The sequence below is a fragment of the Lotus japonicus genome, chromosome 3 (genome assembly GCF_012489685.1).
Source record: "Lotus japonicus ecotype B-129 chromosome 3, LjGifu_v1.2".
In the NCBI taxonomy this organism is placed as follows: domain Eukaryota; kingdom Viridiplantae; phylum Streptophyta; class Magnoliopsida; order Fabales; family Fabaceae; genus Lotus; species Lotus japonicus.
This window is the reverse complement of record NC_080043.1, coordinates 5,627,934-5,697,793: the sequence shown is the minus strand read 5'-3', so window position 1 is coordinate 5,697,793 and position 69,860 is coordinate 5,627,934. Positions and strand designations below refer to the sequence as shown.

The window sequence follows — 69,860 nt, the reverse complement described above, 5'->3', positions numbered from 1 at the left end:
GTGTCTTTTCAGTTCAAACTGATGTCTCAGGTTCATTCCATGTGAGTGTGACAAACATCTCTAGCACCAGGTGGTTCATGTTTGTAGATGATGGCATGAGAGCTGCTTAGGCATAACTTACGAAAGAAAAATCAGAAGTTGGATCTATATTTCCTAGATTTCTCTCAATGATCCAAAATCAATTCCAAATTGGAGAGAATATCGGTGATAGGAATTAGACTTAATGTGATTAGCTATGAATATTCTAAATTGATTTACTCTCCTAGTCATGATTGTTAGCTACTGTAGGTTCAGAGTTTCCTTAGTTATTTTGTATTCCTTTCCTGTCTTCCAATCATTAGGATTGATATAATGTACATATTTCTGGATGCCCAAAGATTGATCCAAGGTGAAAAGTAAGTAAACCTACTATGTAGCCGAATTAAGATGTGCACTCTATATGCTTATGCAAATCTAAGTCCTTGTCACTGAAAGCATATAAGCAACTTGGATTTCAATACATTGAATCTGGAGAATTAATTAATGTTGGACAGGGTGGACCTTTCAATTGATTCCCATGCTCAATGTGATTTTGAGGGGACATGAAGGAACTTGCCACAAAATCAACAAATTTCTGAAAATCAAAACATAAAAAAATATTTGTGAAAGGGTAAACAAAATCTTGGAAAATACAATTAATCCAACATTAACACACCAAACAGAACTAGCAATATGCATTTAACATTTCTCTGATAGCCTGTTTTATCTCAATAAGTTGCCCACTTAAAATATTAATGGTTCAAAAGTCAAACAAAAACGTAAAATCATCTAAGAATCAAACCTTGGCATCGTCATATGTTGACATGTAGCCAAAGGATATTCTTACAGCTCCAACAGGTTTTCCATTGATTATATCATGATCATCCCAACAAACGTGGCCAGCCTAAATACATAAATATTGCAATCATTTTATACACTCAATAGATAAACTATCATACTCGGTTTTTAGCAAGCTAAAGTAGACAGTAGACACACCTCAGTATTCGTAATAAGATCCACATGAGACAAGCCCAGGTATTTTGCACATGCACCTGGATTGCAAAAGCATCCTGTCTAAACAATAGGTGACGATAAATAATCAGCAATCGATTAATAATTTTAACATAAAAGCGGCGAAGTACAAATAAACAATTGTTGTACTAGGGTGACTATATGAGTTCACTAAAAGAAAACATCAACATGAAGAAATTCATAATTTTACCCTTAGCTGAATTCCCGAAAGAGATGCTAGCTTTTCAACTTCCCGATATCCATACCAAGAGCCATCTGGTCTTTTGAGGTTGAACGAAACTATTGGACCCATTTCATAACGATGTCCCTGAATAGAAATAGAAATAGTATTAACACTTTGCTTAAGTTCCTCAAGAGGATGACAGACAATCAAAGCTACATTTTGCACAAACTAACCATTGAATTATGGCGTCCATATAGGATGCAGAGGTTAGATCCATTCTCATGCCTCAGGGCCAAAAGCATTTTCCTTGCATACAATGCAAGAGATGTGGTATGTCTACAAGGCAACATATTTTGCAGGCTTTAAAAATAATAATCAAAGAAAATAATGTTCAAACAACTTAAAGGGAAAAATAAATAAATAAATAAATAAATAAATAAAGAAATACCAGTAAAAAACCAAAACTAAGTTAAATCCTTTATTGCCACAATATCAAACAACAACAAAAGCCTTTGCCAAAACATAAAAAGTTTCATTAAATTGGCTTTAAATTCAACCCTCATGGATCTACTCTAATAATTTATCCAGTTTCAGGTAGCAGTGAGCATGTCAGTACATGTGATGTAGAAAACAGTACCAAAATCCAAGATTAAATTTAAAATTTCCTATTATCAATAATCAAACAATAGGCCCTCAAGTCGTGGGAAGAAGGTACTATAGCTTTCTACATCTACATAAACAACAAAAGCGCTTTCCCACTAGGTGGAATTGTCTATATGTATTAAACAAAACCATTGTAAATTTGTAATCAATCAAAAACGAAGTCTTTAGAAGGGTCATATAGATCTGAGTCTTCTACAATAGTTTCTCTTAGATCTTTCCTTCGTCTTCCTTTATCTCTACTTATAGGACTAAATGGAGGATAGCCAATAGTGAGAGATAGAGAAAGACAAAGGAAAACTATAGGCCAAATCATTAAAACATATTTGGAGTTAAATAATGTATTGTTGAATTAATTCATAGTAGGGCATCATGATATCATTTGATCCATGCAGTTGACCTCACTTAGTGTGAAAAGACTTGGTTGTTTTTATTATTATGGATGTGAAAAAACATAAGCAATAAGATGAATCAGCCATATGATCAGCAATGATAAAATAGACGACCATTAGGAGCTTTAAATGAGCGATGATATTATGATAGCAAAATTCATATATTTACCATATTCTGCATACCGTGATATTGCTGATACAGTTAGAGAATCCAGGATTTTAAAGCCCTGGCGGATAGATGCTATGCTAAGGAATGAAACAGTGCCATCCTCAAACAGCTCTTCAATACCTTCCCTTCTTTTAACAAAATCAATATCAGCAATTGATGCAGCAACTGTTCCTGTATGGGGACGGCCCAATCAAATAACCAAGTGTTAATCACAAAGACGCATGTAACTGCTAAACCACAAACCTCCACTAAAATAAGTCTTCTTCAGTAACTTGGCAGCATCTGTAATATAAAAGAATCAAAACAATAATCAGTAAGAGACCAGCTTTTACAGAATCAAATTTACATCATATATATATATATATATATATATATATACACACGAGTGTTCAACTTACACTCTTATTAATCTTGTTACACTAAATATGACCCGTACATCTTTTTTAAATCTAACGCTCCTAATTTGTTAAAATAAGTAAGTCACGTGACTATAATAATCAACGAAACCTAGCACAATGTAAAATGCAGAGAATTGTTGAATCATGAGGCTAGCATAAAATTAGAGTATATACGTTGCCCAAACCAGTAGCGTACCATTTTGAACAATGAGAGCTCCAAGCCCAGTTGGATAGCCAAACAGCTAACAAAAATGCACAATACAAAGCATCAATTTTCAAATTATCCTTTATCAAAACAAAATCAGAACATAAAATCGTATACCTTGTAAAATGAGATTGCAACAAAATCTGCAGGATACTTGGACAGATCAGGTGGCATGGTAGCACATCCCTTCGCAGCATCAATCAAGACCAACCACTGTTTATTTCTTATGAAAGTATAAAAAAAATACAATATTAATAATTAATGCTTAAAAGAAGTTCCACAGATAAATGAAGTTCTCTCCCTATCTCTTTTTCTACTCTCTCTCTCTCTATCTATTTATCTATCTATCAATTTAACAAACAGCTCAATTATTGCATGGCAAATAATTCTGTATATTACTTGCAAATTGAAGAAAATCCAAAAAACCTGCTCGAGTCTTCCTTGATAATATTCACCAAGTCAAGGTCAAATCTCAACCCTGAGAAATTGCACTCTGAGGGAAAGGCAAACAAATTATACACATCACCTGCATGGAACAAAGAGATATAAGATACTCATCTAAAGAGAAGAAACATATCCATGACCACAAGAGTTACCTGTTGGCTCTCCCTCCGGCAATCCAACCACTTTTCTCCTTTGTTCTTGGTGCAGTGATATCTTTGTAGAAACAGTTTCTCTTGTTATTCTAGGATGCACATCTTCTTCAATATCTACAGAAACAGCTGTAGCTCCTTGACCAAGAGCATATCTAATACTTATTAAGGAGTTACACAGACTAGAGCTATGAATCATCTAATACAGCAAAGTAATCATGATGGAAAAAGTTAAGAAGACACGTATATTTATCAGAAGTGACAGGAATCTTTTACTTGAGTAATGTTATTGGAAGGAAAATATTGTATTCAATCAAAGGAGATAAGGCATTCTCTGAATCCAAACACAAGAATGTACACAAAATCAGCATAAACAAACAAATATATATAAAACTAGTTTAGTTTTAAGTGCTGCTGAACAGAAAAATGGTTAAATATATATATATATATATATATATATATATATATATATGAAGTGAAAGAAAGAAAATTGAATTAGACTTACATCAGGGCCAAAAGAATATGTTATTGAAATCTATGCACCTAATGCCAGGACTTAGCCCATTTCACTAAATTTAATGGCATTGTATAACTTATCATTCTTATCAGGTAGGATACTCTCTTATTCCAAGAACACTGTTATGATTCTCCATTGTATACATAAAATTACTGTTACAACTCCATGGAAAAGCCTCTCCAACCAGTTTCAACGCTGCCGTTGCCCCAGATGTGAATATACAGGTATAGTCTTTGGGAGATGCATTGCAGTATTTAAGGACCTGTATGACTAATAGTTCAATAATCTGTGCAAAATGCAGAATTTTCTGAAACATAAATCAAAAGGTACAAAAGAGGAATCCAATAGCAATTCCCTAGTAGGCAACTGGACTCATTTAAATGGGAGAGACAACATGGCCCACCAAGTTAATCAAAGCAAGACAAGGTAAACCCCAGGCAAAGTATGGTGTCCAGACAGGCATTCACCAATTGAACTTTAGCACTCCTTACACATACAAAATAACAAAATACAAACATTTGTCTAGATAAAGATCACTCACCACAGAACATAATCCCAAATTATCATAATTTAATAACAAAAAGGCAGTTGACATGTTTAAGTAATTGCATATTTGTCTGTACCTGTTGGCGGGCAGCGCTCACAATCTCAGAAGTCGCAGAACTGGAGTCACTTTGGCTATCTAGTATCATGATTAAGGAATTTCACTTCATAAAGAGTGTAAACTACCAATTACATAAATTCACTCTACACTCAATTTTAAGAATATCTCCACCCTGTTGGGCCGCGAGGGGCAAAAAAACACAGGGGATCATCACAGGCTAAAGATAAACCACAAGTGAATTAGACACCACATCTTTTACCCCAAAACCTTAAAACATTAGGTGTAAGCGTCATCACACTTATAAAGTGTTTAACACTATCCTTTTCTTCAAACGAGGGACTTACTCATATTTGATATCACAACACGCGTAAATAATTGAACTGCAATGATTCTCAATCACAATAGGATACGAGGATTTCCATATACATTACTAGTGAGATCCTTAAAAACCGACTCCATTTGCATCTCGGAGTATAAAGTAGCACCAGCATGATCCAAGTATACAGTATCTGTAATTTCAAATTGTGATTGCGATGAGATGAAACTCAGTATTAATCGGAAGCAGAAACAAACAGCATCAAATTTTCAATTCCAAAATTTTGCAAAGTTGATGATATTGCTAAGATATATGAAAAGATTGAAGGACCTTGTAATCTCTTGAATTCAGTAGCACGAATTTGATCAATGGTTTTGGGGCCGTTTGGATAGCCGTAGTGTTCGCCGAACTCTCTGAGAAATTCTTCTTTTTCCGCCGCCATAGCCAGGTCAAGTACAGTAGTTACGTAATGATGAAAATGAAAAGGCGAATCTAGAGTTTAATGGAAGCAATAGTGGAGACGTATCTTCAACGAGTCTTCGACACATGTATAAGAAGATTACTGTGAGTTCATGAACTGAGATTCGGACACGACCAATCCAAGATAATTAAGAATTCATGTTCATGTATTATATAATTAAGACATGTGTTTTTCGGAGACGATCGTGTTCGAGTTAAGAACATCTATATTACGGTGCCGTTAACTCTCTCCATAATGATTTTTTCCATCCACAACTCGAACCCGAGAGTTTGTTTAAGGAGAATCAAACATGTACCACTTGAATCAACCACTCGTTGGTTACTTTAAGGATGAGAAGAAACACACAAATTAATGATAATTTTAAGAAAAATAAAAGATGCTCTCCCATATTCTCTCCAATAGTGTCCTCGAATGATAACTTAAATAATAAGAGTTATAGGACATATGAGTTGGGGTTTGGATGTCCAAGGATCAATTCTGGATGGTGCAATTTATTCTTTTAATGTATTAAACAAAAAAAATCTCTCATATAGTTGATATTTAATTTTGGGTAGTTATTATTCTCACCACCCCACATCTAGTTATACCATCCATAAAAGAGAGAAATGTCTAAAATATCCTTAATGAAAAATAACTTCTCCAAACCACCGACCACCATTTATCCTCATATTTACTCTCATCTTTCTTCTTCCTTCTCCAACACCACTCATACTCATACCCATCTCCATAACCATCTTCAAACTCATCCTCCATCTCCTCCTCTTTCTTCTGTTGCCGCCAGGTTGTTAGGATTGGGATCCTTCTTAAGATCGGTCAAGAGGGTAAAAGATCGTATATCCTAAAATTAGGATTGGATCATAAATCATTTAAGATCATGTTGGGAACGCAAATATATACTTCATAAAAACATATACATAAAAATTCACATACATAGGAAATATAACTCATGATTCACACACAACGACATAATAAGCTCATGCCATAAGAATCATAATCCAAGTGTCATAATATATGTCAGAATGTCATACCTTATGACATATCCATAAAAAAATGTAAGTTATAATCATTTAAGGATTATCACTTTTATTTAGTTATCAAAAAACCTTTAATATTAATGAGTTTTGGCTGAAATTATACTTTTTTTTTAATTCTTAAATGGGACGTTGAATTGGGTCAAAAATAGAAAAGCTCAAGTATGAAACTCTCTCTTTCTCTTGATGATCGCAAGATTGAGATCTGAGCGATCCTTGCTTCTCGAATCGGGATCCATGTGCGATCCAATCCATTCTATCCTGCAATATATCCAAATCATTGGGTCTTTCTCAATTTCTAAAATACTAAGATCCTGAGATTCAAATTGGGATCTTAATCGTTGTCAGTGTTTGTCGTTGTCGCCATAGTGTACGTCATTGGTCGTCGCCCTCTCCGTTGAAGGTACCGCTGCCGTATTATGAATAGTTATTTTTTTGCCACTAATTGCACTTTAAAGTGCGTAGCTTACGCACTTTAAAGTGCCTTACCTTCGCAGTTTAAAGTGCACTAACTACACAGATTGGTGTGTAAGCTACACACTTTAAAAGTGCGTGGTTAACGCACTTTAAAGTGATTGACTATCTTATGGGACCTTTGGAGGTGGCAGAATGAGATAGTTTTTGGGGGATAAACAATGGACGGTGGTGTATGTGTGTGATTGGATTCGTCAGGAGCTCCACGACTACGCGCGCTGTCTTGGATCTCCAGAACCTCACCAGTTTGCCTTGAGGGATCAGGCTCGCTAGTCGTTGCCTCAGGATGTGTCTCGTTGATGACTGATGGTGTCTATAGTAGTACGCGCAATCGCATGGGAATGACCTATAGTAGTACGCGCAATCGTATGGGAATGAAAGGTGTTTTTCGTGATTCTTCAAGTTCCTAGCTTAGGGGTTTAGGGGTTTCTATGCGGGTATTTGATAACTCCTAGGCAAGTGTACCTATTCGTTAAGTAGTAATAAATTATCGAACTCAAGGATTGCGGTTGTCCAAATCAATTTCACATATTAAATAACTAAAAAGACTAGTAAAAAGGTTTTGGGGGTAAGTAATTGTTGTTGAAAACGAACTTAATTGAAAGTTGAAGAATTCAGTGAAAAGCAAGTACGCAATATTGAAAGCAATCAAAAGGGGAAGTACCTGGGGTAGGATTTCATCAATTTCACTTATGTTCTTAATAGACTAATTCACTCATGAATTATCTAACTTATTTATGGTGCTTGCCTAAGTTTCTACGTGATAATCTCTTAACTACGTAGAACTTCCAATTAAACTGCTAACACTAATCTCTTAGTTCCTAGACGAATTCAATTGGAGAATTAAAGTACTTAGTTACTAGCCAACACAATTAGAAGTTACCCCCTTATCTCTAAGGCGTAGGCGTTCCTAATCAATTCCTCACCGGATCCCTATTTTCTACCGATTTATTAATCGCATACAAAATAGCAAACTTAATCTTCATGCATAAAGATTCAAATATAAAAGATGAGAAATTCATAAATAAAACTAGGATTCATGAGTCAAAAACTAAATCAAAACATAAGGTCAAGAGAATCAAACCAGACACCCCAAGTACCTACGGAGGTTTAGCCAAGCATGACTTCCATGATCAAATAAATTATTAAAATAAAAAGAGTTCTTCAAAAAGCTCAAAGTGGTGCTAGGGTTCACTCCAAGAAAAGGCTCAAAAGCTGCTCTCAATATCTCAATCACCTTCTCCTCTCTACGTTTTTTCCAATATATATATTGCTTCTGTTGCTCTATTTCCGTCTGTTGTTTCCGTACCAATCACGTGATACCTTTCAAAAATACAAAAACCTGCTACTGCCACGTGTCATGTTACAATTGGACCAAACTTATAAGAGGGTAATCCAGTGCTCCGCAAGTCATTGTCTTATGGTGCACCTCTAATATGGTCGCGCCACATGGCATGGAACAAAGCTGCATCCGTCCAATCTCCTGCGGGTGCATGGTAACTCCGTGGACCAGCTGTACCGAATCAACTTCCTTTTTCCTGATTTTCCCTTTTCTTTTTATTCCGAAAAATCCTAAAAAGATAAAATAAATTAGAATAAAATATTAAAAAGATAATAACTCAAAATAAAACATATCAATTAAAAATAAAATAACTTAAATCCTAATAAATCTAAATAAAAATCATAAAAATATATAAAAATACTAAAAACCACATAAAAATTGTAAAATGCATGAAATAATCATGGAGTGACCTAAAATAACTAAAATATCCTAAATAATATATCAAAATGCATGGAAATAAACTAGAAAAATAGCTTAAACACTCGGGTCATCAGTATTCTTGGGGTGATGTGCTTAAAGCTGAAATCCATGCTTTGAAGATGAGCTTTTGATGGCTTGAAGGAGGAATTTTAGGCAGGTTGTTTGTAGGTCAGATGGTTCGAAGTTGGTGGATGTGCTAAAGTGGAATCGATACGACTTCCATGTTTATGAAAGTGCTATGTTGGATTTGCATATTTTCATATCGCGAGACTATGATGTTTATATTGATCATGTGTTTTGGCAAGCCAACGTGCCGCCAGATAGTCTTACCGGGCTTGGTGTGAAGTTGCATTGCACTATGACGAAGTTGGATTCCTCATCACTTTTAGTCTTGCCTCTTTCAGCTAGGATTTTTTTTATGGAAGAAATTTGTTACTTTTGTCTATAATATTAAAAATGCCATTTATGCTTGTTATTATTTAATGGGAGAACTTGATGAAAATTTAGTAAAAAGAAAAAGAAAGAAAATGATGTAAGTTTTTTCCCATTAGAATACCGTAAAAATGAAACAGGCGAAGCAAGCTGACGGGTAGAAAAAGATGACGACTTCAAACTTCAACACGGAGAAGAAACAGAGAAAAGGAGACACAGAACTATAACTGGTCGTCATCGGAGGCTTACTCTGAATCTCAAATCCACCTTCAAACTCTCACCTCCACCGCCGCATCAGAAAATAACCGCATAACACCACCACCGACGACCAGAACAACAACAACCAAAAAATGTCGTTGAACATGAAAACCCTAACCCAAGCATTGGCCAAGGCATCCGCGGTCATCGAGAAAAAGGTGCAGACGACGGTGCAAGAGGTCACGGGCCCAAAGCCCCTTCAGGACTACGAGATCCTCGACCAGATCGGCTCAGCAGGACCCGGCCTGGCATGGAGGTTGTACTCCGGCCGGGCTCGTGATCCGTCGCGGCAGCACCAGTACCCTGTCGTGTGCGTGTGGGTGTTGGATAAGCGGGTTCTCTCCGAGGCGCGAATGCGCGCCGGGCTCACCAAGGCGGCCGAGGATTCGTTTTTGGATTTGATTCGGGCGGATGCGGCGAAGCTCGTGCGGCTCAGGCATCCTGGTGTGGTTCATGTGGTGCAGGCGCTCGACGAGAACAAGAATGCGATGGCTATGGTGACGGAACCTTTGTTTGCTTCTGTTGCTAATACTCTTGGCAATGTTGAGAATATTGCAAATGTTCCTAAGGATCTTAGGGGAATGGTATTGCATTTCAATTTCAATTTCATGTTTAATGCCATTGACTATTTAGGACCAGTTTGGATTAGCTAGCTTTTCCATTTAGATAATTGATTGGTTTATAATTAGGAATGATATTATGTTGAGGTTATTTAATAGTCTCATAGTCATTGATAGATCATATAAACTTTTCGCTCTGATACGGCGCTTGTTGTGAAGTTTACCCAAACTGATTTCATTTGATTTTAGTTTAGTATAATGTTCTACTAATTGGACATAACTCGCTGGGTTGCTACTAATTCTGCATTTTTTATGGAATGCTGTATTAGTTTGATTTGCTAGTTTCCTATAAGAAAGCTTTTACTTTGCAGGAAATGGGACTGTTGGAGGTGAAGCATGGTTTACTTCAGATTGCAGAATCCCTTGATTTTCTACACAACCATGCTCGTCTTATTCATCGAGCTATATCACCGGAGGTGTCAACTAATCCTTTTAAGCACTTTGAGTTATATATTTTTCTATTCGTCTTTTGTTTTGCGGCAAGTAGTTTTTCTTTTGATAAAAGAAGAAATTCTGGTAAATAAATAATACCAGTGTGTGCATTCTAATTGGTAATGGTATATAGCCTGTAATTAGTTTGGAGATTTCTTTGTAACAGAGCAACGAATTTATATAATATTAATTTTCTTTCTACTTTGGAAAATTTTCTGTAGTATCATTATGCACCTCTCAAGAAATTGACTTGCTTTTTGGTTTATTGAATACAAATTTTAATCTTTGCAGAATATTTTTATTACCTTGAGCGGAGCCTGGAAACTTGGTGGATTTGGTTTTGCAATTTCTACTTCTGAGAACTCGGGTGACTCATCTCATCTGCAAGCCTTCCATTATGCTGTGAGTTGAACATTTGATAAGATTAGGATTTACTATATTGGTATTGCTCACTTGACATGTTCAATGGGTTAAATATCATTATTTTGACATTAACCTACTGTTGCATATGTTTCCTTTTTCTTTTCTTAAGCTCATCTCTATGCATCTTTGTTATATGTTTGGTTAATTCAGTGTTATTATAGTACCAATCATATTACTAAGTGTCGTGCACTTTTTTTTGCATATAATGGTTGTTTTCATCTTTATCAGGATCTCATCTTTTTTTTTTCCTTGGATCCACTTCTCGACCACAAATTTCTGCTTTAGCGATAAGTTGTAACCTTTAGTAACCTTGTATGCTTTTACTTAGAGTGTCTCTGCATTTCATACCTATGTGATTATTCTTGGCACATGATAGTGTATCTGCATCGTAACTTATGCTTTTCTCGATAATGTTTGCAATGTCTGCATATCAAGTTCTAAACTAGGATTTTTTTTTTTTTGACGTTACTAAACTAGGATTTTTGACAAGGCTGAAAAATGATATTATATCCAAATAAGAAATTATACTATTTTACATTTGTATCTTATTTGCGTCCTTAGAAGCAAAGTAAAATTTGCTTAAATGACTCATGTCTTATTTCACTATGACTGCTGTACAGGAGTATGATGTTGAAGATTCTATTTTGCCCCTTCAGCCATCACTTAATTACACAGCTCCTGAGCTGGTGAGAAGCACTGGGTCTTCACCTGGGTCCTCTTCCGATATTTTCAGTTTTGGATGCCTTGCCTACCATTTAATTGCTCGCAAGTCTTTGTTTGACTGCCACAACAATGTGAAAATGGTATATATAAATCCTTTGTCTTCCTTTTTCATAGACTGGTAGTGGTGTTTGAAACAATGAGCTTGATATTTGGAAAAGAAACTTTAGTCAGAATAACTTGTTGAAAGAGGTTTTATGTGACCGTTGAATCTTGTTTATATATACAGGAATCAAATGTCTGCTTTTTTCAAGCTTTTGTTATTTGCAATTAGGTTGTTATGTAGCTAACTAGTTAGTAAGCAAGGTGATTGCTATTATAGTGTACTCTAGGTGTATCACTTTCAATATGTAAAAGTACTAAAATACCACTATAATGCTGTGATTGAAGTCAATACTGAAAATAATTTACATGACTTTGAGGTTTTCGATGTTCTTTCAGAATTTTCATAGTAGGTGTTCATGCATGTAGTCTTGAAAAGAGATTGTTTTTTAATATTGCATACATCCAATTGGATATAACCGTAAAAACAAAAATTGTTCACTCTTCATGTTTTGAATATATTATTATTCTTAATTATATATTTAGATAGAAACAACGAAAATTGACTACAGTTTCATTACTTAATAGTAATAACGTAGGCTATATTATTCATTCATCAGAAGGTGATAAAAAAATTTGCTTTTGTACTTATGCAGTACATGAATACCCTGACTTACTTATCCAGTGATGCTTTCTCATCTATCCCGTCGGAACTAGTTCCTGACTTACAAAGGATGCTCTCTCAAAATGAGTCTTTCAGGCCAAATGCGATGGATTTTACAGGTGAATTTAGCTTTGCAAATCAATTCAATTTTTCATTGCTTCAATGGAAAACAAAAAAAAAGGCCTGACACAAAATATTTAAAGAGTTTTCTCAGAGAGTTTCTTGTAAATGAAATTCTGATGTGTTCATTAATGAATTTTTGGATTCTGGTCTGGGGAGGAAGGTCTTGATTATGTCAGATGTGAAAGTATTAAAGTAATTGATCTAAGACTTCAAAGTTAGCGACTGGTGAATTGGCTACCTTGGCAGGGAATTGTTAGGACGTAGAAGCTGTCAGAGCCTAGAATATTAGTATTGTTATCATGCTAGAAGTCTTGTTAGGTTAGTAGTTTTATTGGTCTAGACTGGTGCTATTAATAGTACACTAGTAAACTTGTATAAATAGTTGTAACTTTGCATCTAATATCAATCTGACATGACATCATCCATTCAGAATATTGTTGAGAGCCTCCCCTCTCTTTTCCCCTTTTTCCACTAGTTTCATTTCTCCTAGACTCATCTGCATTCTGCTGCAGCCTTCCAGTTTCTCTATTTTCTGGTCACTTTTTTTGCGAAACAGATGTTGCCATTGTGTTTGGAGGCTTCCATTTGATGGTCTTGTTAGAATTGCCATGGAGCTCTGGATGGCTACTGTTTAAGAAGCTTCCTTTGGCTTAGAGTGTGTGGTGAAACTCATCACTGTACTTTCCCATGTAATAGTTAGTCATCTTGAACTTCAATCGGTTAGAAGGAAACTTAAGAGCCGTCCTCTGTTAGGAAGGGTGTTCTTTGTTATAATAACAGTCACCTTTTGTTGTCTTAAATTACTTGCCTCTTATTTTTACAAAGGGAAGGGAAATGCACTTTAGAAATTAGATGTGTCATCAATGCCATATGAAAGAGTGAAAGTGAGGCTGTTGCTATCAACATCCAAAGTCAGCCTTTTCTCCTTTTAATTTGGCATCCTGCTCACCTTTTTCCTTGAAGAAAACCAAAGGTACATTCCTTAGTAAAATAAGGAACTAGCAATTGAGGAATCTAGGAACCGCGGAGGTTTGATTCACACCCCATATTTTACTGTGGTGAATGAAGTGGACTTGTCATAAAAAGTTATGGCCTGTTTGTTTAAGCTTAAAAAAGGTGATTCTATTATTTTAGAGCCTTCAGATAATCCACTGAACATAATATTTCTATGTAGCTCAAATGCTATATGTCAAATAACCACTTTATCCCAAAAGCTTAAGCTATTGGGTAAGGGCACTTTAATGGTTTTATATTATATTCTAACACGCCCCCTCACGCAAGAGCCCTTTGGGCTTGAAGCGTGGATAAATGCACAGGCCCACCTACCATGTGCTTAATTAAATTCCACTTTTTTAATTAGAAAGTGAGGGGAGCAAGGATCGAACTCTAGACCTCTCGGTCATAGAGGCTCTGATACCATGTCAAATAACCACTTTATCCCAAAAGCTTAAGCTATTGTGTAAGGGCACTTTAATGGTTTTATATTATATTCTAACACTATATTTCTTTGCTCCTTTATTATTATTATGATAATCTTTACCGGATATATGCCCTTCATTTTTGCAGGCTCGCCATTTTTCCGAAATGATACTAGATTGCGTGCTCTGCGCTTCCTTGACCACATGCTTGTAAGAATTAAAGTTTAGCCTGTTTGCATCACAAAATTGATGACACGCAGAATTTAGAATTCTTATTGACTTGTCTTCTTATCCTTCAGGAAAGAGATAACATGCAGAAGTCAGAGTTCTTGAAAGCACTGTCAGATATGTGGAAGGATTTTGATGCCCGTGTATTGCGATACAAGGTATGCTGTTCGGCAATGTATCTTATGTGTGTTTCATTTACTTCTGCTGCTTAATTTATGTCACTTTTCTTGTCCAGTACATAATTAAGTACAGTTTTGATCTGTTAATTACTTAGTCTTATGGCCAGTTAGTTTGAAGATTTCGGTTTTGACCTGAGTATGCCATTGTTATCTCCCTATTGCATTTTGGAGTTGTACCACATTGTTAAACTTAACTCCCTTTTATTTTGAAATTGCTTATTTTCTCTGAAGTCTATTGAATCAAGAGTTCTATTCTTTTAGTTTTGTCATGAATGTAATTTAGACAAATTAACTTCTATACAGGTCCTTCCACCACTTTGTGCAGAACTTAGGAATTTGGTGATACAGCCGATGATTCTACCAATGGTCCTAACCATTGCAGAGTCTCAGGTACTAATATCTCTTGTTTTCATCACTTCCGTAAAATGCCTGAATTATGAGTCATAGTTTGACAACATTTTAATTTATTTTTCAGGACAAGAATGATTTTGAGCAATCAACACTTCCAGCTCTAGTCCCTGTCTTGAGCACTGCAGCTGGTGACACATTGTTACTACTTGTGAAGCATGCTGAACTTATTATAAACAAGGTACTTTTGAGCTTATATGCAGTTCCTTTATTTTGAAGATTAAAAAATCCTTGCATCTCTGTGACTATATTTTATTTTTAACTTATTATTCCATTCTTTATGCATTTAGACTAGTCAAGAGCATTTAATTTCACATGTTCTTCCAATGATTGTTCGGGCCTATGATGATAATGATGCACGATTACAAGAAGAGGTCCTGAAAAAATCTGTATCCCTAGCCAAGCAACTTGATCCTCAGGTAAATGCTATACTCCTATGCAACTTCTAGTTATTGGTTACACACAAGTTCTAAAATATCACATATTTTCTGTTGAGTACTTCGTAACTTGGTTTACACGTTTTTTAAGTTATATTGTTACAATGTTTCTAAAATAATTTTTGAAGGAGTCATTTGGAAAAAGAAAAAAAAAATGAGCAGCCAACCAAATGAGAAAATTGTGATATTTGAGGGACCATGAACATATTTAACCCCTTTGAGTTGCTGATTATTCTGTTCAGCCGAATATCAGATAACTGTTAGCCCCCCTCTGTTTTTTCACTCAAACATCTAGTATTAAAGAAGCAACTTCTATGATGTTTCTGATGTCATTCTGTTCTTCCTTTCAGCTGGTTACGCAAGTGATTTTGCCCCGAGTTCATGGACTAGCACTTAAAACGACAATTGCTGCGGTACAATTAAATTTTTGTTTGAACTTTTGCCTTCAGTCATGATTCCTCAGGTTGACATTACATATTTGGTGTCTTCCATAGTTTAGTATAATTAAATCTTATTTTACTATGGTTGTTTATTTAAATGGATAGTAGTATTTTCTGTTTCCAATTTTCAGAGTTTCTTCTCTATTCTTTCTTATTCTACAAATTTCCTTTATATCTCTAAAAAGCTTAACGTGTGGCTTTCCATCATCAATTGATGGAGTATAGGGAGTATTGTGCAACAGCTGTACTGTAAAAGAGCTTTAGTAGTTAACTAAAAGTTAGTTTAGCTAGCTAAGTTAGAAACAACATGTTAGCTATGTGATGACAGTTGCAAGTGCAAGTGTGCAACTGTTCAGCAGCAATATATGCAGTTTCACTATTGTGTATATATATAAACACGCCATGTACACCGAAGCTATTCAGTAATGAAAACTGATAAATTTTTCACTCATTGTCTGTTTAGGTTAGAACCCCTTTTTGTTACATAGGTTTGTACATAATTTTACAAAGTCACATCTATTATGCATTCTAAATTAGAAGATACCTAAATGCTACTTATGATTTTAATTTTATTGTTATTATGCCTTAGTTGTGTCATTTATGTGTGTGTGTATTTTTTGGATTTTACTTTTCATGTTATGATATCATGTTTGTATTTCTACCACCTTTTTCTTATCCCAGATAGGGTCTACAAGTTTCACAACCTTGTGCCTGTGTACTGTTTATTTCACCTTATATGTAAACCTTCAGTCTGTAATTGTCTGTGGTTTGACAGGTTAGAGTCAATGCTTTGCTGTGTCTAGGCGACATGGTTAACCGACTTGATAAACATGCTGTCCTGGATATCTTGCACACTATTCAGCGCTGTACTGCTGTTGACCGTTCTCCTCCAACCCTTATGTGTACTCTTGGGGTTGCAAATTCTATTTTTAAGCGGGTAATATTCACAATGATGGGCCTGATATATGAATTGCAGTTTTTTTAATATTGACTACTACAATTAATGATATATGGGATTGTAGCTGAGTTTGTTTGATTTTTCTCGTTCAGCATGGAGTAGAATTTGTTGCTGAGCATGTTCTTCCACTGCTTATGCCCCTTCTGACTGCTCAACAGCTGAATGTTCAGCAGTTTGCCAAATATATGCTCTTTGTCAAGGATATGCTCCAGTAATCTCTTTTTTCTTTTTAAAAGATTTTAAACCCTCTTTTTTGTTCTCATTTTCATTGTCTGCCTTTCTCTCCATATTCTCCAACAAGATTCTCTTTGAAGTTCTCTCTGAACTGTTTTGTTTCATACAGAAAGATTGAAGAGAAACGAGGAGTGGCTGTGACTGATTCTGGAATCCCAGCTGTGAAACTATCTCCTGCGGTTAATGGCCTTCAAACTGAAGCCCTGAGGACAAGCAGCAGCACTGTTGCTTCAACAACAAAAAGCAACCCCTCTTGGGATGAAGATTGGGGTCCCAAAACAAAAGGAACTGCCTCTTCTGTCCAGAATTCTAATGACAGACCCAGTCAGTCTGTACCACGCAATTCTTTGGGTCAAGAAACATCTTTACAAAAGCATTTACCCTTATCGGGTATATCTGATCAGCAGACAACCAAGTCATGTCCCTCAGTAGATGTAGAATGGCCGCCTCGATCAGTTGGTGTTACCTCACAATTTGGTAATGCTGAAAAGCAAACAACGTCAGCAGGAACTCCACCCACATCTACTCACAAAGTCGATGATCCTTTCGCAGATTGGCCTCCACGTCCTAGTGGCTCATTATCTGGTGGATCTGGAATTTCTAACAATGGTACTTTAGGAATGCCACCACTAAACAAACAAGGGTTTAATTCAATGACAAGCAATTCAAGCAATTTGGGTTTCCAAACTAGCAACCTCTGGTCTGTTAATCCCCAAAGTTCTGCAGAGTCTGCTAGTTTGAACCTAAGGAATGCCAGTTCAGCCACTGGCAACTTGAACAGCAGCCTTGAACCTCAGAATTCTCTTGGGTTCCTAAAACAAAGTCATGCTCTTCCAGCATCGAATGTTTCCAATAATAACTTCAAGTCAACAGATATTGGATCAATATTTTCTTCCAACAAGAATGATCAGATTGCACCTAAACTTGCGCCACCCCCTTCATCCACAGTGGGCAGAGGACGAGGAAGAGGGAGGGGAGCTACGTCAACCACTCAACGCTCTAATACCTCGTCACGTGCTGAGCAGCCACCCCTTTTGGATCTGTTGGGGTAGCTTGCTTCCTTCTATACTGTTCTTTTATCAGGGTGATGAGTTACTGTCGAGATTGCATATTTATGCAGAGCATGCTCTGTCGAATGCTCAGAGACATCTATTGTGGAGGAAACAGTTGCCGAATATCATGCTGGAAACATCTGCTGTAAGAGACATCTACACTGTGTAAAGTTTTTGTTGTATGTGGCTTAGTCTATAGTGAGTTATCTTACGAAAAAAATTGGATTGATTTTTTTTTGATTTTTTTTTTTGCTATATATCACACTTCACTCGTAGGGCATCAGGCAAATTGTATTCAGAGAAAGTTCTGATTAATGTGACTGGGTTGAAAATAATAAAAGCAGTCATTAAGTTCCCCCTGAAACGGGAATGATTTGGATTCGTTATCTATGGTAGACTGCTGTTTGAAACTGTTTGCTGTGAGGCTTTCAGATATCGGAACTGAAAGCTGAATATGAAGCGGTTGACTTTATTTGACTTCAGCAGCTTGTGATTGATATTATTGTGTGAATGCAAACATGGTATAAGAGTGAAGATGTCTTTTTTATTTTCCAAGTACAAATAGTTGAGTGGGTAATGTGATACTTATTAAGCCCCATTATGGTTACATTTGTCCTTGAAAAGGGGGGGTGGGGGAAGCCACATTATGCTTTTTTTTAGGGGAAGCCCCATTATGCTTTTATATGTTGTATTATTTACCTTCTTATTCTATAGGGAAGAGAAGTAATACAAATTAAGAAATGCAATTGATTTTGTTGATTTAAAAAGAAAATTTTACTCTTTTGAACTTTATTCATTACTGTCTCTCATAATTTATTCTGCCACATCCTTTCATCTATTTGGCATTTAAATAATTGTCCATTTAAAGAAAAATATATATTTCATAATAGTTGTCCATCTAAAATTTCAAGAGAGAATTAGCTAGTATTTTTTTATATATAATGTCAGAGAGGAATAAATGAGGAGAAATAAAAATATACTATGAGGGGAGAAATAGAAAAATAAATAATGTTTTAAAAAACTAACAATATTAATTGCATTTCTTAATATGTGTGTTTCTTCTCTTACTTAAAACACATGCAAAGCTTAGAGCATCTCTTAAATTTGAGTTCTTACACTATTCTTGTGGGGCCAAAGTGATCTATTCTTACTTCTTAGCACTATTCATCTAGTCACAAAACTAGTTTTTGATGTTAAGAACCCATAAAGCAAAACATCTTCCACTTGTTGGATCTTACTAAAATCTCCAACTTAACTTTCTCCAATGCTTAATAAGGAAAAACTAGTTCTTAACCAAATAACTCACATATAAGAATCAATGATAAAATTCGTCTTAGTTAAAAAAATAAAAATACAAGAGACTTGGATTTAGATGCATGCTGCCAGGCTGGTAATTCATTTTTGAATAGAACATAGAACATACATAACCAAAAGGAATCAATCAATCAAATCTAAGAACGAAACGAAGAAGAAGTGTGCCGTTTTTAACTTCCAAGTTCGTACTCGTTTAGTAGTTAAGACTTAACCACCATCTCTCTCTCTCTCATTCAACTGTTGACTCGTTTAGCAAAGTCACATTCATCACTGTAATGTAATGTAATGTAATCAATGGTTAACATTTCATCATCATCATCATTCAGTTCCACCATCACTACTCAACCATGAAGAAACTCCCCGTCCGTTACCTCATCGTCCTCCTAACCTTCATCTGCACCTCCGTCTGCTACATCGAACGCGTCGGTTTCTCAATCGCCTACACCGTCGCCGCCGACGCCGCCGCCGTCAACCAATCCACTAAGGGCACCATCCTCTCCACCTTCTACTACGGCTACGCCTGCTCCCAAGTCCCCGGCGGATGGGCCGCTCAAAAAATCGGTGGCCGCCGTGTCCTCCTCCTCTCCTTCGTCCTCTGGTCCCTCACCTGCGCCCTCGTTCCTCTAGATCCCAACCGCGTCTTCCTCCTCGTCGTCGCTAGGTTACTCGTCGGCGTCGCTCAGGGTTTCATCTTCCCTTCTATCCACACCGTGCTCGCGCAGTGGGTCCCCCCGCACGAGAGATCCAGATCTGTGTCGCTCACTACCTCCGGAATGTACCTTGGTGCTGCCATGGGAATGCTGCTTCTCCCGAGCTTAGTCAAATTCCGTGGTCCTCAATCAGTGTTTGTTGCTGAAGCTGCATTGGGTGGGTTTTGGTCTTTGCTTTGGTTCAGGTATGCTTCTGATCCCAAAGCTACTGCTTCTGGTGCTGGTGAAACGTTGTTACCTGTGAATAAGAAAGTTGATGCTGATCGGAAAAAAGGGTCATCACTGGATTCTCATTCTCATTCTCATTCTCATTCAGCTGGGAGAATGAGAATCCCTTGGTTGAAAATCATGACTAGTTTGCCTGTTTGGGCGATTGTGGTGAACAATTTCACTTTTCACTATGCTTTGTATGTGCTCATGAACTGGCTTCCTACCTACTTTGAATTGGGTCTTAAGCTTAGTCTTCATGATATGGGTTCTTCTAAGATGATGCCTTATTTGAACATGTTTTTGTTTTCCAACATTGGTGGTGTGGTTGCTGATTACTTGATTACTGGGAGGATAATGTCGGTGACTAGGACGAGAAAGTTTTTGAATACCGTCGGGTTTTTGGTTGCTTCTCTTGCGTTGATGGTGATTCCGAGTTTTAGGACTTCGGGTGGTGCTGTGTTTTGTTCTTCGGTGGCACTTGGTTTCTTGGCGCTCGGGAGGGCTGGGTTTGCGGTGAACCATATGGATATTGCTCCGAGGTATGCTGGGATTGTGATGGGGGTTTCCAACACGGCCGGGACTTTGGCTGGCATTGTTGGAGTTGACCTTACTGGGAAGCTTCTTGAAGCTGCTAAGGTTGCTAATTCTGATCTTTCGAGCCCGGAGAGCTGGAGGGCGGTGTTCTTCATTCCTGGGTTTTTGTGCATTTTTAGTTCTTTTGTATTCTTGCTGTTTTCTACCGGGGAGAGAATTTTTGATTGAGGTAGCCTTACTAGCCTAGTTACTTTCATGGCTCGGGAACTCTTATTGATGAGGGGGTTTAATTTTTATTATATCTCCTCCATGTTGTGTCATTCTTGATAGGAGAGGTCATGTACAGAGCTCCAGAGGCATAACTCTTAAGCACAGTGTTGATGGTGGTCTATCACAGCTCTTATGATTTTTTTTGTTATTATCAATTCTCCAACTTGTACTATTCCTAGTTAGTAAAGGTTGCAACCTTGATTATATCTTGATTGGTTGTTACCTCTCTTTGTATGCCTTGGATTAAACTCATATTTTAGTATGATTAAAAAATGTGAATTTCACATTTTGAGACATTTAATTTGTTATTGCTAGAACCTCATTTATCAGAAGGCTTTTTTAATCCCTGTCTTTGGTTGGATGGCATTTCCTCCCTTCCCATTGCTGGATTTTCTCAACCAATTATCCAATTATCAGATTAAGATTTCTGGCAGTTATTAGCAAAATATGCAATTGAGCATTAAGGCCTTTAAGGGTTTGGCTCTAGAAACAATTGTCTTCACAATAGTTATTTAAGCAGGGAAGCTTGATCTACATAGAGAGATAAGTAATTGGTGATGTTGGGGGCATATGTTCATGAAAAGGGGGAAAATAATAGACAGTTTAAGAGGTGTCAACTGAGGTGAATTCGGGGGCCAGAAAGTTACTAGTGAATGTGGTTACAAACCCTGCAGGTGCAAGGAAGCAAGCAATCAGCAGGACTGGGACGTGTAAGCACAATGTAGAAGGAAGTTCTAGGCTGCCTGCCTTGTGCGTCAAATGTGAATGATGCTGCGACTGTTTGGTAATGGTCATGGGCTATTGATTAGGAAAAGAATAATGGTATTCCTTCCAGCAGAAAGGCGGCCTGTGACTGTGATGGTCTGCAAAATGAGGTATGGCTATTTGTTGTATGCCTATGTTGCTTGGTAATTTTTTTAGTATGTAATAAATAAATCCCATGTGAAATGTACAATTTCTATTTAAGTCAGCTGAATTGCTTCTCCTGTTGAGCTATTTTTCGGATCATACTAGACTACATTAAAATGATCACCGATAAATTAACATCACAGTTAGCGGTTTTGATGCAGCCCAGAATTTGCTATCATCATGTTTCTATATGTAATAATAGTTTGTCCTGCGACTCTTTTGACTTTTAAACAAGATGACCACATGACCACCACAACAACTTCACATTGGTCTTCATTTTATTTGTGCTATGTTTTTATTCTTGTGACTTTTAACTACTATTTATAAATTATATAACTATTACTGTCAGCACTGTCATGCTCTTGTTGAAAAGTGTCAAGTTTGCTTTGTCATTTCATTGTTTAGGAGTTTTTAGAGTATATTTCAGATGCTCTGTATCATATCTGCGGAGCATGGGAATTCAGCCCTATTTCATTTTTTTGCATCCTATACTGAGACATTGTAATCGGAGATCATAGAAGAAGGGAGCCAAGCATCAGTAGCCAAGTGAATCTAAGAGAAAACGTACTATACCAATAATAAGAGACTATCTGAAAGCAATGAGTATGAGTAAGCCTGACAAAGGGATAGGTCAAAGCAATCCAGGTACATTTTAAGTTTGTTTCGTAGATTGAAAACCCTAAATAGGATTTGTCTGACTTACCCTATAAAGATAAATAACCTCGTCCTAGATGGATTAATAGAATTTAAGATAAGTGGGGATTGAGAATTACACAAACTATTTTTACTTGAATTTTTATAAATCACACAATTAATGCACCAAGGATGGAGTTATAACTCCATGGGGTAAGACATCCCCTTGAAAATTTGGATGCATCTTCTTAATCCGTGAGTCTTCAGATACAAGCATGTATTTCATCCTTATTCTCCATCTCCTGTTGAGAGTCTGGCAGCAAATGAGCACGGCGAGCATTGACCATCCTGCAATTCCTCCTAACCTCTCCTGGCCGACCAGACTGCAAGTCACCCATTTTTAACATCCCTTCTGCAAATGCTTCGAAAAACTGACTTTGATGTGTACTATAAAACCTCACTAACCCCCTTGTCTTGGGGAAAGTGAAAAGTGTTTCATCAGAGTTGAGAAATCCCCTCCCAGCAACCAAGTCCTTGAAATACTGGTTGTCAAACACCAGAGGAGTGGAATCAAGGTTAACTGTCACATTTTGATCAACATCTAGTGGACAAAGCTTGTTAAGTTGTTCTCTATAACTAGGGTCAAGTGCAGGGTCAGGCTTTCCACTTCCAGATTGATTGTAAAGCCTGAACATGACGGAAAAACAACGACCTTGTCCAATAGAGTGAGATCCTGAGAGTGCCACAAGGTCTTTCACTGTGAGGTTGTATTTCTGGAAGAGGTCAATAAGAGCGGTTGCATTGGCTCTTGGGCTGGGCATGATGTTGTCTGAGTCTTCTTGACTGGCAGTCAAGCTGTCCAATCTTCCCAACCTCACTTCCCAGTTGGGTCCTCCTGTCTGCAATAGACACAGGAAAATAGCTCAGCTCACCATGGTAAGGTATTAACAATTAATTTCCCTGGTGAAACACAACATTTTAATTTACATGGAATAAATTACAGACTTTCTTCCTTCACCAAGAAATGCTGTCACTGGAGAAACTCAGAATAGTTGATAGTTCTGAACATTTAAAATGGGTAAATTTCTGGCCAACCACATATTAATTTACCATGTAATGGAGACAAAACTATTGAGTGTTAGTTCATTTTTGTCTTGAGCTGCATGCTTATGTCAGTTTGCACCGGGGCCAATGAATATCCGAACATGCCCTTTCTAATGTGAGGACATAGAGCATGCTTGCATTTGCATATGAAGGTCTTAGTCCTTTTATCACAGTTACAATGAACGTGAAAGTACTTTATAACAACAGATGAAATGTGGAGCTTTAAGTACTTCAATAGAAATTTAAAATAAAGATTTTTTTTGTTACAAAATAAAAGAACTATGGTAATTTACCTTGGAATTTTCTAGAGTGCTCCTTTCTATCATTCTATGTTTCATAGAAAAATGAATTTTCATTGGACCAAAAAAAAAGTAATTTCTATAGGTCATCTTGGAAAAAGTTGGAAAATATATTAATGAATTTTTAATAAAAAATATGAGAAGAGGAGAAATACAAATTTATCTATATGAGAAATCCAATTATATAAGCCATAAATAAAAGAAGAAAAATTAAAAGGCAGAGGTGAGAATACCAACCAGTGCTACAGCATCTCTAGAAGCCATGATTATGATATCAGCACAGGACACAACTCCAGGGCACTTCTTCTCAAGTGCTTCCTTGATTTCATCAACAACTTCAAATGATCTCAGTGAATTTATATTTGAGAGGGCCAGTTTTTCCCCAAGCATGTCTGGTGTATCATCAAGCAACATGGAAGCATCACACCCCTTCACAAACCCAATTACCCATTAACAGAAAAATCAAGTCTTGCCGCTGTTAACATAAAAAGATTGAATTTTGATGCTAAGAGTAGTGAAAAAAGCTTACATTGACAAAGCAATCATGGAACTGGAAGCGCATAACAGAGGCAACACTTCTGGGTTCCCTGAAGAGGGCCTTCTTCATGACATCTTGGACTATGTACTCAGCTTCTGGACAAGTGTTTGAGTAAAACCCAGGTCGGAGATCCGATGATGATGTCACCAAGGATGTTGTGTGTAGAAGGAAGATCAGAAAGAGAAGAAGCATGGTTGTTTGGTTGGTGGGTGGAATCTGAAACATGGTCCCCTATTTTGAGTTTTCTATGAAAGTGAAAGTGAAACCCTCTTGTATCTTGATAGACCAACGTGTGAGTGTGTGTGTTTTGTAACTTTCCCTTCAATTATATGTGTATTTAATGGGAGCTAGCTGCAGCAAATAGCCATAACTTTGTGGCATAGAATAATTGGACCTGTATGCAATTTGCAATGGACGTTAGCAAATTACATAGCTTCCGTTACAGTGAAGAAAAGGACACAGGACATTTTGTAATGAGGATCATTTACATTAAAACACAATTTTTTCCCTTCTGGACTGTTCCCAAAGTGGAAAGCAAACAAGTGTTCCTGATAAGCATTGGCAGTGATTCCCACAATTTCAGTATGGATGCAATAATTACAAATTAAGGCGACTTTGAAAATATGAGCCCTCAGTAAAAGCAACTTTTGACCCTCGTTTTTACTAGTGGTCTTCTTTTATCTTCTCATCAAGTTGATGAAATGACTTTTGTCAACACATGAAGAAGTACATTTCTGCTATCATACGAGCACTACTAGTTAGACATGTTTGGACTTTGGATTAACTTTTTTTTCTGATAAATCAATTATGATTATAACACCTGAAAGTTACTCACAATCTCTTAGAGAGTTATTAGAATATGAGTTAGACTTAATTTTACCTTAAAAGCTAGTTAGAGATGAAAGTTGTTCTACCATTTATAATGACTATTTTAGTTATATCTTTAGTTAATGTCGAACTTCTCAACACACCCCTCATGCGCCCAGGACCGAGTACCAGAAGCGTGAGATTTACATGAATGAACATTTGGAGGTAATCCATATATAGACAATTTAGATAGTCTTCGGTACCATATCAGAATTTGTGTTATGTCTAACTCTACCCTAAAAGCTACTTTATAGATGAGAGTTGCTCAACTCTTTATAAAAAAAATTTGAAGATGTGTGAAGTGAAGTCAACATGAGACTCCTAAAGACTGTCAAAAAAAAAACATGAGACTCCTAAAAAAAATCAATGAGAAGAATTTTCGAACGTGCATTTAGTATTGCCTTAGGAATGACAAAATGCAACTATTGTTGAACTAGAGAACATGAAGAGTTGGAACCCACTTTCCGTGTGAACTGATGCAGAATTGATAGAACTAAAATCTGAAACTTAGGATTTCATGTTCTGGGTTTCCAACATGTCATGATTTCAAGCTCAATTATCCCTATCCCAATTCCCAAGCTATGCATTAGATTCCTTGCCGTCAAACACTAACACCAAAAACAAAGCAGAGTCTATTTCTCAAACCAAAGAAAATGCCTCTAAATTAACATAGATTTCACTACTCAAGTGAACAAGACAACCTTTAAATTGATGAAACACAAAGGATAAAGTAATTCAGTCAGTGAGAACTTTCATAAAGCAACCAATTAAGACTTCAGAAAAAAGATACCCATATCAATCTTGAAGCAAAATTCCTGATAAAATTAAGGACAATATGAAAACGAGTTGGCAATTGTATTATTATGACAAGTTCTTAATTTCTCTTTAGATGTATGTGATGGGACCAAGACTTAAAACAGGATACAAGGATGGCTTAATAGCACTTTTGGTCCCCCACGTTTAAAAAATGTGCAATAATAATCCCCCACATTTAAAAATAGCATAATAGTACCTCAACGTTTATCTCCGTTAGCAGTTTTGGTCCCCCGGCTCCTTTCCGTTAAAAACTTAACGTTTTTGTGTGACATGACTTTTTTTTCCTGATGTGGCACTCAGACTAGGAGAGAGAAAGGTTTTGGGGGGAAATCACATGCCCCTCACGTGAGAAACACCTTCTCTTTTATCATCTTCTTCCATAAATCTGAAAATCACTAACCCTAATTCCTCTTCTTCTCCCTCAAATCCCAAAATCACCAAAACTAATTCCTCTTCTTCTCCCTCAAAACCCAAAATCGCGAGCCCTAATTCCTCTTCTTCTCCCTCAAAACCCAAAATCGCGAGCCCTAATTCCTCTTCTTCTCCCCCAAATCCCAATATCGCGAGCTCTAACCATGGGAGGATCTTCAGCCACACCTAATTGGAGGGATTTAGAAGCTGATTCGAGTCGCAGGGTACCTGAATCGCACAGAAGAAACGATGGTTCTCATGGGTTGTCTGGCTACAGTACCAGGGGTGGCCGAGTCTCCAGATCTCCAGCCCTCTTGCTAGGTTTAGGGCCTGTACTCGTGTGTGGTGTTAATTGAATCGGTTCTTCTTCTTCCCTTGCAAGTGGCGCGATTACAATGGCAGTTTGGGTTGGTTGGTTGAGAGAAAAGATAAGGAATGAAAGCAATTAAGATTTTGGGTTCTTCTGTCCTTTTGTCACTGCCTGGTTTCCTTCCCCCGTTCCTCTTTCCTGTTGTTCTGCTGCTTTTGAATATCTGTATCTGTGGTGCTTTCCTTCCCTTGATTCTTTATTGAGTGCTAGTCTGTATAATTTGTGAAATGTTGAAAGATCTGGATTTTTTATCTGGGTTTATTTTGGGATTCTAGTGAAGATGAAGATGAAGAAATTTGGGGTTAGATGAAGAAATCTGGGTTGGTTTTATTTTTTACTAGAAATGTATGAAGATGTAAAGATGAATGATGAAGATGAAGATGTAAAGAGGTTAGGGTCACGTGAGGGCATATGAGCTCCTTAAAAAACCGGTTCTCTCTCCTAGTCTGAGTGCCACATCAGGAAAAAAAAGCCATGTCACACAAAAACGTTAAGTTTTTAACGGAAATGAGGTGGGGGACCAAAACTGCTAACGGAGATAAACGTTGAGGTACTATTATGCTATTTTTAAACGTGGGGGACTCTTTTTACACATTTTTTAAACGTGGGGAACCAAAAGTGCTATTAAGCCTACAAGGATATCATTACCATGTTAACAGTTTGCATACTTCAAAACTATACCCATTAGGACTTAAACAAATGCGAAACAGAAAAGCTTGCAATTTATTTAAAAATTTACCTATGATATGGAATTGTAAGAGTAACAAAAACTAATCAATTCACCAGGCAATGACAATATCTGATTCAAGGTTCATACATAAATAGTTTGGGGGAGCATAGAATAGAACTTAGAACCGAGGAGAATCTCTAGGACTCTGCTTTGAGATGTTAGACATAAAGAGGGTTATTCAAAACAGACAATGGCTGAGGAGAGGACTCTGAGAACTAAAAAATAGAAACAATGAACCTCACTTGTTGAAACCACAAATCTTCGGTCCAATAGAGAGTGTCTTTGGTGGTATAGGACGATGTAGCATACGTGGAGAATAAGGTTCTAACTTTTGCATTGCGATTGGTGTGGTGTCAGCAAATTGTAGGACATTCGTGGTGTAGTGGAAGAAAGCAACACAACACAAGGCGATTGGTTTAGTGTAGACAGTTGTCGGGTGATAACTGATTCAAAGTTTCCTTGTTTTCGGATACACGCATCTCCATCCACTAGTATTATCCCCGTTTGTCCGTGCGATGCACGGATAATTTTTTATGAACTCCACTGTTAGTCACAATTATTGAGTATTTGAATTAGAATTCCACTGTTAATCACTTATAAGTTGTTATTATCTTTTTTTTTTTTGAACAGTATGTTTTATCTTTCTTATATATATAAATTAGATGAGTTTCGAATGTTAATTGTATTTGACCCCTGTCGACTTGCACTTTGGCACAATCTTTATTGTAAAAGATGAAAAGTTGGCTGAAATGTAATAACATATTAGACTGTGAGAGATATTTGAAACTAAAAGAAAATATTTTTACACAAATTGATTAACCAACGCTTCGCAGTTTGGCCACATGGTCTTTGTCTTCAAGGAACTTGTTCACAATTTTGAACCATAAATTTAGGGAACAATTTATTATCCACGTATTTGAGATTTTTCTAAATTCACTAAACAAATAGGAATATCTCTTATTATTTTTCTAAAATATTATATATATATATATTTATTTATATATATAGTGTTGACAATCAACCTCTCTCAACATGTACAGAAATATCTCTTATATAACATATTTTCTCATCTTTAGCTCTAATAAAATAAACAGATAAAAAAATTATTTTGCAGATGCATTTGAAAGAACTATAAATATATTATAGCTTAAATAAAAAAAAAACATTTTTCTTTTCTATTGCAAATACATTTACCATTTTTTATACTTTTTTATGGGATTATGAAAAAAATACAGTTAAGGTAAAATGTTTGATTTTAATAACACATTTTCAATACACAATTAGAAATTAAATTGATTATCCAGCTAGAAAAAACCAAAACACAATTTGGTATATTAAGCAAACCCACAGCTCAATAATCAGACCAACTGTTTCCAATATCCTGCCAAAACTAATACAACACTAACAATACGGACTGAAACGTGTGTAAACCATTTAAGTGAATGGAATAACCAAATGAACACCACATGGTAAAAATTTAAATGAACACAAGGTAGCAGATGACAAATAAATTAGATTACACTACTCTAAAACCAAATTGTATTATCAATAGTTCTTGAGAATAAAGAGACCAACTTTAAAAGTACTTGCGCCTGAATACTTATAAAATAAGCAAAGTGGATTACTAAAGCAATCAACTTCAGGAGACACAGTAAAGCAATCAAAAATCGCCTTATATTTCATTTTAAAACTGTACCACAATATGTTAAACATGAAATTTAGCAATTAGGAAATGACTAAATAGTTAAAGAATGAATGAATACACCAATATGTTAGCTGGATCAATAGATCTTCAAGACTCACTTCAATAGAAAGGTTCCAAAGTCCATAGCAAACCAACTTTAGGAGAGAACCACCACTTTATAAGCTACTTCTATAGTTCTTCAAGACTGACTCAATACAAAGGTTCAAGATTCTAAGAGAGGACCTGCAGTAAAGCAAAGTAAAGATAAAAGACTAACTTGTATTGAGGTAAATGTGCACAAAGGCAAATATGTGCAGCTTTGCCCACATTCTCACTTTTTTTTTTTTTTTAATTTTGTAGCAAGTACTGCACTTGTCATTCTTAACTCCAAACCTACATTCATCTCACTATGGTAGCTAAACCAAACTGTGAAAAAACTCAATTGAACATGCTAACCAACAAAAAATGTTTTCATATATTGCTTTAAAATATCTCACATACAAAGTGGATCATCATTACCCGATCAAAGTACCATAATTTCACTATATAAATGTGGGTTCCGTCCCAAGCATAAGTGATAAAAAAATGTATATTTCTGCATATATCGTATATAGAGCACTAATATCTATCACACAAAAGCCAAAGGACTATTCTATGGTCCAAAGTTCAATCCAAACACAAAACAATAATAATATAAAAGAGACAAAAAGGAATGAATTAGCAGCTTTCTTGGTTTGTGTCATGAAAAGAATAAGCATTTTGCGGGGGAGGGGGAGAATGAGCATTTTGCAGGGGAAAAATTCACTTCAAATGTATTTCCTTTCTTTGATTTAAAGTGAAACCAGTCACATGAAAAACATCCTAGAACAAATGAAGCAGCAGAACCACCTCACCTTTAGTAAAGGTCCTATCTTCCGAACAGCTGAAATGGTGATCTAGCAGGAACAATTTCTTGTTCTGGATAGTCTGTCCAACAAAATTTAACTTGGTTAGAATAATATCGACATTACTTGAGCGACTATGGCAACAAAACAATAACATAGTTTACCATAAAAAACGTAATTTTTTATCATGGGAAACAAAAATTTATCTTTACCTGATCTGCAGTGAGCCCATCTAAGTTAAGCTCTATTTGTTCTTTGGTTATTGTTCTTGTACGATCCCCATAGACTTCACTGTCTAGCTTACTTTTTGGAGGAAACTCCTGGAATTAATTTTAAAAAATTATGAGGAATTTAACCAATTGTTCACCATTAGGACATTAAGTGGATCAATGTTGCTGATACCAAATTGAAACTAATGTAGTATAGAATGAAATGTTGAGCTTACTTGAAGGATGTGATCTAAACCAGGATTTACACCAGCAATGATCTCTCTTGCAAATTCTTCATCAGTATTCCAATCTGACTTAGTCAGTGTTCAACATATAAAAAGAAATAACCATTGTCAAAATATCCATTCTTTCAAGCTGCTAAATGTAAAAAAGTTATTACATTTTTGCTTGCAAGTGTCAGTTTTGAGGAAGTGGCTGTTTTGACAAAGGTAGAGAACCTTGAATCACTTTAGCAGGTGGAAACTTGAGGAATTGTTCACCATCAGTTCTGAAGACTTCCTTTAACACTGGTAAAGGATTAATTTTATTCAGTATATATGTAGGCAGCTTAATTCCCCCTTCATATAAGTCATACATGTCACCAAAGCTATCAAATAACTGATTTCATAGCCTCAATGAATTTGAAATGAAAACAAATAAAAAAATCCAGCCAATGGAAAGAAAAAAGAAGTGTTAGTGGTTGAGGGTGTTTATCAAAATTAGACTTTGACCCATGTGTCCCCTTCTCATAATTTTCATTCTTTCATTAAGATTAAAAAAAAGACTTCATCATAATTTTCACAACATGTAATCAAGTCTAGACAATCCTTTATATCATAAAAATAACAAAAGTAACATTTTAGAATAGATGGAGAAAGGGAGAAATGCACAAAAAGATGGAGAAGGGGAGAAACAAATATAGAAAGGGAAAACGCACCTCAATGACCTTCAGCTGGGAATATGAGAGAAGCAAAAATCATTGAAGAAGAAAGAAAGAAAAATAGTTAGAAATTCATGAATGGATAAAGAAAGGAAAAATGCAGAATCAAATGAAGGAAGCTAAAATGAAGGGAGAAACACACCTGAAGAAGATTTTTGGAACTGCATCTCGTAGCACAGCCAAGCTTGTGGGACAAACCCCTTTAGCTTTGCAGACATAAGAAAACAAATATCAGTGAAGTACAATTATGTAGACACTGAAAAATATATAAGATCTAAAGCTCTCATAATGACTTACCACTCCTCACATAGAAAGCTCAATCCTATTCCACAAGTTTCACCTGACATGCACATTCCCTCATAACCTAGTCAGGCAAGCCACACGCGACTTGGTTATAGACACTGACTATGCCTCTATGCCTCAACCGCCATTAAAGCATAAAAAAAGATCTCCCCACCTGTGAAGGGCTAGAAAACTTGTTAGATTAGAAATCAAAGTTTTCAGGAGCCTAATTGAAAATATAACTTCATGTCGTAAGGCTTCAATCCCTTAACAACCACCAAATATCTTGTACTCTGTAATCAATCCAATAATATCTACCAAAAATCATAATCCATAATACCCAATACTTAAGTTAATAATATAGAGCTATTGTTCTTGCATATTTGGATGGAAACCAAACTTTGAACATCATAATCCATAATACCAAATACTTATGCTTCTCTTCCAAATGCTTATGCTTCTATAAGCTAAGCCAATACACAATCTAAATAGAAACATAAAATGAAGAAATTGTAAAACCCATGACAGTAGAAGCAGATTGAGTATAGCAAAGACGTTATCTAACATATAGTACTTAAAAATAGTTGAACCAATGCACTAATTTTTTTTTTTAAAAAAAGCTTCCATTATTGAGATAGTAAAGCAAGAAAGAGAGATTATAGCAGTGTCTAAATGTGATTTAAAACTTTCCAGCATGGATGATCTTCTAAGAATCATTCCCACTGATTATGCATTTATAATAAAAGTAACAAAACAGCCATCTTTTTTTTTCTCAGAAGAACTATGGGCAAGCTCCATTCAAAGTATTAAGTTAATAATATAATAGACAGCCTTTCTAATTTCAGATGCATTCAAAGTATATTCTTCCTTGCTCATTTTTCTGATAATTCCAAAGTAGGTTATGGCAGTTCCATAAAATAAAACTATTACCAACAACAATGAACAAAATACAGTGGGAAGCAAAAAAAAAACCTAGAATGTACTATTACTGAAGAGAGAGTAACAATGGTTAGATGAGCTTACAGCCCAATAATGGTGGTCATTGATATTCCATCCACTTAACTACTTATTGAAGCTGTTTAGAGGGTCTTTCCTTCTTGTTCTCTCTGCAGCAAGGGGAGTGGTAAGTTCTCAAATGGTTCAGCAGCAAACACATCCAACCTAGAAAAGCTCAAAGCTTTTCCCTCTTTTCCAGCAGCAGCAGTAGGTTTGCTGTGTTAGCAACCTTGGCATCTTCAGTTCTTGTTTCAGGTTTGCCTATATGAAGATAATTATTAGCTTCATGTGTGCAGATACATGAGAAATAAGAGAATAGGAGAAATCAAACATATCAGTGAAATCAGATGAAATGTTATTAGATAAGAACAATTCATCAAGTCTAAAGATTTGGAACACCACACATAATTATAAGATAATTCTTTAGGAAACAAAACCAAAGCAACATATGTATTTAATTATTTCATTAGATTCTGTCCAGATCAAAGGGACACAGATAAAGATGAATAAAAAGTAAAAGAAGTCAAAGAAAATCAGTAACAATAATGGCGTTGGTGACTGAGCTGGGGAAAATCAGTAAGAAAATCAGTAACAACCTGGGGAAAGGAAGGAAGGAGAATCAGAAAGCAAAGCAGTTAATTAGAAGAAAGGAAGGAAGGGAAAAAAAGCTAACCACCAAGAGGAAGAGAGTTGGTGACTGAGCTTGAAAAGGGATAAAATTTAAACCTCACCAGTCAAAAATGTCAATACCTCAGATTAACAACACACCAAGATTACAAAAAACAACAGAGAAACTAAGAAAGAAAAAATAGTCAACAAATTAACAATACTTAATGAAAGTAATCAACCAATGCACATAGATACACCATATTTTGAAGGAGTTACATAATACATATCTAGAAAAAGCTAAAGAATGAATGAATATACCAAAGGCATTAAAAGAAGTTTTTAAATAAGAAATGAAGTATGCACTAACCACACACATGACCAGACGTTTCTGCAAGCCTTTCAAAACCAATTTCTGCCTCATATGCAAGAGTACCCTACAAAAAAATGGAAAAGGCAGAAAATATTATAAGTTAATTAAAGATCACAATATCACATGACTCTAACTTGTAATCTTGACCATAAATGAAATTTGCAGTTGAAGCATTAAAGAAAATGCAAAACAGAACTCAATGAAGACACTATAGAAGAGATAAATAAAATAGCTACACATCCATTTTTCCAGTTGTTTCAATCAGTAAATTTTAGAGGGGATTCACAGGACATCATAAGCTGCGGAGATAAAGGGGTAAACGATGCCAGTATTTATAGAGGACCTTGAGTACAAAAAGGAGAAACCCATTACCCTATTACCAGTAGCACATCATTTGCATATGGTTTAGGTAACTATTCGTACGATCAATTAACTATGGTATTTTAATCCATATGTGAGGAAATGAATAGAGGAGACGAACCTGTTGTTCCACGATCTTCGCTTCTCCTTCTCATACTCAACCGCACAGAGCACGCTTCCTCCTTCTCCTTCCACGATTTCCGCTTATCCTTCTGCATCCTTACCTAATAACCCTTTCTTGATTGAAAGTTGTACAACGCCGTTTGTGAGAAGAAAACCACGGGAAAGAGGAAACCTAGCATATCAGTGAACAGTTGCTCGTACGCGGATGAACTGTATCTAGCGAAGAGTCTGGCGGGATGTGATGGGTACCGTCGAAAACTCGAAATCAGTAGGTAGAGAGGGAGAGAACACGCGATTAGAGACCTAGGGTTGATGAGAGACTCAGAGACGGTGATGAACAGTGTGAAAGGAAACGGCGTCGTTTTTGCTTGGTTGAGTTGGAAAAAAAAATATAAAACAGAGTTAAGTCAAAGAAGGACACGTGTTGAAGTGTAAATGGAGGTCTTCTAGCTACAGTAGTGGAAGAATAAGAAGTAGTAGATGCCAATAGATAAGCTTGGAATAATGCCTTTTTCACAAACTAAATTCACATGCACCTTATGAGATAAAGAAGAAATGAAAGAAAAATAAAAGATGATAAATGGTGTGATATAAATAAAAAAGAGAAATAAGAATAGAAATGAGTGGAAATGAGTTGAAAAAAATAGAAATGTGAATAAATATTACTCGATAAGCTTGAGCATTATTTGCTGACGATTTTAAAATAAAATCATATTCATTCAGAAAAAAGAAAAGGAAGTTTGAGTGAGAGTTATTTTGAAAAATTAATTCTAGGCGATGAATCGATTCTGCCAGAGTCAAGTAATGTTATATCCTCATATTTCATCCTGCTACATATTAAATGAAGCAATAAATGTTTCTTTTACACTTTCAAGATTTCGAATGCATTACCTTTTCATTTAATATTTATGTAGGAGGATAGTTTCAAAAAAAAAAATTATGTTGGAGGATTTTTTAGGTAGATGAAGTAGGAGGATAAATCATTATCCGCGGGAATTAGAGAGTAGTTTATTCTTATGCATTGAATGTAATCTATTCTAAAAATATACAACTAGATTTCACAATATTGCCTTACAAAAATTATTTTACTTGTATCCAAACATATATCACTTCACTTTTAAATCACTTTTACTATAATCAATTTTTCTAAAATACATTCTATTCAAAATCTATGACAAACATAATCCAAACATTTACCAAAATAGTTCTCTTCCAAAAGACTATTTGCAAGAGCTTCTCTCTGCATAGATTTAAAAATCACTTGTTGCCGAGGATTTAAATTCTTAATGTTAAAAATTCATTTTTTCAAACGAATAAAAGAGTTGGATAGAATGAAAAGACTTTCACGTTCGACCTAACTCTAACACAAACATACCTAATCGGACAAATCTGACCAAATCACCTAGATGAGTGTTAATTGAGGAGGAACATCAAAACTTCAGTGAGGGGGGTTGCGTGATGATCTTCACGGTACTCCGTTGTCAGTCGTGTACGGGAGGGGTCCCTGTAATGGTACTCCGACGTTCAAGTTAAAACGTGGGTTTAAGGGACTGGGAAATGGGATAGATTCATGTGTACCTTATATTCTCTAGGCCTTGGCTTTTATAGAGTTTGGAATTGCGCACTTCGAAGCGGTCATGAGTGCCTAGTACATCCTCGAGCTTTGTGCCCTTGACTTGGTAGCTGGTCCATAGTTACTTGGTTGGTCGGTCGGAGTTGATCGTCCTTATAATTGGTCGGGTGAGGACACATCGTGATTAACCCGGGCGTGATCGACTGGAGCGTCTCCCAAAATAGTAGTCTCCTAGCTTTGGTCCACAAAAATTGTGGAGCTTGAGTTGTAAGTCGGAAGTCGACTTGATCGGATGAGAAGACAACTCAAGGGGTGATCGGTTGGGGCGTCTCTCAAAACAGGACACCCTAGCTCTGGTCCACAAGAACTATAAAGCTTCAGGTAATAGAGTTTGAGTTGTAAGTCAAAAACTATACTTGATCGGGTGAGGAGACAACGCAATGAACATAAGTGTGATCGGTTTGTGCGTCTCCCAGAACAATACCATCATTAGTTCATCTAATGTGGAAACCTATCACTACCAAAACGCACTGTACATCATTCTCTTTGGGCAAATTGAAGCCGATAATGAATAAATAAAAGATAATGGAAACAAGAATAATGGTTTTGAATTGGAGACGCAACCAACCAAGCTGTATGTGCGTGCAGAAAATGGCAACTATGATTGCTTCCTTGGAGCAAGCACACAGTATTCCTCTACTCTACTTGGACCACTATTCCTGACAATGATAGAAGCAATTTTATATATCAAAGAAAGCATTATCGAGTAGTACATAAATTGAGCCCACCAATTGACAATTTGGCATTTGGTTGCAGCAGAAAGAAAAGATTATTTAACGCAAAGACAGAGCACACAGTAACAGTACGGGCGCAAACAATGTGAGTGAAGGGCGGGGATTGAGAATGTTCTCTTTTAAAAACTGTGGTTCAGCTCAGCATAAAGTCTTTCTTTTTCATAATTTCTTTTTTTTGGGGTGCTTTAATTATAATTTTTTAGGTGCTTCTTTTTCATATTTCTTAAAATAAGAAAACTCATCAACCTATCCTTTTTTAAAACTTTTGATTATAAGAATTTCTTTTTTTCATCTCTCATACACATTTAGGTTGTAATAACTATTATTATTATTTCAAAAAAAAACTATTATTATTATTATTATTATAGTAAATTGTCAATTTTAATGCTTTTTTATTTTATTATATTCAATTTATTTCATTTTTTTTAAATCAATATAAGTATTTCAAATTCATTATAACTAGTTAGTAACCTATATGCTGAAAGCAGTGTTATCAGACTCAGACCGGTGATCAACTCGGTCGAGACACTGGGTCAATGAGTCAATGGTTCAACCACTGGGTCACTGGTTGAACCGTTTGACTCGGTTGACAATAAAAAAAACAAAATACCACAACAAAATACCATAACAAAATACTGAAATAGAGAGAGATACAATACAACTATACAAGAGATAAACTAATAATACAATTAGCTAGATAATCATCAAATGTAGCATCAGGTTTAAGGAAGAAGCCGCTCATCAAAGCAATTGTTCCAAAGGTAGTAACAGATAATGCAATTGAACTGAGATAGCCAAATGCAATTACTGATTTAAGAAACAATGTATTTGATTTAAGAAACCAAGAATTTAATCATTCATATGTTTGGCAAACTGTATATCCAGGCATCATGAAATGAAATTAGCAAAAGAAAAGCAATCATATAAGTTGTATTATACAATATAGCATATGTTACGGCACCAGGAAGAAGATAGCACACACACGCATGTTCCGGTCCTCATTCGGTTCCTGCAGGACCCGAAACTTAACCGATATAATGGAAAAACCAGTGTTCAATCCACCTGAGAATCTCCATAGCTTCCACCTCATAGACCCACCTTCATCCCCGAAAAACAGAGCATTTTCCTCTGTTTTCCGCTCTGAAACCTTCGACCACCGCCGCACCATGTCAGCTAAGGATTCTACCACCATACGCAACAAAATATCAGAGTGTTCCTCACCGTTCCTCTGGGGTGTCATCCGCAACGGCAATGCCATTTACAACCTTGATGGAAGGTCGTGCCCCCCTGTTTCTCCAAACACCCCTTTGAATCACGAATTGGGTAAATCCTTTCCTAGTTTCCTGTTTCTAAGCTTAAAATAGAAACGGGAAACTAGGAAATCACCAAGAAAGGAGAAGAAGCTCACCAGGAAGAAGAAGAGCGAAGCGTGGTGGAGCGGCGACGGGCCTACACGGCTACACGTGGTGGAGCGGCGGCGGCGGCGAAGGCTTGGAAGTTGCAAGCCGCAATTGATGAGGAAGAATGGGTGAAGTGGTGAACCGTGAACGTGAATTAGAAAGTTTGAAACCCTACTCCTGAAAAAGAAACGACCAAGTTTTGTTGGGAATTGGGTTTGGGGCCCCCCTATGGGGCTCTGCGCCCCACCTTTTTTTTTTAAACCCAAAACTGCCCTACGGATTTTTAATTTCCGTATTCACTAAAATAGAATACGGAAGTTAAAATTCCGTATTCTATCTCTGACAGACATCACATTTTCCACCATTACTCCTCCCTCCACCAACCCCTTCACCATTACTCCTCCGTCACCAACCCCTCACCAGCCCCCTTAACCCCCTCAATGCCTCCAGACCACCTTCTCTCTCACCCTCTCCTACCTCACTTTCATTCTTCCTACCACCACCACCAACTCCTTCATTGGCTAAGCTCTCCACCATTGGATGCAACAAGATAGCATTTGAGGTAAGTGTTGTTGGTTTTTTGTTGTTATGTTATAAGTTTAAGTAGTTGAAGTGGTTAGATTAAGTAGTTTAAGTAGTTAGATTAAGTAGTTTAAGTAGTTAGAAGGATGATGTTTTGAAGTTCTGAGACGCGATAAAATACGGAATATAAATTTCCGTAGTGAATACGGACATTTATATTCCGTATTCAATACGGATTATCAATTTTCGTATTCGATATGGATTATAAAGTTCCGTATTCAATATGGATAATAAAGTTTCGTATTCTCTTGCAGGGATGACAGAATCATTTTTCTTTCGTGAATCACAATTGATTGAAGTTGGATTGCACAATGGTCAACCTGAAGAGGCCACTACAGAGGTGCCACCACCAGCATTTGTACCCCCGTGTATAAGTATAGATGTCTCGCATTTATTTGCAACTGATCAGGTATTCTTTGAACAGATTTTTGCATTGTTTTGAAAGTGTAATATATCAATTCTTATTATGTCTTGATCACCCTTGTTTATGCCTTGTTTGTGTGTTGGGTATGCATCATTGAACAGATTTTCCCTACCCGTGATGATCTTGTCAATTGGGTTCATGGAATTGCGATTGAAAATGGATATGTCGCGTTGATCACAAAGTCAGATAGCGGTGGGAATGGAAGCAGGAAAAAGGAGAGCGTCGGAGATCGAAGATTGAAGAGGAAAAAGGAGAAGGTTGGAAGAGAGCGCTGAAATGGGTTTGAAAAAACCCTCTATCGTTTACATACTAATAGAATACGGAAAATTAAATTCCGTATTCAATACGGAAGATAAATTTACGTATTCTATTAAAGGGGGGCTTTCCAGTAATTTCCCCACTTTAAGTGGTGCGCGGAGCCCCATAGGGGGGGCCCCAAACCCAATTCCCTCTTTCTGTCTTAGAATTTGAGTTTTCAGTTTTTTTTAAATAGCGAACCGGTCCAACCGTATGGACCGAGTCGCCGATTTTTTGACTGAACTGGCCGGTTTTCTCCGGTTCGCAGCGGGTGGATTGCATGACCGATCTGATGCTCGGCTCGAACCGGCTTCGGCTTAGGGTCCGGTTCCCGGCTCAACCAGTCGAACCGACCGGTTCGAGCCGAGTTTTATAACAATGGCTGAAAGGTTATTTTATAACCCGCTAGTAATTATGTGCAGTGCGTAGTTATTAAATTCGTGATTTTCTTATGATAAGATTAATCAAATACTAACACTAAGAAAAGTGCCCAATAGCGTTGACTATATGAAAAAAATGGTAAATCCTAATGGAATGTTTATCTATCACTTTTTATATTGTTGTTAGTGGCGTATAGCGTAGTGACAAGTCTAAAAAATGTATAACGGTATGCTGAATTTTTTTTTTGACTGCTAAAAAATGATAAATAGGTTACCGGAAATTATATTTCCCTCATAATTAGCTACAAAATGACATGACATGAGTGTTTAAAACAAAGCTTTCTAACTTACAAATAGACATCAGTGTCTGAATTCTTCTAACTTCTAAAACCATGAGACACCAAATGAAAGTCCATACTAGCTGCTAGCATACAAAAGACAACAATGTACTAACTTATATACACATAATGCATCAAGTGAAAGCTTCTTAATCAATCATCATCCTCTAAATAGAGGTGTTCCTCTTTATTACGTCAACTAAGGTGGATTACTTCCTCTACATTCCTGTGAACTCCATAACTTTTTATTTCTTATTGAGAATCATTTTCAAGCACTTTCAAGGGGTACATTTTCACTTTTCACAATCAAGCATAAATTGAAATCCTGGTTCTCTAATTTCACTTACATGCTAAAAAAACACTCCAGTTACGCTCACATCCTGATTTGCTACAAGTCAAGCTCAATATTTTGATGGCAAGTTTTTGGAGATGTGGAGTTCTTGATCCATAGTTACCCCACCACATAGCTACAATACAATGCAATGCAACACCTTATTAGTGTACATTATGAAATGAAATGTATTAAAATCTAATTCAATTTCACTTACCAAGAGAAAGTGTACCCTTTGACCTAACTGCAAAATCGATTCCAAAGCGACCTTCACCCATCTTATACTTCACCAACTCATCAGAAATTTGATCTTGTTCCACTTCACTTCGACTTAGCCTCTTTATGCAAGTATAAAGTTCGCTGATCACTTCAACATCCCATTTTTTGACAACAACCAAGTTGCAACAAAATTGATATATAGTTAGAGTTCCTAAACATTTGGTTTAAGGTTCGATTTTTGGGCGTTGTTAATAGGGAAAGACTTGTTGGGACAGAGCTATCCACTTAATATAATCTTCGAATCTCAAAAAAATTAGTTTCATGATTGCTAGCTAACTAGCTTTGGAAATACTTTGACAATAAAAAAAATTATTTGACAACCATTTTTGTAAACTTATGATGGAGCTATGTAGTTTATTTTTTCTTTTTCTTTTTTTGAAATTTTAATGCAATTTAATTTGTAGTTGTTGGTCGTGTGCATTTGTGAATGTTATTGTGTGGTAGAATTTCCATGGTTCTTCTAAATGCATTTTTCTTTCAGACATGCATTCATAAAATAAAATTAAAAGAAGAGTAAATTACACTCCACTACGTTGAAGTTTTCTTATATGACACTAAACTCCAAATTGACTCAAATATTACACTCCACCCCATTTTTCTCAAGTAGATAACAAATTTCTTAACAATATTCTCTCACAAAAAATGGGGTGGGGTATAATATTTGAATAAGTTTGGAGTTTAGTGTCGTATAGGAAAACTTCACGGTAGTGGAGTATAATTAACTCTTAAAAGAATTAAAGCTATAGTTACAGAGTGAAACGTATCGTTTCAATATAGGTTTCCCAAAAAAGAAAAAAAGAAAGAAAGAGAGCAGCTTTTGATTTTGAAGAAAGAGAGAATAAGGGTCGAAGATTGTTAAGATTTATTTATTTGTTTTAGAATTAACGTTAGTTGTTTAGAGCATCTCCAATGCATGGTTGCTAGTTGGGTTGCTTAAACTCCATTTTGGTGGGGCCAAACTGCCACATAGGATTTAAGCAACTCATAAGCAACTCATGCAAATTTCGCTCCAGTCACGGTTGCTTATTTTACTTTTAGTTGGGCCCTACCGTACCCAGGAAGAAGAAAGCAAGTTAAGCAACGTTGCTTAAATAAGCAACGTTCCTTAACTTTACAGAATAAGCAACGACAGGTCATCCTCCTCCAACCATAGGAAAAAATAAGCAACGCATCTTATTTTCTCCAACCAGGTTAAGCAACCTGCGTTGGAGTTGCTCTTAGACTTAGTCTTTAGGAATTGAGGATGTCGTGCTTTTATTGTTTAGTGGATAGCTAATATTTAGGGATTCTTATAGATAGTGGTTGTTTTTGTTATCTGCTGTAATGCCTATTTAAAAGGCCTCTCTTTATGAATAATATCATCCCAATTTTTTGTTTCAATCTGTTTCTATCAAAGATCCCATCTCTATGCTTGGTTTCCTTTTTGTTTCTTTTTTTTTTCGATACATCGGAAAATTCCTTTTTGTTTCTTTTGATTGTAATTATTCATTTTGCTGAATTAGTCTCATCCATTATTTAGATCACTCTTCCAATTTCGGATGAAATCAAGCTCTTTCTTTTTTCACTACTCAGAGTGGGTTTAAACTGGAGGCAAGCACACAATACTCAAAGTAGGAGAAGAAGAACAAAGTATTCAGAAGAGGATATTTCAATCAAGTAAACTGCTTTTCTATCCTTTTACTTATTATGATTTTAACTGTATGCTGGTAGTGCCTATTATTATTATTATTATTGAATTTTGCAATTTTATTTTTCTATGCTAATGCTGATAGGATGCTCGACTAATAACATTTTGTGAACCAGTTTTAATATGGACAGGGCATGTTCATTCATGGAAAGATGAACATGGAGATTAGAAGACATACACTAACACAAACATTCTAAGAATCAATTAAAATACCATATATGATTAAACAGTCCAAGTCCTATACAGAAAATGAACAATAGATTGAAATATTGAGCTGAAAGCAATTAAGTATAGAAAATTACATGTTAAAGAGATGCGATCATTTTGTAGCTTGTTATAACACAATGAATAATGTTATGTGATCATTTTAATGCCAATCAGAAACTTGAGAACTGCTTTATAGTTCAACAGGAAAAACAAGAAAAATGGAGCAGGGAAGTGCAGAAGCTAGAGAAGGAAGAAGTGTAAACAAGATCAATATTAGAGATCATAGATTTTCATTTTCAAAACCTTATTTCATATTTGTCAAATAAATTAAAGCTTAAGATGATTTAGAAAGGGGTTCTAAAAGATAATCAAAGTTAATGCGCATTTCTGGAATTGGGTAGTGGCAACACCATCCAACTTTGCAGAAAATAAAACAGCACTATCATTTCTAATGAAAGTGATATTACTCATTGTGTTATAACATAAGTTTCAAAGGTCTGTGACCCACACGGCAATAAAGTTAAATATGGAGAGATCACATACCTTCAGTTTCAAAGATCTGCAGGATCTTGTTCTGCATCTTTTTTATGTGAGTCTGGACTTGTACTCCTTTCCATTCACCCATACAACATACCTGAATTTTGGAGCATGAAAAAATCCTTCATTGTGGATTTCATACATGAGCAATGGCCAACCACATTTCTGAACATGCTCTTGTAGTTGGTTATTGTGCATCACCATAACTATATCTGTTACTTCTTAAAGAGTTCATTTTAACCAATAAAATAAATAAATTTCCACCAATTTACGGACTACCGGTTACCCAGCCTTCTTGCATTACTACATGTGCTAAGTTTACAAGCTCGTGTAAATTTATAATATCACATAGAATAGTGGCTTGGTCAAGAACTTAGGTAACAGGTAGTCCGTAAACCTCGTGAAAATTTATTTATTTTATCTGTTAAAATGAGCTCTCTAAGGAGTACCAAATATAATGATGGTGATGCACAAGAACCAAATACAAGAACATGTTCAGAAATGTGGCTGGCCATTGCCCATGTATAAAATCCACAATTAAGGATTTTCTCATGCTCCAAAGTTCAGGTCTGCTGTATGGGTGAATGGAAATGAGTCCAAATCCAGACTCACATATCACCGGAGAATAGATGCAGAACAAGATGTTGCAGAGCTTGCTCTCATACCAAATGTTGTCAATTAAAATAAATTGCCTAAAAGAGATGCTATGAGAAGTAAATATAACACAATATTTTTCTTGAAGATACAATAATACACTCACACACTTTGACTTTTGTTAGAAGCCAATTTACAAACTCAAAATAACACTACACTTTTCTTCACCAAGAACTCGTTAGAGTCTCTCAACTTTTTCTTCACAAACTCTGTTTTTCTTTCTCACTTACTATCACTCGTTGGTATGTATTGAAACCATGATACAAGCTTCCTATTTACTAGCTAAGGTCGGTTCTATGGCTCATGTTAACACTGCCGCATCAAATATTTCATTGTAGCACATAGAAATTGCCATTATTGTTCTCATTGTAGCATTAGTATACTACATATATACCATCAAAATTTCGGATTTGACTCGTCTAAAGTGAGAAGGTCTCTTTAGTGGTAAAGTAAGTTATTAAAATCATTAATAGTGATTATCTACTTTGAAAAATCAATAAAACAATTCAATTAATGGTTGTGATGACTTACTTTACCTTTTAAAGTTAGTCTTTCACCTTAGAGGAGCAGAACCCCATAAATTCATTTGGACCCTTTGATCAACACAAAGGTATATAGATAAGCTATAACAGAAAATATGAACTATGTTTTATATTTTACACATATTAAAAAAATGGCTTAATTGCACTTTTGGTCCCCCAACTTTAGCCTTCCTGCGAAAATCGTCCCTAAACTTTAAAATTAGCAAAAAACGTCCCTAACGTTTACACCCGGTTGCAAAATTGGTTTTCCGTCCAATTCCATCCAAAAACTAACGGAATATTCCTCAAAAAATTAATTAAAAAATTAAAATATCCCTCCTAGAAGAAAAAAAAAACTTCAACTCTTAGACATCTTCATCTTCTCCGGTTTTAACTAGAAAGCCAATATTTTTCAAAGACTCAGATTGTTGATGGAACCCAAAGAATTGAAATTTCAGCAAACAACCATAACCCAGATCCATTAAGGAGGAAGAGGAAGCAACACCCTCAACCCCAGAAAACGAATCTGCTTGTCTCTAGATCTAGCGATCCTCTCCTCCTTTTCCAAGCCCAGATCGCGAACAAGAATCCACTTGCTTCCAGATCGCGAACCGAAATCCTTCGATCTGTTGCAAACCAGAACAGAAATCAGAGAGATCTTTTTATTCGGAACTTGCTTCCCACCAGAAATCAGAAACCCAACCCCTTTCCATCTCAACTTCAACATTGATTGTTTTCGAAAGTTGCGATCTTTACCATTGTCTGCACGCGAGATTCGGGGAGAAGAAGAGAAAGTAGCACCGAAACCAAAGGGTATGAATCAGTAAAAATAAGAGGAGTATAACCTCTTGCCAGACGAAGAGAAATTTGAGAATTTGGAAATTTTTATTTGCTGGTGTTGCTATTTTCTTTATTTTGATAATATCTTCCTTCCGTGTTGTGATAATCTCATGAGTTGATGTAATATTGAAACTATATTTGCTAATAGCGTGGTTAATGGGAAGAAAATCAAATCTGTTAAGGTGTGTTTTGTGTGATTGTGAATGAGATTTTGGTTTGTGATGTTTCAAAAAGGAGATGAAGATAAATGTTATTGTTTATGGGTTTTTGATTAAAAAAAAAAAGATGATGAAGATGATGAAGGAATAGTCATGTTGTGTTGTGTTTTGGGTTTAATCTGAAATTTTTCTGGGTTTAAAATGGGTAAATGGGGTAAAGGGAAATGCAGATTTGGAGAAACTGGTTCTAGTGTTTGTGATCATCTTTAATTGATGGTTGATTTGAGATCTGAAATTGATGTTTGGGGGGGGGGGGGGTTGATGATTTTTTTGTTTGCTTCTGGGTTTTCTAGAGAAGAATATGAAGATGATGATGAAGGATCTTTGAAGAAGATGAACATTCATCAATTTCTAGGTTTTTATTTTATTTTCTTATTTTTTATTAATTTTTATCCCAGAATTCGTTAAATATTGGATGGAATTGGACGGAAAACCAATTTTGCAACCGGGTGTAAACGTTAGGGACGTTTTTGGCTAATTTTAAAGTTTAGGGATAATTTTCGCAGGAAGACTAAAGTTGGGGGACCAAAAGTGTAATTAAGCCTAAAAAATGGATAAATGTAACACAAGTGGAGAACAGAATTGAAAAAAATTTCCAGTTTCATTTTGTCTATATGCAAATGCTACCTACATTTTAGACATAAGACATATGTAGCAATAATATGTTATGTTTCATTGCACAATTTTAGTGTAGGGATAGTTATCATTCTGCAGATAAAAAACACCACCTCTCTCTCTATATATATATATATGTATATATATAGGGGAAGGGTGAATGGTCACTTTCATCCCTAAAGTTACAGGCGTCGGGCATTCTAGTCCCTATTCTATGGAAATGTCGCTCGTGGTCCCTAAAGTTGCAAAACGTCAATCATTTTAGTCCATAGCTTGGCTCCCGTTAGTGAACGTTAACAGGAAGGGTGATTTGGCATGTTAAGTGCCCTAATGGACTTGCCACGTAGATTTAAATATTAGGGAAATTTTTGGGAAAACTTAAAAACTTCATTTTAGTCCCTGATCAAAATCTTCAAATCATAAAAGCTTCAATCTCTCTATCATCTTCTTCCTCCTCCTCATCATACCCAGAAAAAATAATTGAGAACATGATAACAACTCTCCTTTTTCTTCATCATCTCATTCATGAATCAAATCATCAAAAAAAATTAAATGCTTCATCATCAACTCATTCATCTCCCCCTCCCCCTCCATCAAAGGAACAAATTAAAAACCCAAAGAATAAATTTTCACAACTTCTCATGATTTCCATTGCTCATCACCTTCCGGATCTGATGAAGCATGAAGCTATGTCCCACATCTCACACCACACAAATTTCATGTCCTCAATTTAACAGAGATGCAAAGACAAAACCATTATTCAAAACAACCATAACAATGATAATTACAGCTAGCGGTGCCCAAATCCACATTATTTCCATTACAATGATAGTTATAATTTAAAAAAAAAACCCCAAATTGAAAAAAAAACCCTAACCCACAAACCCAAAATCCAGATTTGACAAGCCATGACCTTGTTCAGATCTTCTATCTTCGTCCACCTGAGGAACTCATGAAGCAAAAAGAGGGAAGGAAGGAGAGGAACCCATGACCTTCTTCAGAAACCTGTTCAAGAGCTCTTCAACTTGCAAACTCACCACTCCCACGCCACTCTACCTTCCATCTTCAGACCCATGCCTATTTGCCACCGCCGGATATGCAAAGGTTACCATTGAAGAAGAAGAATAAGGTTTCGGTGGAGGATTTAGGAAAGAAAGTGATTTTAGGGTTATTTTGTTTATGGTTTTGGTTCTAAGGTTTCAGATGTGAATATGAAGGTGGTGTGGAATGAATTGATAATGAAGATTTTAATTTTTTTTCCCTGATCTGGTTCATGAATGAAATGATGATGAAAAAAAAGAGTTTTTATCATTTATGGGTAAGATGATGAGGAGGAAGATGATGGAGAGATTGAAGCTTTTCAGATTTGGGGATTTTGGTCAGGGACTAAATTGAAGCTTCTATGTTTTCCCCAACATTTAAATCCACGTGGCAAGTCCACTGGGGCACTTAACGTGCCAAATCACCCTTCCCGTTAACGTTCACTAACGGGAGCAGTGGCCAGGACCAACGTGATTGACGATTTGCAACATTAGGGACCACGAGCGACATTTCCATAGAATAGGGACTAAAATGCCCGACGCGTGAAACAATAGGGACGAAAGTGACCATTCACCCATAGGGGAATGCTAACTTACTCCCACTTATTTTTTAGAAGGAGTAAGTTAGAACTCAACACCTTTTATTTTGGATAAAAACTACCCTCCACTTCTCATATTAAAAAACTCTCAATTCTGGGTTTATTGTAATTTTGGTTATCCAAAATTTATTATTTTATTTTAAAACTTAAAAATCTTCTCTCTCATCATTTATTAACCCGTTCTGTTTCTTTTGTCTTCTCCATTCTTCTTCTTCTTTCCCCTTTTTTCTTTCTTTATCGTCTCTATTCTCCCTTTCCTTGGCTCCTAAATCAAATTCACCTTCGCTTCGTCTTCTCCACCGCGTGCACCATCGCACATTCGTTGAAAGAGAGCGTCGTCGCGCCGTTAGCCTTTCGAGTTCATCGTCGCCGTCCCTGTGAATTCCATGGGTTTTGACAGATTTACAAATGTTTCAATTCCTTATCCTCTTCTTCAATTAGATTCATTTGGAAGAAGGAAAATAATCTGAATTCCTTTTTGATGTGTATTAGATTGCATTAGAAATTTGAATTGCTTGAATGGAAATGGTGAAGACGTTAACGTGAATGGCATTGGCAGAGATGATTTGAAGAGAGAGAGAATTGAGAAAAAAGACTAGGAAATGCATTTTTTCAAAAAAAAAAATTAAGTGGTTAATTACCAATTACCCAAGTGTTGCAGTTTTAGAGTAATGAGAAGTGGAGGGTAGTTTTTGTCCAAAAGAAAAGGTGTTAAATGTTAACTCACTCCTTCACAAAATCTAGTGGGAGTTTAGCATTCCCCATATATATATATATATCTTCACCCTTCCTCTTGGGTTTAGACTCAACTCAAAAAGCAAATGAGCCTGATGAAGAATTGACCACTCTGCAATTCCTCCTAATCTCCCCATGCCTCCCATATTTCAAGTTACCCATTTTCAACATCCCTTCCACAAATGCTTTGAAAAATTCACTCTCATCTCTACTATACAACTTCACAAACCACCTCCTCTGGGGGAAAGTGAAGTGTTTGATCAGAGTTAAGAAACCCCTTTCCAGCAACCAAGTCCTTGAAATATTGGTCATCAAACACAAGAGGAATTAATGGAATCAAGGTTCCCTGTCACATTTTGATCAACATCTAGTGGACAAAGCTTGTTAAGCTCTTATCTATAATCAGGGTCAATTGCAGGGTCATGGTTTCTAGTTCCAGATTGATTGCATAGCCTGAACATGATGGGGAAACAATGAGCTTGGTCAATTAAGTGCGATGCTAATTCCTAAGAGTGCTACAAGGTCTTTCCCTGTGAGGTTAAATTTCTGGAAGAGGTTAATGAGAGTGGTTGCATTGGATATTGGGCTTGGCATGATGTTGTGAGTCTTCTTGACATTTTCTATCTAACTCTCTCTTATCTTTTAATCATATCACACACCAAAGATATAAGAATAGAAGAGAGTAAACTGAAGAGATAAAATTTTGGAGAGTGAAAATAACAGTAGTGAATTCCAGTATCACCCTGGTCGCAGATCCCATGATACTGCCAATATCAGAAACAGAGACGACATAGTCGTCATGAGTTGTTTGGTTGGTGCCTTAGAGGGTATATCAAATATTAGTCCCTCTTGTTTTGAGTTCTACGGAAGCTGAACAAGCTCATTGTAACTAGTAGACTAGTAGTACAGAAATTAAATTAAAAAGTGGAAATCAGAAATTAGTGAACATTAAATGAGTAATTCTATAGGTAATTCTATTACATCCGCTAAGGACGGTAAATTAGTATCTGCTTTACTACCATTAAATCTTTTAAGGGTTTAAGATGGGCTTAAGACAAGTAGTACATAAATTAAAAAAAATCTTTATCAGACAATCTTTAATGGTGTTGAAAGGGGTGTGTTTAATGTTGAAATGTGTGTGTAATGGTGTTTAAAATAAGTGTTGAAAGTTAAAAGGGGGAAAGAGGAGTTGAAAAAATTCAATACAGTTGAAACCTGCGTCCGGAGCCACGTGGCACGCTCTGGTTGGTGACCGACAGGCGCGTGCCACACATGCGCCGACAAGGCGCGTAACGTGTCAGGTTGGCTGCGCTGTGGGACCCAGTGGCTCCGGAAGTGGGACGCGTGACACGCCCTGGTTGGGCATCGACAAGCGCGTGCCAAGCACGCGTCAGAGGAGAGAGAGAGAGGGGCTGCAGATCAACACGTGGCTCTGTTTGATTGGTCCGGGCGATTTTCGTTTATCCTAATCTTTCCAACTCAATTATTTCATTAAAAAAAATTTAAAAAATATAATTTTTTTACCAAAATTCATGATTTTTGTTATCTATAAATAGAGACTTGGTTCGTTTGATTTGGACACAGAAAGAAAAATCAAGTTTTCCATCATCTTATTCATTTTATTATCTTTCTATTATCCCCTTTGCTTTGAAATGGATCCCAACAATTATCATTTCAACACCCAGAATTCTTCTAACTCATTTAGCAACCAAAATCCCAACAATTATCAACATCCAAATCAGTTTTCCAACTACCAAAATCCCAACAATTATCAACATCTAAATCAATTTTCCAACTACCAAAATCCCAACAATTATCAACATCCAAATCAATTTTCTAACTACCAAAGTTTGGAATGTATCATGATTAAATATGCTTTGTATCGTACTAATTACGTTATTTGTGTGTTGTGTGTTTAGTTTGTTGTCTTGCATTTTAAGTTAAGAAAATTAAATAAATTATTGTGTGCTTAGTTTGTTGTCTTGCATTTTAAGTTAAACAAATAAAATATATTATTGTGTGCTTAGTCTCTTTTCTTCCATTTGAAGTTAATAAAATAAAATAAATTATTGTGTATATATTTTTTAAAAAAATATTAAATTGTTAAGTGTTTTAATTTAATTTACGTTAAAAAAATATTACGTTAATTTAATTTAAAAAAATAAAAGAAAACATTAAATTAAATTAAATCGATAATAGTTTATTTAATTTAATTTTTATCGAAAATTTTAATTTTATGAAATCATAAAAAGAAAAATATAAAATTAAATCAAAATATGAAATAAAAAAAGTGGTGGGGTAGGGGGTAGGGTGTTGAATGAAAAACCATTGGAGTGGGTAAAAGTTGAATGAAGTGTTGAACTGGAGAGAGAAGGTGATGTGGAGTGTTGGGAAGAGAAAAAGTGGAGTGTTGAGGGTGTTGAATGTTGAAACCATTGGAGATGGTCTCATGCGTACATGTATGAGTTTTTTCCTTGTAATGGTGCTTTTTTCATGTTTAATTTTTAATGTTTGGATATGTGTTTCATGTCCATTTATCGAGGTTAACATTGATGTTTGATATTAGTTTAATGGTGGTTTTGGTAAGGGTTTCATTTGAGTTTATCGGGTTAGGTCTATTCTATTGTGCAGCAACACACACTGAGAGAGTTTAAATACATACCGGATATTACAACAAGGACTAGCTAGATTGGGGAATCTCTATTGCATCCCGGCTTAGCTAGATAATGAGCTATTGTATCCGACTCTCTATAGATATGAGAAACCCCCAGACAATGGACTTCATCGTCCATGATCACGTCGATAAGATTTAAATCATTAAGAAGCTCCCATGGCCTGTTCTCTTTGTTGGAAACCCATCCAAACGCAAGGGTAGAATCGCTCTCTATCAAAATATGGTATAGATTGTATTGTTGTAAAAAAAAAACGCCTGTAACTTTTACTTCCGCTTTAAAGGCCCAAAAATTACATGTCGCCGTAGAGAAAATGCCCGGAATCTATCTTCTGAAGTTTCTTATCACACCCCTCATGCCACTTTTCCCCGGGTTCCCATGAGTGGAGCCATCAACATTGACCTTTAGCACATCTTCTGGTGGTGGATGCCATGACTTAGCTCTAATTCTAAGAACAGTCGGTTTCATTTTCAAATCTACAAAGTCCATAGAAAAATTGGTATAGTGGATTACGGACACCCTTCCACCATGCTTTTACCCATGACATAATTCTAGTGATATGTAAGCCGTGGCAAATCTTAGAGATAAATTTTGGAAGAGCTGAAATTAAACAACTATAATGCATAAGCTAAAATACTTCTATCGCATTTGTATATTGTTGGAGCTTGTGGACAAGATGCACTAATAATTGGTATTATAAAAAATATCATCAAGATTAATGATAAGTGAAAATATGTAGATGATTCATGATTGAACAATTTAAAGAGCAGAATGAAACAACTAAAAAATGAAATTTGAAGTACTCATTTACTTCCTATTAATATAATTTTGTTTATCCAAAAAATTAAATAATGTGGAAATCAGGAAATGTAACCAAACTGGACCTAGATGAGGTTCGAAGATTGCTTCACTAGGTAAAAATCCAAATACACTAATCGCTGGGACAAGTTGAAATTCATTACTATTTATGCCCCATATATTTATGTAATACTACAAAATACAAAAAATAAAAAATTAAAGGCTTAAATAAACTTTTAGTCCTGCACAATACATCATTTTTGTTTTTCTTCCTTGAAAAATATTCTTTTTGTTTAACATCCTCCCAAAATTATGTGTTTTGTTTTTAATCCTTAATTTCACATTTTTCATCCGATCTAAGTTGAAATGAACACAATTAATGTAAGAGTATGAATGAATAAACACAATAACCATTTAACACAGTAACTATTTAACTCATACCTAGGGGCGTATCCATAATTTTCTTGTTGGGGGGCGAAATATAAGACTTAAAAAATCTTCATTGACTATTATATAGCCTTTAAATAATAAAAAATTATTTAAATACAATACAACTCTTCGTTCTTTCATAGTACTAAATTTATCTATTATTGTATCAATAGAGATTTTTTCAGCAATTTCTCTCTCGATATATACAACTAATAAATTTCTTAAAAGATCATCTTCAATTTTGTTGCGAAGCCAAGTCTTAACAACTTTCATTGAAAAAAAAGATCGCTCTGTAAATGTTGTTGAAACAGGGAGTGTCAAAACAAGACGTATGAATCTATTAACAAGTGGAAATAAATATTGTTGCTTTTCCAGTTTCAATTAACTTTTGGTAAAACAGATAAATTGGAATTTTTTCCTAAATTAGGATCTCGAGAAACATCTAGATGATAATGTCTCAGTTGGAACGACAAATTCCTTCTTTCTAGCTCGGAAAATACCTATAGTCGGTGAACATTTCAAAATTCTTTAGGAGGGGGGGCGATGACCCCTGGCAGCCCCTCCCTAGATACGCCCCATACCATGTGTAATTCCATTTAGATTAGATGAAAAATGTGATAGTAAGGACTAAAAACAAAATGTTTAATTTTGGGAGGATGTTAATAAAAAACATTTTCCAAGGACGAAAAACAAAAATATTGTATTTTAAAGGCACTAAAAATTTGTTTAAGCCAAAATTAAATTAATAAAATTATCAATCAAATATTTTTAAAGCAACCCAATCAAAATCGAAGAATATAATGAGGCGTTTTACCCAATAAGTATACTCTTTAGCATCTTAGTGTGAACTTTATTATACAAACTATTAGAAACATTATCAAATGTGGGACATTGAATTTTTGAAAACATTAATATTTTTCCAACCGATAGCAACCCAGATGGCATATTCTCTGTACAGATTATTTTATATTTGATACATATTTTTTTGAACTCATATTTGATACATATTAAAAATCGAGTAAATGTAAGACAAGTAAAAAGTTATATATCTGTTTTGATTCAACTTGAAAGGATGGAATCAAACAAGGAGAACAGAACGGACAAAATTTTCCAGTTCATTATATTTTCCATGCGTAAAAAATCGAAAACTGCTATCATATCCTGTCATGATAATTTTATCATAACTCTCTCTTCATGATTATTTTACAGAGGCGGAACTACCACCTAGCTTGGTAGGGCCTATGCCTGAGCTCCAATAATTTTTTTTTTATTTTTCTTTGGACCAGGTAGGCTATTGGGTCCAAAAAAAAAAGAGAGATTAGGCAAAATTTGAAAGGTAGGGAAAAATACAGGGACTTAATCATAAAATTTGTCTAGGCTTCCTTAAATTTCTGGTTCCACCACTAAGGATAAGCTATGGGACATGATTATATTATTCTATCCTACTAGAATAACAAGCAACATATATGAGCAGGATATGATTGCACTATCATATCATGTCTGCTTATCATATCCACTAAACGGGCATAAATAGTTTCCATAATCACTTTTCGTTAAAATAAAATGGGCCAATTTTAAGCAATATATAAATGGACTCGTTCTTTAATAACAATTTGGTTCATATTTTGGTTTAGTTCAGAAAACTAGTTTTCTCGCATAGCCATAGACATCGTTTATTTTTAGGGTGGTGGTGATGAAATCTACCAAGAATGAGAGCTCCTTCCTCTGAGACAACATACATACACCACCATCACCATCACCATCACCATCGCAGGCCTCCCATTCTTGAATAAATTTCAATTCAACAAAGCTTTTCTCACGTAATAAGTGATTTTACATATTATTGGAAAATCCTAATATATATTTATGAACTTATGATGATGAAACACAAAAGAGATATGTGACGTCTTGTTATTTGTGTTTATTATTTCATCAAAATACAACCCTACTTCACCTTTCGTGTTTGTTAGGGTTATACCTCATCATAAAAAGAGACAGTCATGTTGCAATAATAAAAGAGATTTTTTTGGTATACCAAATTGCCCTTGCAATTATAGTTTTGATATGATAAAGGCGAAATGCGTTTTAAGAGTGTGGTCTCTTTTTTTTTGTTACATCGGAAAATAAACAACAACAAGAACAACTACAAAGCAGCCAAACGATCCCTCATAATAGGGTTTCAAGCTCCATAGGCGGAGTATCTAGCAGACAAAAAGGCAGATCTGGGTTCGAAGCTCCTCTTTTGGCTAACCAGTCAGCAGGCATGTTACAATCACGGTTGAAGGCACTCAAAGAGACTCTCCACGGTCTATCCAATAACTGAATAATATCATCCAAGATAGGGAGGAAACGTCTGCTGTCAACCTCTCCCAAGGATTTTAGAAGCTCACCACAATCCAAATTGCAAATCACATCTCCGAAGCCTGCATCCCAAGTTATCTGTAATCCTATTTTCAAGGCCCAAGCTTTTGATAACAGTGGGTTCCCTCCTGCTTGGAAAGCCTGGAAACCTCTCACCCACTGCCCTAGCTCATCGCGCAGCAACCCTCCTGCCCCCATACAATGCTCATGGCTTCGATAGCTACCATCCACACACAGACTAACATAACCCGTTGGTGGCAGCTTCCATCTACTGCAAAGCCACCCTGCTTCCGTCGGTTGAAGGCCTCTATCCATGGCTTTTACGGTATCATCATGCTCATGGCAAATGCGCCGCCATGCTTCTTGGAGGGGCCAAGGAGATGGTTCAAAAACCATGTTGTTTCTCCACTTCCAGATTCCCCGGAGGCAGAGCATGAATTTCACGCCGTGCACCCCCTGAGCTTGCCGCCGCACCCAAGGTCTGTAGTCTTGAGCTAGAAAACCCGGCCACCTCAGGGCTCCTGCCATTCTCCAAATTTCCCTGGAGTGTGGGCAGTCTCTAAGACAGTGGATAATGTCTTCCTCCATCGCTGAGCACCTTCCGCAGGCCGGTGAGTCCGTCAAATTGCACTTGAAGCGATATTGGTTCACTTGAATAGAGTTATGCATCACCAACCAGATAAAAAGACGCACTTTCTCTGGGATTTTCGTGTGCCAAATCCAACGCCAATCCTCTGACGTTGTTGCCGGCGGCTGGACCTGGTTTCTCAGCCAAAGGTAAGCGTCCCGGACCGTGTAGCAACCCTTGTCACTGGGTTTCCAAATCCAAGTATCCCGCCGCCCCTGGGTAACTCGCGGCTCTATACGCTGCAGCTGCTGGAGGAAGTCAGTGGGCATGGCAGTAAGGAGGCGATCAAGATTCCACACTCCACCAGCGATGATATCCTTCAAGGCTAAATCGGTGTCGTGGATGTCAACATACGGTATCTGGTTTGCCAAGTTTCCGTTGCCGCTCCAATCAGCGTACCACAGTGAAGTATTACCCTCACCTAAACGATACTGGAAGCCTGACTTCAACTGGTCTCTAGCTTTGAGCAGCCCCTTCCACACATGAGAATCTGATGGCTTAGCTTGGACCTGCAAAATAGAAGATTTACTCAAGTATTTATGATTAAGGGCTTGGACCCACAACTTTTGAGGATTATGGAAGATGCTCCATATAGCTTTGCCAAGCAGTGCTGTGTTGGCCTGGTTCATATCACGAAGAGCCAAACCTCCTTCGTTCTTGGGCCTGGTTACCTTGTCCCATCCCACAAGATGCCAACCTCGCGCTCCCTCCTTGCTCCCCCAAATAAAGGAACGCGTAATCTTGTTGATGCGACCTGTCACACAGCGAGGAAGATTGAAAACCTGCATAGTATAAGTTGGAATGGAGGCTATGACTGATTTTGCAAGGCAAACCCTTCCTGCAAGGTTCAACATGTTCATCTTCCAAGAGCCCATCTTCCGTTGAATATTCTCTAGGAGGAAATCAAAGCTTCTCCGTTGAACACGACCTCCTTTGAGAGGGAAGCCCAAGTATTTACCCAGGTCGTTGACGAAGGGGATATGAGCAATATTAGAGATCTCCGCTTTAACATCCTCAGCAACACCCTTTGAAGTGATAGCTTTGGATTTACTCACGTTAATCTTGAGGCCAGAGTTATCACAAAAGGATTTCATAGTGGAAGCAAGAAGATTAACCTGATTTCTTGAAGCTTGACAAAAAAGCAACACGTCATCAGCAAAGAAGAGATGAGAGATTGGCGGGCCATCTCTAGATATCCTTATTGGCTTCCACACTCCATCATCTACCAAGCTCTGAATAGAAACCGATAGACGCTCCATGCAAAGGACAAAAAGATAAGGTGATAGAGGATCTCCTTGTCGAAGCCCTCTCCCCGGCTTAAACTTTGGTAGACGCGAGCCATTCCAAAGGATTGAAATTTGAGAGGAGGAGACACAACACATAATGAGCCGGATCATGGGTTCCGGGAACCTAAAATACTCCAACGTCTCCTTTAAGAAATCCCAGGAGACACTATCGTATGCCTTCTCCAAATCAATTTTGAATGCCACCTTACCACTCTTAGCTGTAGAGTGTGCCATGTGATGAATAATTTCTTGAGCAAGGACGGCATTATCCATCGTTCCTCTCCCCGGGATGAAGCTGTTCTGCATTGGACCAATCAAATCATGCAGGAATGGCCGCAGCCTATTGACCAACACTTTGGTGATCAACTTGTAAGTAACATTGCACAAACTTATAGGTCGGAATTCTTTGACAGTAGTGGGGTGATCAACTTTTGGGATTAAGACCACCAGAATTTCCATGAGTTCTTCCTCAACCACTCCGCCCTGAAATGCATCACTCACCATATTCCACAAGGTGTCACCAACATGGTCCCAATATTTCTTATAAAAGAATGGCTGGAAGCCATCCGGACCAGGAGCTGTGTAAGATTTCATGCTCATTAGGGCCTCTCTGACTTCCTCTTTTCCCACTGATTGCACAAGAAGATCCCTCGCCGCCTCAGAAAGACAAGGAAAGCAGGTATGGGTAAGGACCGACCCCATTAGAGGAGGGCCAGCCGCAAAAAGATTGGTGAAAAAACCTTGCACCTCCTGCTTAAGGACCTCCGCCTCGGAGCACCACTCACCATTTTGCAACTTAAGATGGTGGATGAAATTCCTCTTTCTTCTAACAATAGTTTGGGTGTGGAAGTACGCCGTATTACGGTCTCCAAACCGCACCCTATTGTCTCTAGCTTTCTGGTACCAAAGGAGCTCTTCTTGCCTGAGAATACTCCTGTAATCACGTTGCAAATCAGCCTCAAAGAGGACCATGTCCGATGTGACTCTCAAGTCAAGCTCTCGTTGGACTCCACGAAGGCGGGCTTCAATATGCCTCTTCTTTCTGAAAATGTTGCCAAAGACTTCCTTGTTGAACTCTTGAGACGCCTTTTGGACCCTGGCAAGCTTATGGTGCATTCTCTCATCCCCCGGCCGCCAAGCATTCTCAACTACTGATTCAAATTGGGAGTGCTCCGCCCAGGCAGCAAGGAAGCGGAATGGCCGGTCCTGAGCAGAAGACAAGGTGATCCCACAGTGAAGAAGAAGAGGACTATGATCAGAGTGCACCCTATTAAGGACCTCCACAAACGCATCTGGGAATGCCATCCGCCAATCAACATCTCCCAACGCTCTGTCCAACCGCTTGGACACGGTTAATCTATTTTGAACCTTTCTGAACCATGTGAACTTACGGCCCACAGAACCCAGGTCCATGAGGTTACACCTTTCAAGGATAGACGCAAAGTGATCAGCTCTACTAGGAATGAATTCACCCCCCCGGACTTCAGAAGGCAGAAGAATTTCATTAAAGTCTCCCAAGAGCAGCCAAGGAAGGCTAGACAAGCTACGAATGAGAAGAAGGTGATCCCACAAACCTTCTCTCTGAACCGGAATAGGTGAGGCATACACAGCACTGCAAACCCATGAGAAATTTGCTTTCCAAATCTCAAAGGTCACTACTTGTTGATGGGTGTCAATGACTCTGAAGTTCATATTAGAGTCTTTGTTAGCTAGCACCCAGATCCCACCACTGAAGCCCCTGACCTCCTCAATTAAGAGTGTGGTCTCTAAAAGAGATAAGTTTCTATAATAAAAATAAAGAAAAATATAATTTCTATCTATTAATTATACGTTAAAATTTTAAAGTAACGAATAAAAGGGAGTAGTACTAATATTTTAGAAATTGTATTAATGATAACATTTAAAACTTTTTCTCAAGTCAATTGCACTTATATAAACGCCCGTGACATAAAAGCTTTACCTGTTCAACTATTGACTTAATGTAAACGACATGAGTTTTCAGATTTCATTCGAGTTTAACATAATTGGTAAGAAACCTTACCCTCAGCCTAAAACTTAGTTACTTTACTTATAGTAAAACTAAAAAGGAAAAAAAAGGACGGCAAAATGAGAATAAGAAACAAAAAAGCTAGGAAAAACGATTGATAATGATATAAGTAACTTTTTTTTTCAATGAATGATGAAAGTGGTACATGAATCGTTGAAGGGGTTAGAGAAATAATATAAAATTGAATATATTCATATGACTCTTATTCAAAGGTTAAGTTTTTAGGGTAATTAGTTACTTAAAAAAAATTCCAGAAGCTAAGAATAATGTGACCAAACGGTTCAGAGTTCAATTCTTGTCATCCCAAGAAAAAATAGCCCTTAAAAACAATAAAGAATTGCGGGAGCTATTTTCTTCTTTTAAGGGTGAACTTGTCCTCGCCCAATATTTTCAACTACCAATTTAACCTGGAAATTAAGGAAAATGTATTAAAAGGAGAAATAGAAAAAAGGAAAAAGGTGGGGGAGATAAGAATAATGTGAATGTGAAATAGATTAGGGGCTTGATTTGACTATGTGGGACTGTGTTAGTTCAAGAGATTGGTCTCCATCATTTTCGGGCTCCGACACAACATAGCACAGATACAATGAACTGAACTTATTGACCGCCATAACAAGAATAGAATATCAAATTAAAAATACTAATATTTTGCAACTTGCTACTTCAGCTATATTCATTTATTTTTCCTTTCTGCTATTACCGTCTTCACCAGCTAGCTATTTCGTTCTATGTAAGTTTCATAGATCATTGTTGGCTATTTTATTCTGAATTTCATTTATGCTTTCCACCTCCTCCTTCTTGCAAATTGCTCCTATTGGTTTAATGTTCCCGATGCGTTATTTATTTATTATTTTCTTTGTTAAACAACTGTTCACAAATTAGCTTTAATTTTCTTGAGCTGGTAAATGCTCAAGGGAGCTGAATTTCAGGTACCCTTTGGCTGAATCTAAACAATTTTCTAAGGGATGGTGCCTTCAGGGTGCATAGTGTCATTCATGTTTGTGAGGTTTGGTTGCTATAGAGTTTAGAGGTTGAAGAACATTGAAAATGATGTGTGCAATTTAAAAGATAAAGGATGAGATCATAAGATTGAGAGAAAGTGGAGAGTTAGATGACTTTTGAGGTGGGTTTCTGCAATTCTGCCTGAATGAATAGCATTTAAGGGGATTCTTATGGAATAATTATCTGTTTGTTGTTCTTAATAGACACTAGGTGTGTGTGTGTGTACTTCTTCCTCCACCTTGGAGCATTTTCTTATGATGCTTTTTCAAGGTTTTGTTTGGTGAGGATTAAAGGGTAAGTTTTTTTATGGCTGTAGTTCTCTGGGGGGGGGGGAATTGGATGCAGAGAGATACCATATTCTAAAGGCTGCATCTTTGCCTTTACATTCATCATGGGATAAGATTGTTTTCCCTGCTTTACAGTCATGGAGGTTGAAATTATGTGGCAGTGTATTTGGTGGTTGGTGAGGAATGACTGCATCTTTATGCCCCCCAATGTTTTGTTTAGGAAGAGGATTGCCTTATGGCCTTTATCCAGGGGCTGATGTTCAGCTTTGTTGAATTTTTAATTTTTTTTTAATGATATTATATATCCCCTAGTTTTACTTTCTCTTCTCTCATGGAATTTTATCTTTTGGATGAGAAAGATTGGAAATTTTTTACACTGTACCACCAGCAGTACTCATTGCATTTTGCTCCCATCATTTAGTATGGATGGCAAACATTTTGCTTCATCATTATAGTTTGACCTTATTTTCCAGCACTATCTTATATTTCTTTAAGTTTTCATCGTTTATCTGTTTAGAAATATATAGCTTGAAGCTATCAAGTTGAATTGAATGACACAATGTTCTGATATTAATATTCACTTCATAGTTGTCTTCATTTAAGTGTTATTGTCGTTTTGTTTTGTTTCATCCCCATGTATCTAATGCTGGAATTTCCCATCTTTAAATGTAGATATGTGAAAAGGGAAGAATTTGCTGAGCGCGGGTTCATTCACTATGGAATCCTGCAATTGTATTGATCCGCAATGGCCAGCTGATGAATTGTTGATGAGATACCAGTATATCTCAGATTTCTTCATTGCCCTTGCTTATTTCTCGATCCCTCTCGAGCTTATCTACTTTGTTAAGAAATCAGCAGTGTTTCCATATAGATGGGTCCTTGTTCAGTTTGGTGCTTTCATAGTTTTATGTGGAGCAACACATCTAATTAATTTGTGGACCTTCACAATCCATTCAAGAACTGTGGCAGTTGTAATGACCATTGCTAAAATTTTAACCGCTGTGGTGTCATGTGCCACCGCCCTTATGCTTGTACATATTATTCCTGATTTATTAAGTGCTAAGACTAGAGAAATGTTTTTGAAGAACAAGGCTGCTGAGCTTGATAGAGAAGTTGGCCTGATTCGGACGCAGGAAGAAACTGGTCGACATGTTAGGATGTTGACTCATGAGATTAGAAGCACACTTGACAGACACACAATACTGAAAACGACTCTTGTTGAACTGGGTAGAACTTTAGGACTGGAGGAGTGTGCCTTATGGATGCCGACACGTACGGGGTTGGAGCTTCAACTGTCATACACGTTGCGGCAGCAGAATCCAGTTGGATATACAGTACCCATTCATCATCCTGTGATCAACCAAGTATTTAGCAGCAACCGTGCGGTAATAATTTCACCTAATTGTCCTGTTGCCAGATTGCGACCTCACACTGGAAAATACATAGCTGGGTCAGTAGTAGCTGTTCGGGTTCCTCTCCTACATCTTTCTAATTTCCAAATATATGATTGGCCTGAGGTTTCAACTAGAAACTATGCACTGATGGTATTGATGATTCCATCAGATAGTGCCAGGCAATGGCACGTGCATGAGTTAGAGCTGGTTGAGGTAGTTGCTGATCAGGTTAGCAATTTGCCATTTCTGTTCAATTGCCTTTCTAGCATTAGTCTTTAATATCATTTTCTTTATCTTTATTAACCCAGCTGTTTGACATGGAATCATGGATACGTTTGTCATTCATTACTTTTCATTCTGATGGTTTATCTTTACTGTTTGTTTCTTGCAAATATGGACACAATCATTAAGAATTGAATTTTACTATTTGTATTTAGTTTAACCAACATACACTTTTGTGAATTAACTTCCTCAGGGGAAATTGTAAGTTGTGTTTGTTTTCTAAATTCATGTCAATGTGTAGTTGTGTACTATCTTTCCATGATTAATCTTTATTAATGATAATCAAGGTAAACAGGAGAAAATCTGTCTTAATAACTATCCTGATATTACAGCAGTATATACAAGAGAATAGAATCTTATATTCGTCCTGAAATAAGATATGTTGTAGGAACCATCAGTTAGCGAACTTCATTAGTTTATCACTAGAATATACCTTCAAATCACTTATTAAAATTGTCTCTTATACCAGGTAGCCGTTGCTCTTTCGCATGCTGCAATCTTAGAAGAATCAATGAGGGCAAGGGATCTGCTAATGGAGCAGAATATTGCACTTGATCTGGCAAGAAGAGAAGCAGAAACTGCAATTCGGGCTCGCAATGATTTTTTGGCTGTTATGAATCACGAGATGAGAACTCCCATGCATGCAATTATTGCACTATCTTCATTGTTACAGGAAACAGAGCTGACTTCTGAGCAGCGACTGATGGTGGAGACAATATTGAAAAGCAGCAATTTATTGGCTACTTTGATAAATGATGTTTTGGATCTTTCACGGCTTGAAGATGGCAGTTTTCAACTTGAAGCAGCAACATTTAATCTCCATTCATTGTTTAGAGAGGTGAAATTTTCATTGTAAATTCTAAAATTCAGTTATATTAGTCTGACTTGTCGAGGTGATCTTGAGTTCTTTAGAAACTTGATGTTGCCATCTCTGTTTACAGCTCTGTTTTTATTCTGATTGCAGGTCCTTAACCTGATTAAGCCTGTTGCATCTGTTAAAAAGTTGTCACTCACTTTACATTTAGCATCAGATTTGCCAGTGTATACCATTGGTGATGAAAAGCGTCTGATGCAAACTATGCTGAATGTTGTTGGTAATGCCGTGAAATTCTCAAAAGAGGGCAGCATTTCCATCACTGCTTTTGTTGCAAAGCCAGAATCCTTCAGGGATATCCGAACTCCTGACTTCCTACCAGTGCCAAGTGATGGCTACTTTTATTTGCGAGTACAGGTTTGTTTCTTGAAGTTTAATCAATACTCTCATGTCTTGGGTTGAACCGTTGAAATATCATCTGTTATCTAACTTCAATGCTGGACTACAATTTTTCCACATTATAGGTAAAAGATTCAGGATCAGGAATTAATCCACAAGATATCCCAACGTTATTCACTAAGTTTGCACAAAACCAATCACCAGCAGCAAAAAGTTCTGCTGGAAATGGACTTGGCCTTGCAATTAGTAAGAGGTACTATTCTTGTATGTTTACCAGCTTAAACTAGGGTGTGAAACATAATATTTTTTCTCTATTCCTTGGGATCTTTCCAACATAATTGGAATGAAGCTCTTGAAATTCCTGTCTAAGATTTTTATGTTGATTTTTTCTTTCAAATTGTGAGCAGGTTTGTAAATCTCATGGAAGGGGATATTTGGATTGAAAGCGAAGGTATTGGTAAAGGATGTACAGTTACCTTTGTCGTAAAACTTGGGATTCCAGACCGATCAAATGAATTTAAACTACCATTTGCACCTAAAGTTCCAGTAAACCATGGATCTGCAAACTTTGCAGGGCTCAAAGTACTTGTCATGGATGATAATGGGTAAGTGACATAGCTTTATTTCTGTTTCTTCAGTTCTGAAATTTGTTACTATATCACTTATCAATTAGTTAAGTAAAAGTAAAACCATTAGAATTCTGGTGATTTCATTGAAAAGTAAACTTAGTTTGATTTCTTATGTTAAACCCTACTTCTCAGGTCCCAATTATGTTCTTGAGTGCATGATACTGCTGAATGCTGATTCCAAAGTAAATAGGTCTAAACATCAAGGTTTATATTGTTAAACTTATAATTTACAGTCTCTAAAAGTGTAGGTTCCGGACTTTAGAACATCCTATCAATGTTAGAGAACTTTAATGTAGATATTGCATGTATTCTTCATAAAAAAAATTCGTATCCATTTCATGTTTAGTTTTATTTAGTTAGACCAGATATTAGGTGGGGTTTTTCTTCGGAAAGACGTATGTCCATGCTCAGATTTCTAACGTTGCACCTTTTTGCTAGCCTGATATGGTCCTTCTTTGTAGCTGTTTTTATGTTGCAAAATTGAGTAGTTGAATTTCACACATCTATGGCAATAGTTGTATGACATGCCCTACGTAGATGTTTAAAACACATCCTTTTAGTTGTACATTTCATTAAGATGTATGGATATACTGCAAGACTGGAAACTTAACAATCCAAATGTCCAGTCACGGGGAGGGGGTTGTTGAGATCCTGCAATGATTGGGTATATGGATGAAATGCCCACAACGATTTCTTAGGAAATCGTCCCCTTTTATAGCTTTTAAGGTTGAGTTACACTCAAGTTTAGTATCAACAAATAAAAAAGGAAGAAATTATTATGACTACATGGTTTAAGAAGTTTTGGTAACATATCAAAGAAACATTCTCCTAAAAGTTTAATCTTTTAGGTAGAGGGCCATGAATAATTTTATATCCAACAATTTACATTCTCTCACTTCATTGCCAGAAAAGAAAATATCCTCAATTGTTCAGTCTTCATCTAGCCATTCACCTTCTACTTGCAATCTGAGGAGCTCAGAAGCCAGAATTGCATATTGGCTGAAGGAATCAAAACAAGTAATTGAAGTGAACTGTATTGTATGATTGTATGATAACTGATGATGAAACTTGTAATGCAGGGTTAGCAGGACAGCAACAAAGGGACTTCTTGTGCATTTAGGATGTGATGTCACCTCTGTAAGCTCAAGCGAGGAATGCCTGCGTGCTGTTCCTGCAGAACACAAAGTGATCTTCATGGATGTTAGTACAGGGTTAGATGGTTATGAACTAGTGGTACGAGTAAAAGAGAGGTTTCCGAAACGCCAAGATAGACCACTAATAGTTGCTCTTACGGGAAACACCAGCAAGGTGACAAAAGAGAACTGTATGAGAGTTGGTATGGATGGCCTTATATTGAAACCTGTTTCTGTTGACAAAATGAGGGGTGTTTTATCAGAACTCTTGGAGCGGGGAGTTCTATTTGAAACTGTTTAAACTGCCAGAATTGGTTCTTCATGTAGGAAATGTTTTCTGTTGTACATAGTAAAATCAAATTTGCAGAAATACAAATTTATGAAACAGCGAGGCACTTGACATGAATTGTCATCCTTGTTGCCATTGTGGGAACTTAGGGGAAAATAATAGTGGCTGAGTCTGGATTGTTATATCCATTTTTGTGAATAAAAGATTATTTATGTTTATATTCTGCATTTTGATATCATTTCAGGCGTTTTTTTTTTATGTTTTCAGTGATTGAGATTTCATTTTAATTATCCCGAATTGTTTAATGCTATGTTTGAGCTGCAGCACAAATGGATGCTAGCACTCATTTCGAGATAAAAAGTGAGCATAACTCTTGATCCGAATTCACTACAGTATTCTTTTGACGCCGTCACTCAATGAGTCATTGTATTCAGATTGGACGGTTAATATTTGATCTTGATGAATATGATTTAAATATATGTTAACAACATGATCCCCGTTTGCAGTTGTGGCTGCAATAAATCCTAATCCAAAACTCTTATTATAGCATGTTTAGGTATCAATTGGTGGAACTCAAAAAACACATATTTGTTCATGTTGCGCTTAATTGGTATTCAAATACACTTAATTTATCAATTAATTTATTGTTTTAGTTAAGTAAGAGTGTATTAGGTGTTTCCACACTGAAAATGTGTGGTGTGGGATTAATAACCGCTCAAGTACCAACTTGGTCTTGCCTGCACTGTGCTTCCACTAGGCATACTACTGCTCAGGTTTTATTATCGTTGTAACAATTGCAAGATAGTCAATGCTTCTTCAACAAACACTTTTGAAACTTCATTTGTAGGAAATCAGCCACTTGAGGATTGTTAAAAAAATATTCTTTAGTTAAATAAAAATCCAATATGAAGTTATAAAATCTATTTACATACTTCTTTTCTAAATACTCTTGGCCGCATGGTAGGATGGCTCGCCACTTAGTAAGATGGCTCGCTACTTGGGGATCTTTGTGCAGGCCTTGACAAGACATGTCTTGGCCACGCATGAAGGGCGCTCAGGTCAAGACTGCCCAATTCAGACACTAAAGAGGTGAGTCTTCAATTGGAAAGCTCCTGGTCAGTCCACAAGAAACCGTGCCTGGAGTATGAAGGCTAAGTGTGTCCTAATAGCTCACCCAATCAATATCACAACATCTGAACCCGTCTTCCTTCTAGGTAAGTTGGGAACTTGTAGTTGTTGGTTCATTATCTGAGACAAACTCTCGGCCGGCTGGCCAGTCCAGAGTACATCTCAAGTTATGAACGTGAGAACTTTGACATGAAATTTGGTGCAAATAGAAACCCCAAATTGATACACGAAAATGTAACTGGAAATTGTTAGAGAAAGGGAAATGTGCCGATAAAGCCAAAGAACACCATAAGAATGAGCATAAGTGAAAATTTAATTTAGTATGTAAATAAATGAAAAATGAAAAAACAAATTTGAGGCCCAGTCTGAATCACTTTTATGAAACATATATATTAACATACATACACTTTCTTTCTCTAGGCTTTACAAATAGTACAACTCAAATTGCTACTCGAGCACAATAAGTGGTATAACCTCCGTGGAAAACTATACAAGAGAACAAAGGCATATAGATCAGCATAGAGCTTCAATATTCAACAGTTTCCACCTTCACAACCTTTGTAGTCTGAGCAGAAAGAATGTATCTAACTCTTGCAAAAGGAAATAGCTCATCAAAATTTACAGTAACTGGGGCTTAGAAGTCTAAACTTCAATGGATTACCAATAATCATTGCAAGAGCATGTCCCATCCTTGATATGATGAAACCGATTTGCATCTCTCACCACAATCACTCTTCCGGTGACCTTCGATATATACTTTATTGCTGTATGGCAGTCCCCACAAACCCGAAGATTCTTAAATATCCTTATCGGTTTTGGGTTGGGGATACTAATAAGAGCAAATGCCACTGCAATTTTCTCACTGTGTTGAAATAGATATTGTTCCTTCTGTTCATCCTCCACATCATGAAGAACAAAATCTGTATTTGGGACATAACCCAATTTCTTTATTTTTGAAGCCAATTCATCGAGTTCGTCATATATTTTTTGAGCTTGAGGGTGTGATGTATCCCCTACATGGAATTTGTGCACCTGGTTTTCAACTTCAATCCAGCTATAACCAGCTTCTTTTATTATCTTTTTCTGTTTCATGGTTTTTCTAATGGCTGCCACATCATCCCACCGTTCTTCTGTTGCATATAAGTTTGACAATAATATATAGGTAGCTGGATCATGAGGTTCCCGCTCAAGAATCATTTTTGCAGCATGCTCCCCTAGCTCGGTGTTACCATGAACTCGACAAGAACCGAGTAATGACCGCCACACCATTGCATCAGCGTCGAGAGGCATTGAGTTAATAAATTCAATGGCTTCTGAAAGCAATCCAGACCGACCAAGTACATCAACCATACATGCATAATGCTCCATCCTTGGAACAACGCCATGGCAATGACGCATGGAATTGAAGTGCTTCCATCCCTCATCGATCAAACCAACATGACTACAGGCTGACAAAACTGCAATATATGTGACATCATTAGGCTTTACACCTGTTTCAAGCATTTCATAGAATAACTCTAATGCTTTTGTAGCATATCCATGTTTTGCAAAACCACTTATAATAGAGGTCCAAGTTATTACATTGCGATCCCCCATGTCATTGAAGACCTGTAAAGCAGCTTCCTTGTTTCCACACTTGGAATACATAGAGATCAGGGCATTATTAATGGATAGGTTGGTCTCAAACCCAGACTTCACTACTAGGGCATGGATCTGTTCACCCTTACCAATTGTGCCGATACAAGCAGCACCACTTAAGAGGCATGCATAAGTAAACGAACAAGCTCCAATACCAGTGGTGTGTTCAGTTTCATGGTTCAGGGTTTCATCAGAATTCAAATCTCTCACAATCACATCAACAATCGTTTCACACGAAACCAAACTCTTCTCAAACAATAGATCAAAACATTTGCGAGCACATTCCAATCTTCCAGATCTTGCATACATGTTAATAAGAGAATTCGCTACACAATTAACAGCAGAAAGGCCTAGTTTGATAGTTTGGCTGTGAAGTTGTTCGCCAAAGCCGAAATCCGGGAGATTCGCACAAGCCTTGAGGACGCTGGAGAATGTGAAACCATTCGGTGCAACATTACCCTGAAGCATGTCACAGAACAATCTCATAGCTTCCTGTTCTTGTCCACTACCTCGCACGTATCCGGCGATGAGTGCAGTCCAAGACACGACATTATGCTCTGGCATGCTATTAAAAACCCTCCTAGAATCTACTAATGATCCGTCCACTGCACATTTTGCATACATGTCCACCAAACTACAACCCACACACAAATCCAAAGCCAACCCAGACCTGATAACCCAAGAATGCAATTGCTTCCCAACTGATAACAATTCCAACTCAGCACAAGCAGTCAACGCACTAGTTAGAGTAAACCTATCAGGTGTATACCCACTTAGCAACATCCTGAAGAACAAATCAATTGAATCCTCAGGGTAACCCATTTGTGCAAACCTAGTCATCATCAAGTTCCAAGTAACCACATTTCTCTCCTGCATTTTCTCAAACACTCTATGTGCAGATTCAATGTCGCCGCAACCCTTCACAAACATATCAATCAATTCACACCCAACAGAAACATGAGAATCAAAATACCCAGTCTTCAACACAGACCCAAATACAACACGCCCCACAGAAAAATACAGGGAATTCGAACAAGCTCTCAACGCCGCCGTAAAGCAATACTCATTCGGGTAAAACCCATGTTCGAGCATGTCGAGAAACGTGACAAGAGCTTCATGTTCCATGCTGTTGTTGGCGAAACAGGACATCATGGAACACCAAGAAACCAGGTCTCGCTTGCTGCCCATGGTTTGGAAAATGGAGCGCGCGGTGGTGATGTCGCCGCATTTTGAGTAGAGGCTGATGAGTGAGTTGAGAAGGAGCGAGTCGAGGTTGAGTTGTGACTCGGTGAGCTTGCGGTGGAGGAGTTTTCCGAGGGTGAAGTTGCTGGACCTGATGCAGGCTTTGAGGAGGAGAAGGGAGGAGGTGGGGTTGTGAGGGGTGGTGGTGAGTTCATTGATGGCTTTGTGGAGCTGTGGGAAGGTGAAACTGTGGTTGAAGTTGTGAGCATTTGATGATGATAAGGAAGGGTTGTGAAGAAGATGATGATGGGTTTGTGGTGTGTTGAGAGAAGATGGAAGAGATAGGTTCAGGTTTGGCATTTCCCACTTTCACACCTTCCAATTCAATCCTTGTAATATTTGAACAGGGGCTTTTTCTTTTTCTTTTTTTCTTTTTTTTTGTTTTTTAAAAATAGTAGAACGGAGAGAAAACATCTTCATATTAGCGGGTATGGTGCCAGTGACATGCTGGGAAGGCCAACAGAGGCTCACTCCTATAAGAAGCGCCGGGGATCTCCCCAAAAAAGGATTGTCCACCAATTGAGATTTTACTGACCTAGGGGAATTCGAACCCTCAACCTTTGGACTTTTTCTTTTATTAATAAAGTGAATATTGGCTTTTTCATTTCAATAGAAGCTTGACATCATTATGAAGTTACCTAGATGTACGTGGGTAAATTTTGGTAAAGAATTACTCTAATACTAAGTGGACCGGGCGGGTCATTACAAGCCCGTTGACCCGCCCGGTAAGGCCAACACTAAGTTGATTAGGACGTAGACCCCAGCTTGAAGATGTGGGCCCGAGTTGTTTTGTCTTGTTATATTGTACACATATGCATTTGTCTTATTCAACATAGGGATTTGAGCCCTGCATGTAAGGCCCAAATCTATGAACATTCTAGATAAGGATCACTCTTACTATAAAAAGGGTGTCATCACCTTGTACTAGAGATTTTTTTACCATTTATGAGATAATTTCCTTATATACATATTGTTTACTTATTTTAGCTCTGCTAGGGTTTATCAAGGATACTTTATTCCTATTGTTATACCTTAGACCAGAACACTAAGTGAAGTAAATTTTGGTAAAGAATTACTCTAACACTAAGTGAAGCAATGATATTTAATATAAGTGAGTTGAAAGTTTCATATTTCATTAATTAGTGCATGGATTTTTATTTTAATTCTTTGGAAGGAACTCTTATACCAAGAAGGGAGCTTCAAATTTAGTCAGAAGCTTCCAATAACCTTTGAGGAGTGCTAGTAACCCTTTTTTTTCCGGCATTCTCTCTTAATCTGACTAAATTGGAAGTAACA

At 36.8% G+C, this 69,860-nt stretch overlaps 7 protein-coding genes across 21 annotated transcripts in view; 3 read left to right on the top strand and 4 right to left on the bottom strand.

The window, feature by feature from the left end:
• The window catches only part of LOC130745981 (molybdenum cofactor sulfurase), a 9,943-nt gene extending 4,287 nt beyond the window's left edge, over window positions 1-5,656 (bottom strand). For 2 of the 4 annotated variants that reach the window (XM_057598464.1, XM_057598467.1), the window contains exons 1-15: window positions 5,398-5,656; window positions 5,162-5,260; window positions 4,771-4,829; window positions 4,249-4,409; window positions 3,634-3,785; window positions 3,437-3,563; window positions 3,155-3,260; window positions 3,029-3,074; window positions 2,678-2,716; window positions 2,449-2,605; window positions 1,447-1,549; window positions 1,241-1,357; window positions 1,015-1,092; window positions 821-922; window positions 541-613 (exon numbers count right to left, since the gene is read on the bottom strand). In XM_057598464.1, the coding sequence (XP_057454447.1) occupies window positions 541-613; window positions 821-922; window positions 1,015-1,092; window positions 1,241-1,357; window positions 1,447-1,549; window positions 2,449-2,605; window positions 2,678-2,716; window positions 3,029-3,074; window positions 3,155-3,260; window positions 3,437-3,563; window positions 3,634-3,785; window positions 4,249-4,409; window positions 4,771-4,829; window positions 5,162-5,260; window positions 5,398-5,509 (1,531 nt within the window). In that variant the 5' untranslated portion in view covers window positions 5,510-5,656. The remainder of the gene's footprint in view (window positions 1-540; window positions 614-820; window positions 923-1,014; window positions 1,093-1,240; window positions 1,358-1,446; window positions 1,550-2,448; window positions 2,606-2,677; window positions 2,717-3,028; window positions 3,075-3,154; window positions 3,261-3,436; window positions 3,564-3,633; window positions 3,786-4,248; window positions 4,410-4,770; window positions 4,830-5,161; window positions 5,261-5,397) is intronic. The other 2 variants (XM_057598465.1, XM_057598466.1) reach the window with 2 other exon arrangements.
• Window positions 5,657-9,354: 3,698 nt separating this feature from the next.
• On the top strand, window positions 9,355-18,254 carry LOC130744059 (SCY1-like protein 2 A). Its single transcript, XM_057596251.1, has 14 exons — window positions 9,355-10,089; window positions 10,437-10,541; window positions 10,849-10,959; window positions 11,601-11,783; window positions 12,399-12,525; window positions 14,096-14,157; window positions 14,247-14,333; window positions 14,658-14,744; window positions 14,830-14,943; window positions 15,053-15,181; window positions 15,550-15,612; window positions 16,415-16,576; window positions 16,690-16,808; window positions 16,941-18,254. Exons 1-14 carry the CDS (start codon window positions 9,598-9,600, stop codon window positions 17,881-17,883), a joined length of 2,784 nt encoding a protein of 927 aa, XP_057452234.1. The 5' UTR covers window positions 9,355-9,597; the 3' UTR covers window positions 17,884-18,254.
• A 1,089-nt stretch (window positions 18,255-19,343) lies between these two features.
• LOC130744060 (probable anion transporter 5) lies at window positions 19,344-21,217 on the top strand. Its single transcript, XM_057596253.1, has one exon. It carries the CDS (start codon window positions 19,545-19,547, stop codon window positions 20,877-20,879), a length of 1,335 nt encoding a protein of 444 aa, XP_057452236.1. The 5' UTR covers window positions 19,344-19,544; the 3' UTR covers window positions 20,880-21,217.
• Window positions 21,218-22,421: 1,204 nt separating this feature from the next.
• On the bottom strand, window positions 22,422-24,915 carry LOC130744061 (peroxidase 17). The gene is made up of 3 exons (XM_057596254.1): window positions 24,396-24,915; window positions 24,104-24,295; window positions 22,422-23,362 (listed from the first exon to the last, which is right to left on the bottom strand). Exons 1-3 carry the CDS (start codon window positions 24,627-24,629, stop codon window positions 22,727-22,729), a joined length of 1,062 nt encoding a protein of 353 aa, XP_057452237.1. The 5' UTR covers window positions 24,630-24,915; the 3' UTR covers window positions 22,422-22,726.
• Window positions 24,916-29,254: 4,339 nt separating this feature from the next.
• On the bottom strand, window positions 29,255-36,183 carry LOC130742529 (seed linoleate 9S-lipoxygenase-3-like). 10 transcript variants are annotated; one of them, XR_009021183.1, is made up of 11 exons: window positions 34,054-36,183; window positions 33,570-33,636; window positions 32,621-32,854; window positions 31,613-31,772; window positions 31,458-31,521; window positions 31,313-31,327; window positions 30,776-30,902; window positions 30,612-30,685; window positions 30,379-30,486; window positions 30,176-30,248; window positions 29,255-29,525 (listed from the first exon to the last, which is right to left on the bottom strand). XR_009021183.1 is itself a non-coding variant. In XM_057594626.1 (5 exons), the coding sequence occupies exons 1-5, from the start codon at window positions 30,970-30,972 to the stop codon at window positions 29,506-29,508; spliced, it is 414 nt and encodes a 137-aa protein (XP_057450609.1). In that variant the 5' UTR covers window positions 30,973-31,302; the 3' UTR covers window positions 29,255-29,505. The 10 variants fall into 10 exon arrangements, 1 of the variants encoding a protein (XP_057450609.1); XR_009021185.1 differs by having other exon boundaries at window positions 30,612-30,667; XR_009021184.1 differs by having other exon boundaries at window positions 30,834-30,902.
• A 22,718-nt stretch (window positions 36,184-58,901) lies between these two features.
• On the top strand, window positions 58,902-64,774 carry LOC130749840 (ethylene receptor). Of its 3 annotated transcripts, none has more exons than XM_057603202.1 (7): window positions 58,902-59,057; window positions 60,289-61,238; window positions 61,762-62,130; window positions 62,257-62,523; window positions 62,631-62,758; window positions 62,913-63,110; window positions 64,214-64,774. In XM_057603202.1, exons 2-7 carry the CDS (start codon window positions 60,333-60,335, stop codon window positions 64,566-64,568), a joined length of 2,223 nt encoding a protein of 740 aa, XP_057459185.1. In that variant the 5' UTR covers window positions 58,902-59,057; window positions 60,289-60,332; the 3' UTR covers window positions 64,569-64,774. The 3 variants fall into 3 exon arrangements, with proteins under 3 accessions (XP_057459185.1, XP_057459186.1, XP_057459187.1); XM_057603203.1 differs by lacking the exon at window positions 58,902-59,057 and adding an exon at window positions 59,092-59,256; XM_057603204.1 differs by lacking the exon at window positions 58,902-59,057 and adding an exon at window positions 59,273-59,450.
• Window positions 64,775-65,979: 1,205 nt separating this feature from the next.
• LOC130748520 (pentatricopeptide repeat-containing protein At3g49170, chloroplastic) lies at window positions 65,980-68,967 on the bottom strand. Its single transcript, XM_057601750.1, has one exon. The coding sequence runs from the start codon at window positions 68,862-68,864 to the stop codon at window positions 66,342-66,344; it is 2,523 nt and encodes an 840-aa protein (XP_057457733.1). The 5' UTR covers window positions 68,865-68,967; the 3' UTR covers window positions 65,980-66,341.
• Between the last annotated feature and the right edge of the window lie 893 nt (window positions 68,968-69,860).

Excerpts from the sequence above, each read along its gene's own strand:
- LOC130744059 (XM_057596251.1), top strand. The coding sequence starts at position 9,598 with ATGTCGTTGAACATGAAAACCCTAACCCAAGCATTGGCCAAGGCATCC. Across the intron at positions 10,542-10,848 it reads ATCGAGCTATATCACCGGAG|AATATTTTTATTACCTTGAG; the intron begins GTGTCAACTAAT and ends TAATCTTTGCAG. Across the intron at positions 14,334-14,657 it reads CCCGTGTATTGCGATACAAG|GTCCTTCCACCACTTTGTGC; the intron begins GTATGCTGTTCG and ends ACTTCTATACAG.
- LOC130742529 (XM_057594626.1), bottom strand. The coding sequence starts at position 30,972 with ATGTATGACTTATATGAAGGGGGAATTAAGCTGCCTACATATATACTG. Across the intron at positions 30,487-30,611 it reads GTTTAGATCACATCCTTCAA|GAGTTTCCTCCAAAAAGTAA; the intron begins GTAAGCTCAACA and ends AATTAATTCCAG. Across the intron at positions 30,249-30,378 it reads ATGGGCTCACTGCAGATCAG|ACTATCCAGAACAAGAAATT; the intron begins GTAAAGATAAAT and ends TTTGTTGGACAG.
- LOC130748520 (XM_057601750.1), bottom strand. The coding sequence starts at position 68,864 with ATGCCAAACCTGAACCTATCTCTTCCATCTTCTCTCAACACACCACAA.
- LOC130749840 (XM_057603202.1), top strand. The coding sequence starts at position 60,333 with ATGGAATCCTGCAATTGTATTGATCCGCAATGGCCAGCTGATGAATTG. Across the intron at positions 62,131-62,256 it reads TCCATTCATTGTTTAGAGAG|GTCCTTAACCTGATTAAGCC; the intron begins GTGAAATTTTCA and ends TTCTGATTGCAG. Across the intron at positions 62,759-62,912 it reads GGCCTTGCAATTAGTAAGAG|GTTTGTAAATCTCATGGAAG; the intron begins GTACTATTCTTG and ends AATTGTGAGCAG.
- LOC130744061 (XM_057596254.1), bottom strand. The coding sequence starts at position 24,629 with ATGTTTCAGATTCCACCCACCAACCAAACAACCATGCTTCTTCTCTTT. Across the intron at positions 24,296-24,395 it reads TCCATGATTGCTTTGTCAAT|GGGTGTGATGCTTCCATGTT; the intron begins GTAAGCTTTTTT and ends GGGTTTGTGAAG. Across the intron at positions 23,363-24,103 it reads CTAGAGATGCTGTAGCACTG|ACAGGAGGACCCAACTGGGA; the intron begins GTTGGTATTCTC and ends TGTCTATTGCAG.
- LOC130744060 (XM_057596253.1), top strand. The coding sequence starts at position 19,545 with ATGAAGAAACTCCCCGTCCGTTACCTCATCGTCCTCCTAACCTTCATC.